Raw genomic sequence first — 64,884 nt, 5'->3', positions numbered from 1 at the left:
CGATGAAATATTTTTTCTTTAACACAGGAACGGTAATTTAAAAAAAAAAAACTATTTTGCCAATCCTTCTACCTCTTCAACTGAACATTACATGTATTCCTTCTAGAGGTCCTATGTGATGCTATACTAAATTATCAGAGCCGTCAACGCTACCAGGAAGTGTTTTGTACCTGTTGATCGATTTTCAGGAACTGAAGGCGTGAAAAAGACAACCGTTGGAATTTATATTGATTTCAAGTTTTTTTCTGCCCTTTTAACTTAAAGCCTTCCATAGTCCTCCTTTGTGATTCAGAGACAGCGAGGACCACCACCTGAAATGTCTAATGTCATTTTATCTTTTAAGTCAGGTTGATTGTATGATTACATGCAGGGTATTTGTGAAGAGGCAGAGATGTGTGCCTTGCTATGAACTATTGTGGTGGAAAAAGCCTCTAAATGGGCTTTAATGAAGTACTTATTTAAGCCTTCATATTGCTCAATATGAAAAATTCTCTTCCTCTCTTCTTACTGATAAATGTGGTGCATACAACTCCTATACAGTACACATCAAGGGAAATACCACGTTTTGAGAACACCTCTGAGATGTCAGTGGTAGTCTTCTGACATGTCTACACTTGTTTTTGCTGTGAAACTGTTAGACCAGTTAAGTGAGTAGTGTACTGTACATGCATATTTTCTGTCTTTGCACAGCTGACAGATGAATGGAGAATAATTGTTGTCATCAGATTAAGCTGAACAGTTTGGACAAATTGTATAGATGACAAACATTTCATGTATGTTTACTCAGGTCTCATATGGTCAATAAACACTGGTGAAAATGATACAAACTGTGACGGTGGTACTGGTGAGAGGTGAAATCCTGAACTACCTTAATTGCACTCAATTACTATTTTAGTAATCTGCTAATGACATTCCAAACTGATATAATTCTATATCAAGCGTCAAGCTTGCTACTATAGCGACAAGACCACTGTGCTCTGTGCACTGTATTGTCTGAGGCTATCTAACAGTTTTTATGGAGAAATGTCAATCTTGAATCTTGAAACAGCACTTTTCAGAAATCTAAAATCTCAGTGTATTTAGCCAAGATGAACAAATCCTGTTTTGTTTCAGAAATGTTCACATGAAAAAGGGATGTGATGTATGTTGTAAGCCCCAAATGAACTTTTCAAAGAGATGGCTTCCAAATCTTTGTTGTCACAATGAGTTAAGCAAAATACCTTTGGACTGCACACTTTCATGTTACTGGGATACTTATGAAACTGCTGTGTCCAGGAGATGTGAGATGTAGTCAGTTTTTATTATAAGGTTATAATTCCATTTTGCTATATGGTGTTGTAAACATTCATCTGAAATTGGACATGAGTTTGAAATCACCTGCACATTCCTACAGATAACCTTGGAACTTGAAGGGCCACTGGAACAATATCATATCTAGCGATGTTAAACATCTCTTGCTACACACACCAAAGCTTCCTCCATCTCAGGAAGTGGGAAACTGAAGTCATAATCTCTCATTGGCAATGTGCCTTGCCCAATGAGTGGCAACATGCAACTCCTTCACATATCTGTGAGAGCATAGAAAGTCACCTGGTCACTTTTGGCCATCTTTGCAATATTGTTTTGTTGTTGTTGCAATATTGACCCTGTGCTGAAGTTTTCTTTTGCACTATGCATACCACCTAAAGTGTTACTGCAGTAGAACTGAAGATGGCAGCTTTGTTGTTTTCATGGTTTGAATAATAAATATCTCCACCGCTTTAGATGTTCTGTCAACCAGAGGGTTGTGGTATTAGTTCAAAATTGGGGTGATGTTGCTGCACTCTGCAATGTCCATCACATGAGTTTACTCCTGTAAAGATCCACATTTGTTTGACTGCGTGTTGTTTATTCAAATCTCCCTGACTGGAATGACAAGTTGTATAGTGTAATGTCCCTGTGTTGAAAACAACAAGGCCTAACTTGTTACCTACTACCCTTTACAAACTTTCTCCATCTTGGTTTTTACCAGTCTTGACTTACTTCACCTCGCACCTTATCAGTGAAACTGAAGATTAGATGGACTGGTGCCTGGTGCCAGAGAGAGAAATGTGGTGACTTAGGTCATTGTCTTTCCTGTGTAGCCCAAGCTGGTATGTCAGGGGGACACTGTTGTCTTTCTGACACACAAAGGTGCTCACAAAGCACTTTAGATTTTGGTGTCTGTGAACTCTTCTTCTAGTGTTTATTCACCACAACATACCTATTACGGCATTTGCGATTCTGTGTTAGCCAGTGGTGGGCTATGGTGTGCGGCAAAGTAAAAATATGTAGCTATTGAATTGTCAGAATGGATGATTAAGACAAGGTCATTTTGCAATGCACGCTGTGGTGGTTCTTAGTAATCTTTGCTTAAAAGACAAAACGTGTCTTCATTTTGAACGAGATAGCTACCTGATGACCCGTTGATCCCCTTATCTTGCTTCCGTAACAATCTTTCCTGGCTGAGGTCAAGCTACCTCTCTTCAGTCTTTATGTAACAACAACAGCAACAGAGCGATCCCCTTGGAGAGCTCAAAATCTGTGTTTTGGTAGAACCAGGCCAGAACAAATCAAATGTATTTTGAGAAAGCACCTCCTGACTTGAATATTTGCCATTCATTTCCAGATTGTTGCTTTTGCCCATTCTTTTTTTTCCAGTACTGCTGTGTTCTCTGCCTTGTGATCTCATTACCACACGCTCAAGGGCTATTTAAGTGACGGGTTGCTAAAAATGGGCCCCTCAAAGCCAATTACAGTGATGGGAATAATACTCCCGTTAATCTTCTCCAGGGATCTGAATCTTGTTGCTGTGACTGCTGTGCAGTGTTATCTGCTCTGTTAACTATTGGGTTTTCATAGTACCATTGCAAAATACAAGCCTGTCAGAGAAGTGTACCAATGTAAATTGTATGTAGTTAATACATTTGGTCAAAACTGGTGTATTAAGTCCTAAGTTCATTAAGATTTTTCACTTACTTAGTGAAAAATGACTTAGATTTATCACTTACTTATATTTCCTTGACACTTACACTTTGCAGATGCTATCCCAAATGTAAATAACACATTTTTTAATTTTCCTCCGTATGGCTCGCAGTTACTAAAGCAAATGCTTTGTGGTTTTTGCCATTTTTGGTTAATATGTAGTGTGTTTTTTTCTGCCACATAAATATTCATTTAATATTATTTGATACATCATCAATATACTCATTTCTTATTGCATATGATGGCATTATATGGCAAAATATTTTTGAGGTTGTTGTTGTGGTGACTGACAAAACGAGATGATATTACTCCAGGTAATAATGCACAGTTTATCGATATACAACATTTGCATACAGTTTACTACATGCACACAGTTTACTACGGCATACCCCAGATAAAGGTGGCTATTAACATCTGGTAATGTCTAGCTAGTAACCTTTGATGCCCAGCTCACTAGCTTATTAGCCAGCAACTGTGGTACAATTGGTCATTATATGTAGCTATATGCTTAGGTTTTCAGTCATAATAACTGTAATTTATAGCTGTCATTCTGCAGTCTGTATTGTTGCCAGTGAACGTGATCCCATCTAATTATGGAAGGTACATTTGTCCATACTTTTATGCTGTTGCTTATGTTTAATTTAAACTGTCTTGTAATGATATCATTTATTACATAATGGATTGGCACCACAATATTTATGGCCTTGCAGGCATCCTTAATTTTAGTTATATGCCTCAAAGAATTACAATTTCATATCAGAAATATCCAAGAATAATTGTGGGTGTGTTACAGATGCAGAAAAGGTTATACATCTGTTTGGCCAATCTGTCAGTGTTGAAGACTTTAGTTTGTTACTATCTTAAGAATAAGATACTTAGGGCATAATTCACACTGTCCTGTCTTTACGCAGATATGTATGCTTTATCCGACATCATGTTACAAATTCACAGGAAGAAATGTGGAATCAGCATTATTACCTAATAAAATATTTCATGCACTTCTCTTGGTATTCCTTGGTCCCTAATGACCTGGACCATGGCATGGCTAAGCACAAAAAGGGCAATACTGTTAGGTGAGAGGTGACTTATTTTCTATGAGCAGGTCTATACTACACTCTGTCTTGAAAATATAATCTATTTATACGTTAAAATAGCTGGCTTCTTTCACATTATTTTAGAAAAGATCTGTGTTATTAAAACAGGAATTAAATCGTTATGAATGTGAACGTTTAAAAAATCATAGCAAAGGAACAAATAGACAGGCGCACAGAATGTGGAAGCATGCATACAGGTATGTATATCCGCATACATGTAGGCCTGCTCATATGTGTACATGGTATTATTGCCACATGTATTGCTTTTTGCATGTACTCAAAATATGTATGGGTCACATTTTGTGCTAGACCAGAGGCAAAATCAGGCTTTATAGCATCTATAACTGCTCTGATATAGTTTGTTGAAGTGAGTGATTCAGCAATAATACTGCTAATTTAATCACCTGATGTTGCCCACATGTTGCCCACACTTGGCTTTTTATGGCCAAAATATTTTATTTTCTTAATTACAAAGACTGGCAAGGCAGACAATGGACAACAAAAGCATTGGTTCACCTGCTGACTTACTGCGTGCTCAACATCAACTCATTTACGTTATCTTAACAAATATAAAGCATTTTATGTGTTTAAATGTGTAAATATGCAGCAGCAGCTCTGTTTTCATTTGGCATTTAGTTTTAGTTCAGAATCAACCAAGTTCCCGGCAGTTACAGACAGTATCTTAAATGCAAATTAAATTTAATTTCACTCTCAACCTGGCAAAGGGAAATATTTTGCACTGAATGACTTCATTGCATTCCTACAGCACTCTCCATTGAGGCAATAAAAACAGTTATTGTTTGTTAAAATTCTGCTACTAGTGGAACTATCTTGCCGTAGACAGTCACTGTATGGTACTGACTAAACTGTTGCGTCTTAACCTGTCTCAAATCAATCAGAGCATTTGCAGAGCACAAGTAAAATGGGCTTGTACACAATTTTTGGAATGTTTGGTCTACATTTATTTTGCATAGAGATTTGCAAAACTATCTTCTGCAAGGGAATGGAGGGCCACAGTTAAGTTGGTGCCTTCCCACAACCACAAGTTATTTCCAAGGCGAAGATCCAGTACGAGCCAGCTGAGAGCTGGGTGGAGGGTGGTACTGAGAACAAGCTTGATCTATGACTGTACTTCTGTTAGGTGACTGGATCAGGATGAACCTGCTCTTGACTGCTTTTTGTCTGTGCTGTACTCTGTGTACATCACCACCTCTCTCTTTCTCTCTCTCTCTCTCTCTCTCTCTCTCACACACACACACACACACACACACAGTATCATTACAAAATAGGCAGAGGCATTTAGAAATAGAAAACCTATGTGCTATGTGATTTAAGAACATACCAGAGCATTATGCCCACTCCACCCATATAGTCTGCCAGAAATGATTCTATGAATCTTTCTTCACTTTCTTCTGTTTGTGTAAAATGTTTAAATTTTTATTTAAATCAATGATGGTAAAGTTTTAAAAACATCAGGCCAGTTTTAGAATGATGCTCATGGCGTCAAAAAACTTTTGCCTTCTGTGATTTGTTGTTATTCACAATTCACTGTTCCCTGTCCATGTGCATTCAATACAAAATTCAAATCACCAGATAGAAATCATCACTAAGTGGAACACAGTACTGTTTTAGTGGAATGTTATGCACTGAGATGTATTGCAGGTGGTGCCAGTGTCTTGTTGTCTGAGATGAGTCATTGGAAAACATTAGACGAAAACTCTTGTTTTTGTTTCCTTGATAGAGATTTATCTTTGTTACCTCAGTTTTTCCTGTTACCAATTTCCCAATTCATTTTTTAGCTGTTTGAAAAAATGTAACATTAAGCAGTAGGTGGAGCTGTCTAGGTACTGCATTCTTTCAAGCACCTTATGAGAAATCAAAATACATGTGTGACATATGTTTGAAGTGGCAGCCTTCAAGCTTGAGGTGTGAAGAAGGTGTGTCCTACTTTGAGATGTAACCCTGTTCCAACATTCCTTCCAATTGCTGACTTTGTTTATGAGCAAAGTTTTACAGAAGACAAATCAAAAAGAGCATGGAACAGGTGTCTGAGGATGGCTGTATCAACAGGTATTGTTTCTTGAGGTAGCTACAGCTTTAAGGCCTAACTTTGGTGTGCTTTGGATTATCCTTTATTCTACAAATGGGTTTATGGTCAGCGTTCAGCGTGGCTTTTAAGATGCTAATGTTAGGGTCCAACATTTGTACAGGATGGCCCTGTTACTAAGGGGGGTGATTGGATCAGTGCAAAGAAATGTTTGAACCTTCTGTAAAAAAATTATGAGCTGAGTTTTGTTATGGCTTGCACAGTATATCTATTTCAAGAATATGTAATGAAAGCCAATGTTTTTAAAAACAATATTGTGTGGTGCTCCCAAGTGGCTCAGATAGTAAAGGTGTTTGTTTCAAGCACCTGTAGCCTGGGTTCAAAACTCCTGTGTTATTTGTTGACAGTGACCTGGAGCCCACACTGGCAGAATGCGTTGGCTTTGCCTCCTGGTGGACTGTGGCACAAAATGTCATATCTTAAAAAACATAATAAAAAATATGTAGACATATTTAGTAGGATATAAGGAGACAACTGGTCAGACCTGGTGATTAGAACATTAGATTAGAACGGCTATGGTGAATGACAAAACAACAACAAACTTTTTATATAAATCTGAAGTGAGCTATGTACTATGCACATTAGTCAATGGGTCTTTTCTTTGTTGAAGGGTAATATGCACGTTGTGAATCATGGGGAGTGGTTCTGGGTGTAGAAAGGCTGCATGGCTATGAAAAAGTCAATACAGTTGGAAATGGCAGACTTTTTTGTGATTAGGTGTGTCAGGAGGTATACTGAATACAGTGATGCTATGTTACCTGAAAATGACAATAGTAAGGTAAAGATGTGATTACTTCTTAGTGAAAACACTTTAAACCAAGAATTAACTTGACATGATACATGTCAGACATGGCCTTTATTACTGTGCTGCTAACTCCAGATACTGTAGGTGTGTTAAGACATTTGTTTTGTGTAAGATTAAGCTCATTTTGCATTTTTCTTCCAGTTTGTTATGATAATAAGAATGACATCCTTAGCTATGCCCAAGGTTTGAAACTGTAAAAAAGCAACGATAACTCAAATCTCCTCTCTCCTCTCCCAGACAGTTATTGACCCGCATGTGAATGGAAGATAGAAACTGCTGTTTGCAGTCAGGTATGGATTAAAGAATGTTCTGTCCTTTTAGGACAAGCCTATTTTCTTCAATAGTGGATACCATGACATTTTTGGCATTGCTTTGGTTAATGTTTTAAGAGTTATACACATCGTGTTTCACAGTTATAAAAATATGAGTGACACCATATTTTCAGTTTCACAGAATGTTGAATATGGTGGTATGTTCACTCAGGTTGTGTTCACTCAGTCTGATCAACATAATCCCTCAACAGTTTACCACACCAGGGTTCAGTTGTGTTCTGGCTGAGTCTCCATGTTTAATTTATACATAAAACATTACATAGCCTGCCTTGCAAGACATTTCGATCTGAGTTGCAATTTGTGCTCACGTTTAACCATTACAAGAAGTCCATAAATAAAGTTGTGCATACAACTAAAAAGCCCATATAACTCTATGATTGACCAGTGTGGTTTGGAACTGCTATAAGCAGGGCCCTGGAAATCATTAACATGGACTTCTGATGTGTGTGCATCATGCTTTTGAGACTGTTGGCTCATATCCATTCGGCAATCTCTCTTCCTCTTCAGAGCTGGACACTCCACAAAGGAGAGGGAGCCTCTGCTGGAGGTGTTGGTTTGGCCAGATCTGAACGTACACTGGATTTCCATGGCTCCAGGCCAGCTAGCAGCCAATCAGTGATGAGTGGCATGGAGAAGACACCTTCGGGGTGGAATAAGCCCACCCATTCACGGAGCAGCAGCACCGCCTCCTCCCGGCACTCCCGCCAGGTAAGCCCTGCCCACATTTTGGTCACCACCGTCCGATACAGATACAGTCCACTGTTCCCACACTTAGCCATTCATTCTGCTCAACCGTTCTGATGCTGAGCCATTAAAATGTTTTAAAAACAAGTAAAATAATCTTACAATTAATTCTAGCACTCACCGACAACTAATGTCATGAATTGAGCAGTGGCATAATGTGTGCTCTTTTTTGAGTTATGGTTAAAACACCTGCTGCTGCAACAAGTTGCAGCTGATCATGACTGAGTTCTAGTGCCTTAAAGGAAACCCATGGAGGTTCTTAAAAAGGGTACAGTGATCTTCTGTTTATGGCTAAACAAATCAAAATCTTGTTCGGTATGTATTTAAGGAGAAGAAAAACGTGAATAAAATTCTGGAATATTGGTTCAAAAAGCTCTTAAAATGTTGTAATGCTATATTTGGACTTGAGTGACTTCTATGCCTGAAAAAATACTTGCAGTGAATTTAATTTTTCTGACATCAAAGGTATTTATACACTGATGCCTGAATACGAATTTCATGCATCTGCTGTATGAAATATTTAAAGGGGAAAATGTGAGTGAAAACAAGGGGGTTCAACTATGTGTTTCAAAACAGTTTCATTTTCTCCTTTTCCTATTCAGCAACTTAACACCCTATGATTTGGATATCATGCTGTTAAATAACACTTTTGTGTATATTTCTTGATCATTCTGACAATCTTATACTATATCTCCTCATATGCTATATCTCCTATCTGCAAATATAAATGAGGGAAAGTCAGTCATGAATGAGTGAGGATTTCCTGGGTGGATGTACAGGTTTTTCTAGAGGGTACAGTTAAACCGTTCCAGGAGTTGTGCAACATGTCCTATTTTCCCTATCTTACGTTCTAATGAAACCATGACATCAACATGTATCGACACGCACCTGCTGCAGCACTACTCCAGATCACCAGATTTGTCTGTCAAATCCAGGAAAATTACAGTATAAGAGAGCACAGTGCCAGCTCTCCCGCTGCATTCTTTTGTTACCACCTGGAGTGTTTCATTGTTCCCAGTGTGTGACAGCTCATCTCAGGGTTTGGGTGTTTCTGTGCGAATTTAATTCCCCAATTCAAGTGGTGCAGACATGAACAGACTTTGAAAGACATTCTACATCCATCGTCGACTTTGTATTATCACTGTCAATCGGAGGATACTAGAGATACCCACAAGGAGTATTTTTGAAAAATAAGAACATATTTTGTGGATATGTATGACTAAAAGAATGGCGGACCATAAAATGGTAAGCAAATAGTTTTGTTTTGACATTTTAATTAATTTAACTAACGTACTGTAACATTAGAACAGCTAAGATCTTTACAATGTCTAATTAAAGTGATGGTTTGTCTGATAAAGCTTAGCCAGAACTAATTTATTTACTTCCTTGTGAATTGAATTCACCTGACAAGTTTTTCCTCAGTAGTTTGCATATTTTGGTGCAGTTGGCAATCAGACAGTGGCTTCCTGAAAGGACACTGGATAGATGGCTGCATGAAAATGTCATTGTTTTGTGTACTTCACCAGTTAATTTCTTATATCTGGTACCTTGAGGGTTAATTGTTACATTGGTGACAGCATCATTCTCATGCTGCTATTATCAGACATGTTTGACCAGTTTAGGGATCGTCTGAGATATACCTCTGCCCATTTTAACCCCAAACATCCAGTTCCACTTTAAAAAAGCAATTTACAAATTACTTGTGAACACGAATTTACTTGTCAAATGTGGGTGACTCGAGCATCAATGAAAAGTTCACTAAACCTCTAAAACAACCCCCTCAGCTGTGGTTTGCTTGGTATGCTTTTGCTTTGTGACCAGCTTTTTGATAGTCACTTTGTAATCCTGTTGCATGATTTAGTGGAGGAACAGTTGATGTAGAGGCCTATCAGCTGGTTAATTTGATGAAAAAGTCAACACTTTACAAGTTACTGTTTAAGACATAAGGACTGTTAGTGTCTAGAACTGCAGGGAGGGTAGCTTCCCTTGACACTGTCACGTGATATGGTCATCGGGGTGGAACCATGATGCAATTTGAACCAGTGCTGTGCATAAGGCAGCCACACTTTTAAGGTTATCACTGAAGAAGTAAATGGTTGCATGGGCTTTGCAAAAGCCTGAATCTTTCTTTAAAATTCCCTTCAGCTGTTGTAAGACCTCTAGCTGCAAGAACCCAGGGTGATCTAGTGTGGATCTGCAGGGACACTGTCTAAATATAGTGCAAACTGATCCAAGCTCAATGAATTGGGTTAGACTACATCTAGATGCTGGTTGATTATATTACATGACATTGTATGCATTTAGCAGATGCTTTTATCCAGCTTCCAACTTCCAGCACAAAAGAACAGAAGTGTATTCATTCAGGTTGAATCAGCAACAGTGTCAGATGAGGCGAGCAACACTCCCAAACCAGTGAGTGTGAGCATAATGCTGTTCAAGCCCTACCACAACTTAACTTGTGCAACCTGACTAGGCAAAGGAAGCCAAGTATACTACTGTATTCTACCATACTTCACAGCCACTAGATCACAGAATCCAAAACACATCCCAATACTACACACAAAATAAACAGCAAGAAATATAAGCAGCCGGTGTTAGGAGTTTAGGGATTGAGGTGGAACTGAGATGCAGTCCGAAGAGGTGGTTCTTCAGTCTTCCCCCATGGGAAGTTCATTCCATCACTAAGGGACCAGTTCAGACAGAGATTGTGTCTGAGAGGACTGACCCCATTGGGAATGGACAGTCAGTTGCCCCATGGTTCCAGAACTATTATTATAACCTGTTCATAGTGGTGACTGTGGTCTCATCTCCAGAACATCAAGGACTGGGAAGTGATGGATGACATGCACATGGAGATGTGCGCTGGTGGGGAGATGCTCCAAGACATGACCATGCCAGGCATCTGTGAGGGGTACCTGATGAAGAAGAGGAAGTGGCCCCTTAAAGGCTGGCACAAGGTGAGGGGCATTCTGGGAAGGCCGTGCTCATGCATTAAGCTTGCAACCAACAAGCTTTGATAATATGAAATAGACTGACTACAGACTGAATATCAATGGTCTTTCTACAGAGGTACTTTGTGTTGGACAAGGGGGTCCTCAAGTACTCCAAAACTCAGCAGGATGTAAGTTCTCACGCCCTGTGTCATCATCAGTATGATGGGTTTAGAAGTCCAGTTTAGCATTAAGACAGACATTTTACTTTCAATTTCTCTTTTCCAGATTGCGAAAGGGAAACTACATGGTTCACTGGATGTCAGTCTGGCGGTCATGTCCATCAACAAGAAATCAAAACGCATTGACCTTGATGCAGGGGACAGTCTGTATCACATGAAGGTACTCAGCCTTTCTGCTCTGTGATAGACGGCTATTGAAATGAAATGTCTTTTGCCCAAAAGGGCTCCTAGAATCCACCAGTAGAGGAAACCAGAATATTCATGCATTTCTTTGTCATATACACAACCTGAAATTGGTTGTGAAAAAGTTGAGGCAGAGTAGCAGTTGAAATGAATTACTGTGTCCATCAGTGGTAAAATAAAATAAAAGGAAATAAAAGTTGATGAGCTTTATTACATTGCAACAGGAGGAACGGTGTCAACGTTTGTCCAGATATGATGTACAATAAAGTGCACAGAGAACTAGGAGATGGTCATTTTGAATTAAAGAGTATGAGCAGTTTTTGATCAGCCAAGAAGTAATAATTTATGGGATTATTCATTAAATGCTCAGAAAAGCTTTATTTATGATACATTTCTAATCACATGCTGAGTGTGAGCATTCATTGTAGGACACATTATAAGAGTCATAAATGTGTTCAGGGAAAAAGACGTGAACCAATGTCTTATGTGAAGTATAATGTTGTGAACTTGAATTAAAAAAAAAACAAGGATATGCAAAAGTTCTCTTTAATGTTTTAGTGTACATGTTCTGGTCTACACCACAAACTGGTGCTAAACTATGCACAGACTGTGTCAAAAATGTTCAAGAAAGCACTGATATATACCACTCCCCACTCCTAGGCAAAGAACCATGAGCTGTTTTATATCTGGGTGACCAAGCTGAGTGCCCACCGTGTGTTCAAGAAGAATGAGGCTGTGCATGTCCACAATGGATTTCTGCAGGCTCTGTCGCAAGGAGGCAATGTGCTGCCCTCTGTGGCCAACCTCATGCAGCAGAATGGGGGCATGTCAGACATGGTGAGTCATTCACTGAGCAACAAAACACAGCCTGGCCATCTCATGATGAAGAACGTGTTACAGCTTGTCTAGCATTCACATTGTGTGACAATAAAGCTAGCACATGTTAGAAAATGAGCATTCCCTCTCATGGAATTTTACAGCTATAAAATTTATGTGATTCAGCATGTAGAAATTAATTCTATGTCTATGTATGAGATGTACTCTGTTAAAACCTGATTTTTTTTGTAAATTTGTGGCTAGCTGATGGCTATGTTAGTTGTTTGGTGGCTTATTTTAACTTTATGACTAATGCTGATAGCTTGGTAGTTATTCTTTCGGTGGCTATGTTGAATTGTTGGTAATAGCTCAATGGCTATCATGGATATTTCAGTAGGTATTATATGCCTGACTCTACTGACACACAGTAACATTACACATTCAAAACATGTAGGAGATCATCTCTGTTCTTATTGTAATGTCCACAGATAGATAGATATTTTAGGGGTTCAGTAGAATACATGGACTCACCTGGGAGATGCAAGCCAAGTCTGACTTGTTCTCCTGGTTCTTAGCTATGTACCATTGCAGCAACAATGGAAACCATAAAAGGGAAAAATGTGAGATATTCAGTAATAACAAAAATAGCAGGGAAATGACAAAATATCATTGGAACAGGACTGTGAGTCCTATTATAGATACTGAAAATATTAAATCCACTTTTCAAGACACTAAATCCACTCATTGGACAGCAGTATAGCATTCAGGTTCATAGCAAGTTCTAATCTAACAGTTCAGTATGAATCTGCACACCTTACACCTTGTGGCTAATTTTGAAAACTTGTTATGGACTTGCATAACAAAGGGATGATCGGTATTCTTACTATACAGGCAGATGTAGTATTATATTTTATACAGCTAACTCCTATAAGGGTGTGATAGGGTATAACACAAGGACAGCTCATTCAGGGGTTTATCAGAACATGAGGTGCTCAGCATTATGTAGTGAATTGTGCCACAACAAAGAAGTTACCAAATTATGGGGCACCCAGCAAAAGAATCACTCCTTTGTAGGTCCAACCTTGCCTCTCAAGCGAACAGTAGGAATCAGAAGAGGTGACCTATTCCAGAAATCATGAGTGAAGCTGACAGAGCCTGGCAAGAAACCCATGAAAATTATTTTGCATTTAAACTTACACCTATCTGCTGCCTCCTAACGTACTGTTCCATGTAACATTTGCAAGTGGGAATGGGGTATAATGGGGCCCTCTGTAGGGGAATCAAGGGACTGACTCCAGGAGTGCTTTCACATCCCTGTTTCTCTGCACCTGTGCTGTAGCCTTCCTACCCACACTACCAGAGCAATGCATCTACACTGAATGAAGCTGTGCCCCCACTGGAGGAGCTGCCTGCTGCAAGCCGGGGCGTGAATAGCAAGGTGTCTGCCTGGCTGCAGCAGACTCAGGATGTCGACTGCTGCTTCCAAGGTAGAACTCCTCACTAATCCATCAAAGCAAGTGCTGCATACACAACGGTGCTATAAAGTGGCTGTAACATGGACCACAGGTCTGTAAGTAGTGTATGCCATCTGAATCTATTGACCCCTTAGTGGGATCTGTACATCTTTTTACACTGCCAAATACATTGCGAGATTTACTGTTGGTATGCCAAAGCACTGCAAAGTAGAAAATATACAGAATAATCAGTGGCAACGGACAATGCAAACACCAAGCCAGAGAGGTTACACTAATGAGCTCTATACTGATCAGTGGAAGTGCCCTCTCCTCCACCGTGAGCATAAACCCTTTCTCCGCAGAGCTGAACCGCTGCCAGAGTGACCTGGCTGAGTTGAACCGGCTGGTGCAGAGGCTCCAGGCGCTGGAGGGCGGCCAGTCTTTCAATAACGGGGAGCTCCAACGCATCATTAGCATGCAGGTGAGATGCATGTTACCTGTGTAAAGACACTCCAGGAAGAAACTGTAGTAATGGCTGACAGACAACACACAACACCTCCATCCTTAAGGTGAAGGCCTGACTGAGACCACAATGCCCTGCTTTTGTTCCAATGACATTACAGACTGTGTTATCTGCACCAATCACAAGCCAAAGATTTTGATGATATGTCTTGCTTACAGAATCTCACCCTGGAGAAGCCCAAGAAGAAATCCAACAAGATATGGGGACACTCTCGCACCCTGTCCAGGGTTGAGGCTCTTGGAATGGTGAGAATGACCTGTAACTGCTCTCTGTGTCCTCATTTCCTATACTGCACGGGAGCGTTTGTAATTTCTGCACTGGGATTTCTCAGGTGGTGCTGGCTCCTTGGTCAGAGTCCATATCTCTGGCCTTGCACCGTAGTTCAGAAACATTGTAATATGTTTCAAGCTTATTATAACATTGCATAAATATAACCCATACAAAAATGAAATTTGTTGTAATCCTGAGAAATATGTCATACCCAAGAATATATTGAGAATACATTTAAAATATATGTATGTAAAGCAATAATATATGACAGTATACCAGAATGGCAATAATTTACATATTTTCAATATAATTGCTGAGCTAAAAATATATTCTCTAAAATATATTCTCAATATATTATTTTTTTGTATGGGAAGAAAAATCTACATCAACGAGTGTCCTAGTTTTGAATATCAGCAGCTGTAACTCCAAAGTAACCTTTAAAATTCCTTTTTCCACTTAAAGCCTTTTCGCGGGATCACTAAATCGGTGAGTCAATATGAGATTCTGTAGGCAGCAAGTGGAATAACGAGCAATGATTCAGAAATTTATCCTGTATTTTTCTTTGGAGAACACAAGGGTTTACTTAACCCTAAATTGATCAGGGACAACTTGAACAGTTTGGTAGTGAAATAAACACCAGTTGAGAGAGTTACTGTGGGGCAGAGGGTGGGTGCCATCAACTGAATTGACTCCACTGGTTTTACAGCAGACGACTGAGAACTACATATCAAAACAAGCTGATCCCAGAATCCTGCTGTCTGTGACATCAGCATCTATCTCAAATTCAAATAAAAATGAACAGGACCATTGCTTCACATAAAACATCCTTAACGTCCTTAGCAACACATGCAGACCCCACTCAAGCATCAACCACACAGTAGTGAAAATTATTCTCATTATGATGCTCATTCTCAAATTAGCATTTTAGCATTGATATGTTTGGACACTGAAATACTAGACCTGATTTACCAATTTAACATTTTACAGCTGATATTCAAAATGTAGTGAGTGGTGTGGGAAATGTCTTTTGTGCATCTGATATTTAAGAAAAATCTGATGAATGCAATTACCTTGTTGATAAAATATGGTATAACATTTTTAAGGAAATTTGACTCTGGCCAATTTATTAATTTACTAATTTTGATTTTCATCTTTGTATCAAGTTTTACATTTCTCTTACCTTGTATCACACTTGGTATCATGTTTATACACTTTTATCAGAAGATTATTTGCTCTCCAATAATGATTTAATTTTAACTTTTTATTTTTCTTAACCGTTGCTCAAGAAGAAAAGTGACTTTTATGACACCCTGAATGAAGTTTGTACCAAGCAATGTTTAGTCACACTCTACTACTGCTGCAGATGTACAGTATATAAATTTGCTTTGGCCTGATACCACACTGCAGCCGCAGGTTGCATAATGTCTACATTACATATTTTTTTTACACAATAGTCATTGGGCCAAATTCTAGCTGTCATCTTTTCTCTGAAATGACATTTCCTCACACATGACAAAAGGGCCACTCTGGCATTCCTCCTCATGGTCTGTCACCCCACAGCTGTCATCCAGTCACCTCAGTAGCTCCTCCCACCTGGGCACTTCGGTCCCTTCCATCCCTGACTATGTGTACTCCCAGCTGTCTCCTCCCAGTGCCACATCTCCAGAGGGCAAAAAGATCCAGCAGGACATCTGCACCATGTCCCAGAGGGGTAAGAGACACAAGCTGACACAAACGCCACTGTGGCATCCAGCAACATTTTCTGGTCCTGGATGTTTTTTTTTAAGCTGTGTTTCCAATCTGCTTGAGACTCTCTAATTCTGAGGCTCTTTGTAAATGTAAAAGGAAAGTAAGCAGTTATTCCGACTGTTTTCATGACACTCTCCACATGTAACAATTAGTTTGGTCTTAATCACAAAGTTTGATGAATTGGAAAAAAAACAGCCTTGTATGGGTTATAATTTATTGTATTGTCACAGGTTTCCATGACACCCCTTAACTGATCAATATTTTGGTTGAATTGCAACAAAACCTAGTGGATGGAATGGTAAACTAGATGGGTATGAGCTACATGTACCTGTGTCAAGGACAGGAGAGATGAATCCCTTGCATGTGGCACTTCTCTCTCTTACACACTCTCCCGCTCCCTACAGTTCATGCCTCTTTGAAGACAGTACATGAAGCCCTGGTCCAAGAAAGGCAGAGGCTACAAGTGGCCTGGAACGGCCCTGAACTCCATCAGTCCACGTCCCAACAGCTGGCCACCCTGTGCACCACTCTTTCTGAGGTGAGGCGGGGGATGATGGGCATTCTGCATGCAACGGTACTGTTATGAATCTCTTAGAGTGTCTCATAATGGTAAAACACTGGCTATTCTAAATTGCGCTGGGGAAAAGAGAAACATCCACAACGGGGAGCCAACTTATCGTTTCTAAAAGTGAAAATTGTGTGAATCAGTTGGGGCAGTCAAGCCAGTGCCCCTCACAATGGGTGGCGCATGGCAACCTACACTTCTATCACTCTGGGAAAAATCAATAAAGCAGTTCCCAGAATGAAAGGAACACAGCCAGAAACCCTTTGTGTTCATGGCAATGTTATACAGATTTAGCTGAACTTTAGGGAATTTCAGCTGCGGCACTTGTGTGATTGAATGAGTGTTCTGTGTTGGCTCTGAGATGTAGACACTAACCTCCACCCCCCACTATCAGTGCAATTTATTCAGCTGGAACCTCATCTAAATCTCCTAGAAAGCTTTACCTGACTGAGCCCTAACTAGTATCCCTGTATGTATGTATGTATGTGTATGTGTGTGAGTCCAGTTGAAGCTGCAGTCCCACCTGACCAAAATCCACTCCCTGTCAGTGTCCTCTGACTCCTCGGAGGAATCCTTCTGCACTGTGCGCGCGGAGCAGGTGTGTGACTAATATCATTCTCCTCCCATCGCTCGTCATTCTCAGCGTCAGCACCTCAACAGCAAAAGAAGCCTCTGCTTGCTCATTACTCTCATCATGGTGTTTTTTTTTCTGAACATTTGTTTCTCACCTTCTTTGCTTTCTCGGTGTCTCACTCTGTTTCTGTTGGTCTGTCAGATCAGCCTGAAACTTCATTTGAATCTTCTACAGTTTCAAGGTGCTTAATAGGCATAAGGTGAAATTGCGGTGCAAAAGCAATTGATGAAGATGGTTGTCTAAAGTAAACCTTTGTAATATAGAGGTATTATGACAAAACAGTAATGACAGCTTTCTTTCCTTCTCGCACTGTTTCGCTGTCTTGCTCACATGCGTCACACTCTCACTCACATGCTCCTTCTGTCTTGGCCTCTGCAGCCAGCCCGCTCCGTATCTAGCCGCCGCTCATCTCGCCACGCACCCTCGGTGGCCGACTCGACGGCGGAGTACTTTGACGCCTGCGACCACATCCTCTGCGGGAGCTCCTCCGAGAACGAGGCGTCAGGTGACGAGTCAGGACTGAGTGACATCACCACCAGCAACTCTGAGCCTGAGGAGGGCCACGGTGGGTCTTTGTTTCCTGTCTGTTCTGCTCTGTCTGTTTTCTGAGTGCTGTATTGTGTTTTTTTTTCCACATCAAAAATCACCAATGGTTCACAACCATTTCTTTCATGGAATACTCAGATCATCTCTCTGGTGCTTACTTTTTTGTCTGTGCCTTATCAAGACCATTTAAATTTTGCATATTTTTGATAAAATATTTCCAGATCCTTTGCCATGCATCATTCTCTAATGGGACTTAGTGGATTCAAGACAAGTGTATATTAAAAACCCTTTTTTGAATAAAAACCCATATCCTCATTTATTAACCACTCGTTGTTTTTGATTGCAGAAACGGCCACTCTTAAGTACCGCAAGAGCATCTCTACATCACCAGATATGCCCAGTGCCATCCGCAAGGACACTGGCCGCCGGACTACCCTGCCTGCCCCCTGCCCCAACAACAGCCACATTGGCCTCATGACCATCCTCTACAACAACATCGGGAAGGACCTGTCGCGAGTTTCTATGCCAATACCGCTCAATGAGCCGGTCAGCCTGTTGCAGAGGTTGTGTGAGGAACTGGAGTATTCTGACCTGCTGGACACGGCCAGCCACACTGAAGACCCCTATGAGAGGATGGTAACTCCTCCCCTCCACACACCTCCTTTGCAATCAGTGAATCAGTGTCTATTTCTGCAAGGCAGGGCTTGTTTGCTGTAGGCTTATAAGGCTGCAGAAACAACAGATGTGCCACTGTGTGACTGAAAATGGAACCTGGCATCAAAATTGAAGGGAGCAGGTGTGCGCTCCTATTAAATAGGTGTTTGCTTATTTTAAACAGATTTGCGCTTTTTAAATGAGAAACACAAAGCCTCACTCTCTTTGCTTGTCAGTTTTTTAAAGGGACCAGTGGGCCTAATGGAGAAAAATGACATTTTCTTCAGTTTGATGGCATAGAGGCAGTTGATTATGTAACTGGAATCGGTAATTGGAGGATCAAGCACAAATCTCTTTCTGTTGAAAGTGCAAGTCGGACACTGACTTTGATGATACAGTACTTCATGGTCACTGGGCACTCCTTCCTCTCCTGTTTGACTGCTGAGAACATGGTCCTCTTCCATACTAGTTAAAATCTGCTGTACTTATTAAGACGGTTGGGAGAATACTACTCAAGCTCATTTTTCAGTGATTACTGTCAGACAGTTATTCATAGCACACTTACCACGTTCTGTTCTGAAGTTTTCTAGACACAGCAGTGAAAATGATTAACAACCTCATCAGATTCAGCTACAGAATTTGCCCCGGTGTCACATTGATCTGTGAGATTTAAACTGCTATTACAATTTACTGTAACGTGTTCACCAAAGGAAATCACATCCTGCTGTAGCTTTATTTGTGTTACTGTATTTCTAAATGCCTTGTGTTCAGAATATTAAATGAAGGATATTGATATGTAGTGAATCCTTGCTGTCACCTGAATGGTATTCATACTGTGATGTTCTACGCATAGTGAAGGGATGAAGCAGAGGACGCTAATGGCTGTCTGTCTCCCTCCCTGTTCAGGTGTACATTGCTGCCTTTGCCATCTCAGGCTATGCCACAGCTCGCTTTCGAAACAGATACAAGCCCTTTAACCCCGTCCTGGGAGAGACCTATGAGTGCGTGCGAGAGGACAGGGGCTTCCGTTACATCAGTGAGCAGGTCAGGACTGGTGCTCATTTGTCACCGATGTGGTGACTGGTTTTGGGTTTTACTTGGGTCCATGTCTACGGAGTCTCATTATCTATCAACCTGGCCAGTCTCAATCACTAACATTCATATTTGATTTCTTATTTTGAATGGAACAGTCTGTCCAGAAAACATGTTTGTATTATTTCCCCAATTCTGATGCAAAGTACAGTGCTCCTCATAACCTATAATATGCAGATTTAAAATGTGTTTTTTGGTATTTGGCATGGCTTTTTGGCCTGTGGCTGGCTGTAAATGTGGCTTGTTTCTCAGTTTAAAGCTACTGTTTGTGTCCTGTCTGAAGGTGTGCCACCACCCCCCCATATCTGCCTGCCATGCTGATGCAGAGAACTTCTCATTCTGGCAAGGTAGGTTTTAATGTCTCATTTCTGTCTTCCATGTCATATCTGTTTATACATATGCACAGCTCTAAATAGTGTCTGTGGTCTATGGTTATGTCTATATATGTGCAATAATACACATACATACATGTGTACAATTTGTAACATTTTAATTGCCTGGTCTACGTAGACCAGCGGTGGAAGAACAAATTCTGGGGAAAATCTTTGGAGATCATGCCAACAGGGATGGTGAACGTCACCCTTCCCAGGTGAGTGTTCCCAGACTTGATGCTGTTCTGGACTGGGGTCAGCGTTCAATGGCTACTCATTCTAACCACCTCCCGCTGCTAACCTGCAGGTTCAATGATCACTATGAGTGGAACAAGGTAGTCACTTGCATCCACAATGTCCTGAGCCAACAGCGCTACCTGGAGCACTATGGCGAGGTCATCATCCGTAATCTCAACAGCACTGTCTGCACCTGCAAGATCACCTTTGTCAAGGTGAGCTCCATTTGTCTCTCTGTGAAAAGTCCAAACAGGTCATCTGTGACCTGAAGTAGCGATGAAAGCAGATGATTCTCCAGCAGAGGGATATGGGTGTGAATCCTATCAGCAGCCTTGCCTAGTTTGTGTGTATTAAACGGTGTGTTCAACACATTTTGAACTAGTAGAAATCCTGAATCAGACAACAAATATAGACAGGCTGCATTACATAGATAGATATACTCTCCCCACAAGGTTGCCTGCTTATAAAATGGACATTCGTATGAGTTATGGGCTCTCACTCTCATCTATGCCAATCCACTGTGACCAGCAATACCTAATATTCTTTTGTCTTAAATCATAGTATAGTATCTTTGAAAGATTAGAGTGTCAATGTTTTCTTCTCTCACTCTCTGTTCACCTCAGTCCCGTTACTGGAGCTCAGACTCTCACCTGAATGAGGTGCAAGGGGTGGTTCTTGATCAGGCTGGCAATGCGGTCCACCGATTCGGGGGTCTGTGGCATGAGGGCATCTTCTGCGACACATTGCCCAAACCCCAGTGCCTCTGGAAGCCGAGTGAGTATCAGTCCAGCTCCACCTTTTCCCAATATCTCACTGTTTGATTGCCATGGAGAGTCTGTTTGGGTGACATGGCTGCAACCAAACCACAGGTCCTCTTTCATGCTGTGATCACACCTCAACCTGTCTGCATCAATTTCACAGAAGAATAGTTCAACAAGTGGCTAAGCACAGCTGTAGCTGAGAGATGTATCTCAGGTCAGTCCAAATTCAATGGAGAACCAAGGCCAGATGAAAACATTACATCAGTTCAATAAAGGCTTTTGGCTCTTGGTCACTGCAGAAGACAGAATGCCACCTTACCAGCTAGACAATACTGTGGGTGGTTCCATGATCCAGGCTCTGTTTTTTTTCATGGCTGCCCTCCTGCAGATCCCCAACCCAAAGACTACATCAAGTACTACGGCTTGTCTAGTTTTGCCATGGAGCTGAATGAGCTAACTCCTGAGCTGAAACCCCTTCTCCCCCCCACTGACACCCGCCTGCGTCCTGACCAGAGGTGAGCGATCTTTCCTGGTTGAGGTGGAGAGAATGGCATGCTGCCATATCTCCCTTTTACCAAAAGTGTGGTGAGATGTTTCCATGCGAGTGTAAAACATGTATAGAAAAAACCTTGGCTTTCAATGATGGGCAGCTGAAGCCATTCAGGGATAGATATATGGATGGTGTGGGAGACTTGGATTTGAAGAGGCTACAGCCAGGGGTTATTGAAGTTAGCATGATCTGTAAGAGTTGTTTGTCCCCTGAGGACCTTGAGTCTTCTGCCCCTGGTCTAGGCTAGTCTTTCGACTTTGATGCATCTGGTGTGGTGTACATTTTGTCTGGTCGGGGTTGTATTGAACCATCTCCAAGTGATGGGGCACTGGGAGGCTGACAGACTCTAACTACCCTCTCAGAATGCTGGAGGAAGGGCAGTTGGACGAGGCGGAAAAGCGAAAGGATGAGATCGAGGAAAAGCAAAGGGAGCGGCGGAAGATCCTGGCCAAGAAGGGAGAGGAGCACATCCCTCGCTTTTTCAGGTGAGAGACACTTTGGTTGGTGATGAGTTGGTGTGTCCTGTCTCAGCCGGAGTGGAGCTGGATTACCAGGCGTACCTCTATCAGATTAGGTTATCAGGTTAGTTGATGTTTAATTGCACCTTTGGCATAGGATTGTTTTCAGATGTTCAACCTGAGGAAATGGCAACCTGAGGAAGTTCCAACAGTAAGGTTTCAACATCATAAATGTGCTTAGGAAACACATATCCCAGCATTTTCAAAAACATTCATGTGCATGTGATTTACTCAAGCACAAACCAATCACAAATATATTGCTGCAGACTATAGGCATTTACCTCTTATTTGAAGCCCAAGGCTATATAAGACCACAGACAGTTTCTTACCAGAATTAATGTTATTAATTTAAATAATATAACATAAGTTCTCATACCACATACATACTTTAAGTTGACAGTGTTTTGCCGCTTTGTCAATGACTTTCAAAATGATGGTGGAACCCTGCATTTTTAATTTCTGTTTATTAATGAATCATTGTATACTGCTCCCCCCATCATTTGGAAATTTTAATTGAATTCTAACCCAGGTAAACTGAATTTGGCTATCCAAAGAGAAAAAAATTGGCTATCTAGAGAGAAAAAAAGCCTTCTAAAAGCCTTCTAAAACCATTATTTCATATTATATTATTTGGCTTCCTTCAGAAAAATATTCCATTAAATGATGCTAGTTGTGTTAAATAATACCTGCAGATCTTATCATTCTCATATGGCAGCAGCATGTTGAGATGTATGTGATTGATGCTCCATTTAAGGCCAGTGATGCTGCCACAACCACAGACACAGAGGAAGTAGATACTAACAGGACCTCCATTTGCAGGAAATCCCTGGATGCAGCAGGCAGGGAAGTGTGGCTGACAAATGGAACTTACTGGAAAATCCGTGAGAACCCAGGATTCGCCAGCACGAAAAATCTGGATCTTTGGTGAACAGTGCACACAGGACTTGCCACCAAGGACTGGAAATAGACAAGTGTACAATAAGAAAAGACTATTTTCAAATGTTGCCCATCTTCAAATTAGAACTCATGCACACCAGAAGAACCATGAATGGGGGTTGTGCTGCTTTTTCTCCCAGCATTAATGAGCTACCCTTGGTGACCCACTGAGCAGGGGTGGTGCTGACCAGGAAGATGAGAGCATGTGAGGATGCTGAATGGAATGAACTTCAGGCTGGAGGGGTGATGGCAAATGTACTTCTTTAGCAATCTTTATCTTAAAAGAAAAAAGCAGAGAATGTTCCAGGCATTACAGTGAATAGCCAATCCAGGAAAAAAGTGTTTTTTTTCCCCTCTTTTAGGATCTGTTTTATAAGACATTTTTACTTTGAAACTTTTTTTATGTGCATTCCAGGGTTTTTAGTCAACTTGTATTTTACTCCTATTTGTGTGTGGGACTTTTGCTCTGTCCTGCATAAATTGTCTTTATGTATGATTATTGCAGTGGGCAATTGAATTTGGGTGGAAAAAAAAACAGGTTGAGTTGAATGTACGTATAATATATGAATTTTACCTTGTGTAGTGTAGGTGAATTATTATTTTTTTAGCATGGCCCTTGTGCATTTAAGAGAACCTCCTAACTCTTCTCGTTTCTTTATCTGAAAACATCGGTAGCCTGGACATTGCATGAATATTTTCACTGTTCTCCTTTGAGGAGTGTTCCTTGAAGATCTACTGTAATTCCCTCAATACTTAATATAGAATATGACATGTTTTTATGTTAGTTGGTACATTTAAGAGCCTTGCTTTTAGTTTAGTTGCAGGAGCGTTTTATAGATGTCAGACAAGCAAGCACAGGGAAAGAGAAGCAAAGTTACATAGCAGTAAAAATAACTGGAGATGGACTGCTAATATTACATGCCTCGCTGTATACAGTAGGGTAAATAAAAATGAGTATAACAATAAAAGTCAGTCACTTAAGAACGTATGTGTGGCCTTTTAATGCTACCATATAACAAGTATGACTTGGTATGCAACCTCCTCTGATCCAGGGCAGAAGTTTAGAGCACAGTGATTTTGGTGAACATTCACAGTGCCATAAAAAATGGTGATGAAAACACAGTATAAATGTTAGATGTTTTAACATGAGTCTTATCTAAATATTATTAGTCAGCATGTGTGTGATGGAATGCCCGTAGTGCGATATGGCGATTTCCAAAATGGGTACAGGTGCAGTTGCAAGTGCAGGTGCAGGTAGAAAAAACCACAATAAATACTATAACAAACAAAAAGAAGACAACTACAGCCAAATGCATATATAAGACTATTTCATCATTTTGAAAGACATCCAGTCCTCAAGTACTTCTTTTTCCTTAACAATAACCTTGCTACCTTACGCAATGTAACCATAATGAACAATGAAGAGAAAAATCCCCGCTCTACACATTCAATAATTATACAGCAGCCATTCAGCACGCCATACACAGGAACACATATTCTTTCCCATTTGTGTCTGTGTACAACAAAACTATTTTATGTTTCTTTTCACAAAACTTGTAAATTATAATACATTCCGTAACGGACAGGTACCACCATTGCAATGTGAAAACCTAGACGATTGGTGCTTTGCCCCACTCTGTTGTTACAGTTTCTGGGATAGGTCAAAAATATGATGTGTGCTACTGATTTGTCAATGCTGTATTTCTTGCAGTTCATAAATAAATCTGCCTACATTAAGCATATTCAAGACATCCCGATCTTACAAATCTCTATTATCGGGCATTTTCACTGAGAGATGGGAGCTGAGAATTTAGTTTGTCGAATGAGTCAACCAGAGTGCTATATTCAATAAATGTGCAGTACAATTGAAACTCCCGATGGTACCTTACTCTATTCTACCATACATACCCTTCTGCATATGTGCTGTACGTATTCTTTGTCTATGCATAAATGCATAGTGTAAACATAATGTGAACACTGCCTGTTGTGCTAGAGGTCAAGAGACAAGTCAGGCTTTCAAAGGAGAATGTTTTTGTTTAGTTTGTGCTAAATGATGGCTTATAGAATTCCATGATTTCTCCGAAAATTATAACAAAAATCAAGATCTCAGTATTGAGGTCATGATTAGTTCATTAGTTCATTCCACTTACAATAAAAATTGTAAAAATTACAAAGATGCAGTCACACATCAGGACTTTGTGACAATGAATAAAAAGGTTTGAAGAAAAATAGGTCCCAACACTGTGGAGCCACACAATTCCAAAACAAGAACAAGGTTCAGAAACTGCAACTACTTTTAAGGCTCCCTATATTACTGTTTGTTTGCTGTCTAGTGATGAAGAAAAGGTACTATAGTTTCCTTAGGGGAGCCTTTTACTTTGTGAGTGAGTGAATGAGAGAGAGTGTTTGAGGTCTGCTCAGTCACGGCCAGGAGCATCTGTGCACAAAGTGTGCTGCCAGCTAAGCCTCCCAGGTTAATCATTTCTCAGGAAGCATTCCAGAGTTACCCCCGTAAGCCACGAAGCGCTCATTTCAGGAGTTGGAAAAGATATACCCCTTGCATTAAGGGCTGTTCCGACTGACAGTCTCCAAGGTGAGTAGGCTCAGAGCCAGCCCTGGCAAAAGCCTGATGAATGGGAGAAAGAGTAAGGGAACATAGGTTTCTCATCATAGAAACCACCCCTACCATTGCACAAACCACTGACTAAGAGATGACGATAATTTCTGCCCTTTGAGGTGCTACTCTGGACTCTGAATTGCATTTGCAGTGAATTTTACCTCCATTTTAACATAGCAATAATTTTAATAACATTCATCTGGAAAGTCTCTTTCATGTGTGGGATATTTTGGACATATTTGTTCATTGTAGTTTGGTCTCTTATTGACTGAAACCCTCTGCTTGAGGGGTTTCCTTGGAATACGACTGTGTTGGATAAAAAATAACTTCTTGTCAGATTGTTTTAGTGGCAGCTTTCATGAGGCAGTGCAGCTCCTTTTAAAAGCTGTTAAGTATGTTGAATCCTGTCTCTGACTTAACATACCAGCTGGGTGGTTTACATTTCCGTGATGATGTTGATATCCCAGTTTTTGATTAGTTGATTACTCAACACCAGGGTCTCATTGTTTGCGTTTCTGCAAGAATCTGTTAAACTCTGCTTCAGGCCTTTAATTAAATCAATGCAATCAGTTACAGGCAGCATTACTCTCTACAGCCTTTTGGTGGTAAAATCAAACACTTCAGACTGTCCAAAATTAAGTAAATAGTAATAGAATTTCTGTTGTTTTAATTTGCTGGAATGGTGACTTTTGGCTCAGACATGGATCTGCAACTATGCCACACATATTGTAACTTAATTGATTCATTCAGGATGATTTTAAGATTGATAAATTACACCTTAGCAACATGCCATGTCACAAAGTAAGAGACTTTACAGAGGGCTTAAGGTGAACTTTGGAACTGGCCTTCAGATTAACCTGAACAAGTCCTCCTCCCAAACAAAAAAGAATTCAACATGTTTCACTACTCACAAGTTGGTCATCTTATAATTTGTTCATTTTGCGTCAGTTGGGATCATGGGCATGCCCTAAATTTTGACTTCAGCCTAATCAAAGGGGTTACAGTTCCTGGGTGGTTGGATGTTCATGTATTTTGTTGTAGAAGCTATTTTATACCACAGGTGAGATATTCAAAATCAAAAGCCATGAAGTAGCCATCAGTAGTCTTAATGTTAGAGATAAATATTCAGGTCTTCTGTCTTAATTTGTATAAGAGTGGAACCACAACACTATTTCTTGTTCCTGTTTCAAATAGTCTTGAGTGGGTTAAAGTTCTCTTAAAGATCTCTATGAAACTTTGCTTGTTAATAAAGCTGCTGATTTAGTCTATCACCCTATTTGGAACGGCAATGGCTTGGCTATAACATCATTACCAAATAAAAAAGAATTAAAAAAAAAGAAAACAACCAGACCATTCACAGACAAATATTTATTTATGAATAAAAAACATCAATACAATTCACCATGAGCCAGCTTTTAATAAATAAATTTGGTTTTCTTTCATCTGAATTATTTTCTGCATACTTTTTCTTTATTACATGTAGAGTAAATCAAACGCAATATTTAAATGCACGAATATGTACATATTTAGGCTTTTTTACTCTTTGCCCATCTACCCCATCAACATCTTTCCTTGCATTTAAAAAAGCCTGAAGCAATGCATACTGACTTCTGACCTTCAAAAAGGTTTTGGATCATTTCACAGGCTGAATCCACAGAATGGAGAATTACACAATTCTGGGTACAAACATTTCACATTGAACACAGCTGAACATGCTTCACAATCAGTTTGATCTTTGTGAGAGTATGTAGTAATAACATAGTCTGCTACTAGTATGTATCTCAAAGATCCCAGTGGAAATGTATTCAGTATCACAAAGGGAGCATTCAGAGAGTATTTAAGGATCAAAAGGAATTGGGTCTGGCTGGGGTATAAAACACGTAGAACACAGTTTTATTATCAGAGCACACTTTCACCATAAACTCAATTTGTGCAGGAAGTCTGAATTAAGACTTCACCCAGACTCACTAGGGTATAACAGAAAACGTCCACAAGAGGGCAGTGCATCCCGTGTGGCCAGAGCTGCAGGTCTGGCCACTGTCCTGCCTTCTCTGTAAAACAGATCATTCTTGTTAATGTGTTGTCAGTCCACACAACATATGTTTCTTCCAAAACAAAATAAATTCAATTATTTTCATCAATGTATATAAAAAAGTTAAATAGATGTTTTCTGAATATTAATCAAACTTGTTTACCACTTGATGCAGCTCTAAATAAGATCAAAATAAAAGAACTCAGCTTTAATTGCACTTGTTTAATGGCAGTTTGAATTCAATTGTTAGTCACCAGTCAAATATTGCTTAAAAGATATATGTCCTGTCTTTGTTCTTCATAGTACCTTAAAACTCTGATGAAGAAGCATTCACAGAAGTTCAAAAGAGTGACATGTTCAACAAACCTCAGCCTGCTCATTTATTCAACTTACAAGTATTTGAGGGAAGAGCTGGCACCCTTACATTAACAAATTACACTGTTGCCAAACAATAACACACAGCACACACATACAAAGGAGCCCCACCCCTCCCCAGCGCATTGCGTTCGCTTGGCATCCCTGCATCTCCTTCAATATTGATGACAGATAAATTAATGAAAACTTATTTCTGCACCAATTGTTCAAATGACTTGGTACCCAAGCCACTCAAAAAAAAACACTGTCTTGACTGGTTTGCTGACTGGTTTGCTTCACTAGACTGCATCCAACCGTCACGCGTAAGCAGAACGCTCTCTATTTCTCCTCCACTGAAATCCATGGAAGACACACTTCAGAACAGCACTGACGGAGCTGCAGCAAATGTAGACCAAAACACTTGCCTGGGACCACGAGGGTGGGCGGATGGGGAGGTGTGATACCCCAGGTAGCGCTTGATCAGTGCGGCTACCCCGAGATGATGTTACAAACTCTCGGAGGAAGCCCACGTGGGACAGCTGATATTGCTTCACTGATTTGATTGCCCATCACATATTGTGTTTCCATTTTGGGAAGTGGTAAAGTTGAGCTGCCTCACATGGAAAGCCTCAGATGGCCAAGGTCCAAAACAAACAACAGAGATGCCTGAGCCCACTGTGTTATACAGACAGAAAAACCTTAGTTCCTTTGCTTTTTTCAAAAAAAAGTTTCACCTAAAAAAATGACACATCAGGGTTTCTGAACATTGTTACACGCACACGCATGCGCACGTGCGCGCACACACACACACACACGCACACACACAATAAAAATATTTAAATGTTGATTAAACAAAGCCTGAATGCATTGCAGAAACATTTTTACAGCTTTATTTTACATCCTTTTTATTTGAGCCCTGCTGGCCTTCTGTCTGTGCTGCTATCACAGAGCCCCGTTGTGCTGAAATCTGCAAATTGAGGGGAGGAGCTTCACTAGGATTTACCAGGGTCTGCCAGCCATTTGCAATGGTGGCCAATCTATCTCTGTCGTTACTTTCAACACGGAGCTAACTGACACCCACAATAATGGGTGACAGAAGTGCTCAATGAGGTTCCAATTAGGTAATTAAAACCTGGTTGAAGGGTTGAAGCGACAAGATAAATCCTACGGATATTTAGTGGATACCACTGCTGTTGGTCCATTGCTTTGTTGCTCAGGTTTCCATTGTGGGCAGGTCTTGCCAATGTTCTCTTTTGATTGGTTGATTGTCTCTGCATAAAACCCCACTAATTTCAAGGCAACTTTGAATGCTCTTTGTGTCACTGTGCTGGTTTGTATCACTAATTCCTTTTATAATATCTATGCAAAACCATCACAGGGTCATGGGCTGGAGGCCCTCAACACCCTCTGTATGACTGCTTTAGTTACTTCTTCCTGCAGACAAGAAAACCTTCAAACAACCTGCCTGCAATGCCTGCACAGACAATGTGGTGCTATATATTAACTGTCATCTAAGGTCTTTTTTTAACATACTGTGATCATTGGCATCTATTTCAAATAATCACTTGAGTGGGTGTACAGGGAGCATGAACCAATGAAAATTATTCCATTCATTACATTTGTTTCTAGCTTGACTGTATCTTGACAATTCCATCATTGTAGACTGAATAATATGCTTGTTTCAATTTTTACATAGTGAATGGTGTGGCATATACAGTTCTGCACCTTTAATTTCTCCCTCTCCAGATACACAGACAGGTACCTAATCAGTAATTACTCTGATTTTATACTGATCCGATAGGAGGTCAGGGCAGAATCTCGGTGGAGTTACGTTCCTGGCTTCCTGCTGCCACCACTGTGCCATAAGCCTCACGGGTGCCTGGCACCTCTGCAGCTCGCCGCCAATGCCGAACAGCTGTCAGGAGAGGAGAAGGGAGTGCCTGTCGCCCGCTGAGATGTCAAAGGGTTATATTAATGTGTGGAGGCAGGAGCCCTGATTTCACTGGACGGGGCCTTCACTCTTCACCTCTGTCACCTTGGCCTGTGCCGAGTGTCACGCCCCCCCCCCCCCCCCCCCCAAGGCGGCACATACACCTGTGCGTTTACCTTCCCTCTCTTTCTCTTCCCATCCTTTCTCTCTCCCTCTCCCCTGAGGATGTGGGGCCCTACCCATCTTCTGCAGGCTGTGTCCTCCTAATCAACACCTTGTTTCTGAAGTGTAACACCAACCCCCCCCCCCCCCCCCAACCCCACCCCCACGTTGATTTACATGCTTCCCCTTCCTCCCCACCCCTCCCTCTCTCTGCGTTCATAAGCTTGGAAACAGGCTGTGCGAGCTGCTTTGAGGACAGACCCAAAAATGAGGCCCGTGCTCCCATGTGTGTGCATGCACTGGAAAGGCCAGAGTTCGGGGGAGGACAAAGAGAACACAGCCCGTCTCCTGTTTCAGAGCCTATTGCCTACAGGTGCTGCTGGGACTAGGGCCATTTCCAGGGCAGGGGGGGGGGGGGGGGGGGGGGCTGACAGAGCAGCATTGCATTATATGCCCTGACACCAGGCTTTCCACCAAACCCACTGCTGGAAGGCCCCACAGGAGAGCACCCAGCTGCTGATGCTAGCTCCCTGGCAGCTTTTACTGTTCCCTTCCTGGTTTGCAGGTGCTGGGTGGATTCAGGTTTTGGATACAGGCCTATGTCCGTGGGGCTGAGGGGGTGTGCTCACATTGATTTGTAACACTGGTCTCTAACACCAAAAACTTTACCCCAATGCATGTTTACAGTGATGATGCAACGCGTGGAAGAGCTGTATCTGAAGTCAGAGCATGACATCTGCTGTTCTGAGGGAGACAATCTGTGCATTTCCCAGCTTTGTTCATCGGACTTGTACGTGTCACATTTCTCTGGTGAAAAGTGCACGGGGAGAAGGATATGTTAAAAACCCGAAGCAAGGTCTTTCTTGTGAGGTCAGATTCAGCCTCACTATAGCCACCCTGAGCCTAAGCATCCACGATTTCCACTGCCTGAAGGGTTGTTCTGTGAGGGAGACAGACAAACAGACAGACAGACAGATAGACAGGGCTGCATCTGCAGCTGTATTGAATTGAAGGAATCGAATGCTGACACTTCAGAGCATGTGTTCCTCTTTCACCTAAACCAAGGTATCAACTGACCTTCTCCCCAATCTCTCTCCGCTATCCCTGTCTTCACTGGAAGACAATGGTGTGTGTCACTGCAGGTCCAGTGTTAGGGGCCCAGGCATGATTTGTAAGTGACATCGTTTGACCAGTCAGCTTTTCCATTACAAAGGCGCTTTCCCCGATGTAACCTTTGGATACTTGGGTGGCATGGTGCTGAGGTTAGGGTCAGCCGAAGCTTGCGGGGGATGGGTTTACAGGCATGGACTGTGGGCAGGCACCGGAAACAGCGGTCCCCTCCCAGGTAGATTCTGGTGGGTGTACAGAGTCTGACCAGAGAGGCTAGAGAGGTTAGAAATGCTAAACTATAACTGTGCGTCTGAGTGCGGTTGAACCAATGCTCCTCACTGAGACAGATGATCTCAAAATGTCTTGCTGCCCCCCAGGAGATTTGGTTCAGGTCTCATGGGAAGGCAGAGAGGAGTTCAGTTCTGCTGTGTTAGCGGTCAGAACACGTGAAACATGTCCTCACAGCAGAGGCGGAAGCCCTGTAGAGACGTGAAATGCAACACAGAAAAACTGTAAAAGTAAAAAGAAAGGTACATGGAGGGGCCTTTACTGGGTTTGGCCTGCACGTGATGTCCACCCCTTGCATCTCACTTCCGAGCCCAGCTTCCAGCAGGGTGGGAGGGACTGAAGTGCATGCACACAGGTCGGGAGGGGGGAGGGAGAGAGGGAAGGGGAAGGGTCAGGAGGTGGGAGGGGGTGGGGATTCAGTTGGCATAAAAGCCATAGTAGCCGGCGTCGCTGCTGCTGTCCTTCTCACATGTCTCGGTGCTGCGGTTGGGCGGCGAGCTCTCGGTACTGGAAGCGTAGGGTGACACCCGCCGTCGCTTGTTCTCTGCCCCCTCATACAGGCCCGAGTCGGCCGAGTCCACAGACTTGACGGAGGGCGGCTCCAGCCAGGGGTCCTCCCCTGGGTCCTTGGGCTTGTCCTGCAGTGGCGGGGGTGGGGCAAGTGGCTCCACAAGGGCTGGCGGATGCAACCGGGCATCCGAAGAGGAGGAGGACGATGACGAGGTGGGAGGCACGGGGCGGAACCAGCTCAGGCTGGGCCCGGCTTTGGCGGGGTGGGGGTGGGCATGGTTGAGGTACTGCGGGGAGGGGCGGCCTGTGCTCCATGCCCCTGGAGTGGCAGTGGTGGCGGAGACGCTCCCGGAGGCGAAGTGGTGGTCTGGGTAATAGCCCAGAGGGTGGTGCGTGGATGTCTGCAGGGGGAAAGGCTTGTAGAAAGCATTGCTGGAGAAGTCACTGTCGTAGGAGTTGAAGTCTAACCGGCTCGAAGGTGGCCCCTGCTGGCTGGGCAGGTACCAGCAGCCATGGGGGCCACCGCTGGGGTCCTTGGGTTGCTGGCCCATGCCCATCCGTTCCCGGCTAAAGAAGCGGCTTTGAGGCAGTGGGCTCACGTACTGGTCGGACAGGTAGGGCTGGGGGTAGCAGGCGCCTGGGACCAGCTGCTGGCCGTCAGTGGGGGAGGGTGTGAGCCGGTCTGCATCAGGAGGGGCATACATCCTACAGAGAGAGGACCTGTCAGCCAATGAAAAACCTCAAGCTTCAAATAATGAACAGGTCCCAGCACACCCTGACCCCTGCGTAAGGCTGTCTGCACTAAATCACTCCTAACATAGCTGGCAAGGGGATAAGTTTGGTTCTGATAATCCTGAGGAGCTGCAGTTAATTCTCTGACAAGGCTGAAACAGTAAACAGTCCTCACAGTGATGTCAAACAGAAAGGGAATCCACGATAGCAACGCAGCAGCTCGTGCACCGATATGACGGGTTCAAATGCTCTCATATATAAAATCTGTAAAGGACCTGCAGTTGGATTCTGCCCCTCAAGACAGCATTTTTTTTCCCTTTTGCCTACTTACGTATCATAATTGTCCCGAAAACCTTTAGCAAAGGGATTGTGGTCTATTTTCAGCTGAGTGATCTGTGGAAGTAATAGCAGAAAGCAGAGGAGGTGGGAGAGAGGGTATGAACAAGAGAACAAGAATGTGGGGAAAAGAGAGAGAGAAATGGCACTTTAGCAAGTCGAGCAACATTACCAAATCATTCATGATCATTCATGTTGTGGTGTTACAAGGAGTAATGCACTGTCCATACAAGTTCCTCTTGGCATATATAGGGCAGGCTGTTTTCCTCACTGAGCATGTATGCTCTCCAATCACAGTGCGTGGTGCCCCTGAGCACAACAGCCCTCCAAAACCTGGCAGGGATAGGTCATGTGACTTACATCTGCGTTCTGATAGGCTGTGACTGCGATGAACTGTGTCTCGGGGAAGATGAAGATCTGGGCCTTAGAAGATAGGATAGGGTCATCAGAGCCATCCTCATTCACCTCCACAATGTGCAGTCGGGGCTGGTACTTGTGCAGCGACTGCAACACAATCATCTTTGGAGACAGACATAGGCACAGAGTTATTACACTGACTTAAATCTCAGTCCAGTTCTCAGAAAAAAATCCTACCCATCTACAAAAACAGAGACTTTCTAGAATCGCTCAAGCTATAATTATAGATGATGAATTGTGATAGAAATGCAAGACCTTGATCCCAATTAGGCCGCTGGATTCCTGCAAACATTGCACTGTTGGATTTTAATAAGTGAAGCCGTTCAGCAATTCTGCTTCTACAGACACAACACTTTCATGCCCCACCCACAGGGCATTGACCAGTATACCCTGCTCACACATCTCTCTCATGTCAAAGAGTTCAAGAACACTGTTTCTGTTTCAAACTGTCATCTATATTAGTGTTTCTCAACCCTCTCCTGGAGCACCCCCTGCCCTGCATGTTTTATATCTCTCCCTGCTCCAACACAGCTGATTCAAATGATCAACTCGTTATGAACTCCTGAAGCTGCTTAATAACAAACTGATATTATATTATATTATATATTATTCAAATGTGTATTTAAGAAGTGTGAGAATGTTTGTATATATGTACATCTCACTTTCGTTTTGCGTTCATTTTGGGGCAAGACTGTGACAATCTGCCTGCATACATTTGTATTGCTGAGTGTGTATGTGTATGTGTGTGAGTGTTTGTGTGTGTGTGTGTGTGTATGTATTTTTAACTACCTGTGCCACGTTGTTGGAGCTGCCTTTGTTGTTGGTAAGCTTGAGTTTGCCAAAGGAGACCTCCTGTCTCATCCAGTGAGCCCCTGTGTTGGGTGAGTCTGGGTGCATGTACATCCTGTTACCTGTGGTGTAATGTGGAGATGGGGGTGGGGGAAGGAGAGAGAGAGAGAACAAGAGAGAGAATCACTGAGCATTGCTTGACACTCATGCCCCCCCCCGTCTTCCTGTGCCCAGAGGCCCGCCTCCACTCTGTCGCAGTGGCAGAGTGCACAGTGCACCTCATCGCTTCATACAGTTGCAGGAAGTGGAGCTATTCTCATGGTTAAAGTCTAGCACCAGGAATAAACACATCACACCCTAGCCACAGTGCCGTTTTCTCCATATGTGCCTATTAGCAGGTGAAACCACGTCAGATGCTTTAGATGTTGGATGAGTGTAGCGTCTAAAAAGAGCACAGATTGCACATTGCAAATATAGATTGGTACGAGCCACTGAGATGGCAGGAGGTGAGATGCTAAGAACACAGGGACCAGTTTCAGATCTTTCTAAATTCTTAATTCTAACTTCCACATGGCTTTTAGAATGGCCACACCATATAAGGCAGTGTAATGCACCTCTGAAAGAGCTTTGTGGCCAATCTACTGATTCTGTACGCATGTGAACAAGTTTGTACATATGTTACTGTGGGAATCGGCCCTCTTAAGGCGCTGACTTTTCGTTTAAAGAGAGGGAGGGAGTGGTTTTGTGGTGAGGTCTTTGGTCCATGCACACAGGTGAGAGATGAGTGCAGTTGGGGGAATCTGCAGACCACACCGCCCCCTCTGTCTGGTACAGCAGAAGCTGGTAGAAAGCAGTATGAAGCGCACAGTCTGCGGTTGCTGCATGCATAAAGAAAGAGAATTTGTCAACATCTTGTGCTGGTCTGGTCCTTGTATGGCACCCCAATTACACTTCGCTTTCCTAAAAGAGAGCCTCAAACCCGCTCTTCGTCCCTGCCGACTGTGCGCATGCCTGTGCTGTCGTGGGTGGGGAGTGAGTGGGTGGGTTGCATGGTCCTGATTGGATGGCCAGCCCGGGCTTACCTGGCATATTCCCCTCTGCCTTGCCACACTGGACCCACTTGCCTCCCTGGTACCTCCAATGGTGCTGGTCGGCCAGGACTACGTCCACATACACGTTGTAGTGGGCTGAGGGGTCCAGGGCACTGATGTTGAAGCTCAGGAACGGGAACATCCTCCTGCCAGGGAAATAAAGGGAAAATTGGAAATAAAACAGAGAGAGAGAGAGAGATTTGAATTAAGCTCTGAGTTCATCATCATTCATGTATGTATGATGCCTTGGCAACATAAGAATGATCTTGTCATGCCAATAAAGCAATTTAAGGTTGAAATAAAAACTGAAATTGAATTCAGGGAGAGACTGAGGAGGTAAGGACATGGGTTTGAGAAAGCGGCTCAGGTGCTTCAATGCAGATGACTGTGTGGTCCCCAACTACTGTCACGAACACTGCCTGAACATCATGACAGTGATTTACTGTGATCTGAAGTGACACTACAGAAAACTATAGAAAACTGAGTCATTCTGTCAGTGACACCATCAGAGGTGAACAAACAACATTGTACACAGGCTACATTGATACCTAACTGGTGCCAATCCCAAATTTTACAGAGTCGAGCAGGAACTGAGCAGGAAGGGAAAGATAACAACAGGAAGGGGGAAAAAAGAGTGTCTACATGGTGGGAGGTTAAGAGGCTGGGGACAGAGGCAGAATGGGGTGGGGGTGGGTCGGGGGGGGGATGGGGCAAATGTAAATCTTTAATGGGCCCGTTAATAAAAGATGCGGGCAGGAGCTGCCGTTGACTGCCGCAGCTTTTCTTTGCTGAACTGATTTTGATCTCAGCCGCTGTCACAGAGAGGAGGTAACGGGGAGGTCAGCGAGTCCCTAGGCGACACAGTGAGGAAGCACAGGGAGAGATAACCGTATGCGGGAAAAACTCGCTCAAAGTGTAGGGTGAGCGACAGCCCAAAACTAAAAGATCACATTCCGCCTGTGAACCATTTCCTCAGAGTGGATTGCCCCTTTCCCAAGAGACACAGCTGTATAACCTACTAGCCTCTATATGAATTACACTGACAAATGCATATTGACCACTTGCATATGTATGAAGTACAAAAAAGGACGTTTGGCTAGCTATTTCAAACACAAGGACACATTTTTGGAGGTATCTGAGTGAGAAACTGGGTAATTAGTGTCAAAGGTATGACATCTCGATTACTACTTTACATCACATTCCACCTTTAGCTACAGCTCACACAATCTCTGTGTATGTACTTTGAAATAAACCGCTTTAACGGTTTATCTTATCTGATTTCAGGCCAGCCAAAGAATTGAAAGCATGACATACAGTCATACAAAGTTCCACCGAGAAATGCATTCTTTTTATCATCCTCTATTAGAATTCTTCTTGTACATGCAATTTAATTAGTTTATTAGAGCTATGTAAAGTGTGACTGGCTTTTGCCTAGTAGACATATTGGCTTGGGACTCACAGGCTGAATATCCTATCACAGACAAGCAGTGAAATGTCAGTGATCTATTGTAAATGGATTTATATAAGGTCAAAATGCAGCGCTAACCCCACTGATAAATAATGATGTGCAGGTAACCGTATGAGCCCAAACTCTTAGTGTATCTGGCAGTGGGACAGACTTCCTTGTTCATGCCTTGCAGGCAAAACAATGCGGAGGGTAAACACACAACCGCGTTGTAACTGTGCCATCACAGCACCGTCCCCATAAGTGCTGCCTGGTGGCATACGGCTACCTACAGAGGAGCGGAGGCAGGTGGTCTGGGGGCAGCTCAGCATGTGCACCATCTTAAGGACTGCAATATAGAATGGTGTATGAGGTGACCATGTGTGTGTATGGAGGTGTGTGGATGGGGTTGGGGAGACAGTTGCTGCAACCTCCCAGCGTGTGTCTGCTGGGCTCAGCGCATAGGTTCTGCAATGAAGCACTAGTCTGCCTGTGTTCCCGTCCCAACTTCGCAGTGTGATGTAGTCTGAGACAACGGCCCAGAGTGCGCTTCCTGCCTGTCTTACTGTGTGATGCTTGTTGTGCAGCCTGCCGGGCGGAGCATTAATCACCTTGCCCTTGCCTTCCCCTGCATCCCAACCCCATAAGGCAAGCCAGGCTCATCTGCGAGAAAAGGGCTTGGTAAAGACTGACAACATTACATGGTGTATTAGCTAAACAGAAGCCCTTAGACAGAGCTTCATGCTTACCTTTTTCAGTGTTACATGAGATATAGAACCAGTAGGTTGTGGGAAAGTGCTCTGTTTGATGAGCATTTCAAAACCTAATCTGTGTCCTGAATGTAGGCACATATGAAGAATCAGAACATCTGAAATGGTCACTCTGTCCGTATACGTGCCGTAAACTGGGTTGAAAAAAAGTCCACACTTTGAGCAAAGTCCACTATCCTGTATTATTTACAACATAGATCATAGATCAAAGTATCAGGAGAGTCTCTCACAGGCATCACCACTTCAGTCCGCTCCACTGTCATAACAATGTCTCCATTCTGCTGCCCTGACAATGCCTCCACTCTGCTGCCTTGACCCGACTTGTCCCCACCACTCCCCTGACCCTGCTTTTACAGTGTTGCCCTTCCTCTTGAACTGAACTCCATGACCCAAGCCCTGGCCTGCAATACTACATGGGCCAATAGGAGGCAGCAAACACACCAGCCTTATGCTAGACCATGAGTCTACAGGAGATGATATGGGTCAGCAAGACTGGGGTTCTAATACGGACAAGGGGAAGCCCGGTCATTGAGCATCTTGATCTTGCAACATATACGCTTCCCACTTCCCCTTTCAAAGAGACAGCGGTCTGTCTGTCTGCTTGCATGACAAGTCAAGGATAATGTATGATTTCTACGAAACTCAAACACAGTAAGCCACAATAAGAGACTGGGTAGTGGGCACATATATCACTCATCAATATAACTGAAAAAAGAAACCAGAAGAAGATATGAACTTTGCCACACAGCCCACACATTTAAAGAAAATGATTAATAAAGGAGACATGTTGTGTCTTGTGTCATTTTCCTGGTTTGAGTGAGCCCTGATATTGTCAGACTTATGAAAAGAGAGCCCTTTTATAGGAAATCAGAACAAGGCAGGGGGAAACCAAAAATAGTATCTCAGGGAGGATCATTTGCATGCGGGGGAATCTCTGGAGTTTCACTGAGAGTGCACACTGATGCAAACCACAGAGTGGAAACTACTCTGGCGCCCCCTGGCTTTAGCTGCACGGTAGAGCCAGACTGTGCAGAGCTTCACAGAGATGGGAGCAACAGAGCTGTAGTGGGTGTGTCCCTCAGGCTGAGCTGGGGCAAAGACAGCTCCATACCCACTGAGCCCACAGAGCTAGGAGGGTTGAGGCAGGGTTGACCCTGGTCATCCGGCACCATCTATGAACTGGGTCTCCCAGGAACTGGGTCTATATTTGAAAATCCATTCGGAGAGTTAGATTTTGTATGCATGATTACAGGGCTACATTTACCATAGCATCCCATCACACAGCACACTTGCAGCCATTGCTCAATGACATTAACCACCCCGTTAATCAGGGAGCACTTCAAAGATGCTAACAGATTAGGAGGTCACAGACTTATCTCTCATGATACACAATGATGTGCTTCATGGGCATGCACCAGCATCTGGCCACAAAAATCTGAACAACAACGAATCAAACTTCTACTCCCTCTCCAGCAGGGCCTAAAAGGACCATTTCCTCGATGAAGCGTCACTGAGAGAGAGGGGGGGCAGAGCACTAGGGAGCTTGGCCAGTGACTGGGAATACACTTGAGAGAGGGCTCTTCCGCACGAGCGCACTCACTGATTCACGGGGACAGGGGGTTCAAGTCCAGTTTGTGTCACCAGTGTGCACATGATTGTCTGAGATGAAGGTGTGCCAGTCTGCAGCAGCAACGCCGTTCTCGGCAAAGGGCTTTCAGCGCAGGGCTCCTTCCTTCTCAGCTGGACTCTTTCACAGAGATGCAGACTGGGGTGAATGGAGTGTGCATAGTGACTTGCTCTTGATTCATAAAGCCGTTGAATAACTAATGTTCGTGCGTGGATTAGGGGAAAAAAAGATTAACATGAAAACAAACAAATTAACACATTTTTCAAAAAAAATTAAAAAATCGAAACAGTTTTATTCTGACTTCTGCAAACTTCAGTAAAGCTCACACAAACACATTAGCCAACCAGAGAGAGCACAGTTATGGAACTTTACCTGGAACAACTAGCAGTCCTTGAAAGCGTTATTTTACTCAGAAGTATGCATTTGCTCTGCACGCCTTAAGCAGACATTAGCAGCTCAACAGGAAGTGTTCAGACAAGTAAATGACAGAAAAAAAGTGACACAACCCTGAAATAGACTTTCATGCTTCCCCTACCAAAACAGCAAGAGAGAGAGCGAGAGAGAGAGAAATGGAAAAAAGACATTGCTATTTCAGATACATTGATTGTACTCAGAAAAATAGTAATAACTTTAAGGACTTTATTAGAAATAAAATGAAAAGGGGAAGACAATCAAATCAACCTAATATTAGTGGGGCTGTAATTGGTGTAGAACATTATTAATTGTGATCTCTTAAAACTGCCATGTGCATTTTCACTCAGTGTTACTGTCTGAAAATGAAGCATGACAGCTTCAATAAATAAAACATTAAGTCTGCTCTCTGCTACGCTGCTCTTCAAATGGCTTACAGTACAGTTTAATCTTACTCCATAACCCGTCTCATTTCATAAATGCACTTATACTGCATATTCCAGCTTGATGAATTCTGGATTTGTCAACCGGGGGAATTACGCACTAGGAGCAAGATGCAAAGGACATCTCTCCTCAGTCTGCCTTTTGAGAGAATACTATTAGAGTGTATTTTATTTTTTGTGCCTGTTTGAAATGCTCCATAGTAAAGACTGTTTGACTGAGATACAGTATTTGTGTGCTCATTCACACCCGATACCACATCATGTGAATGTATCGAGCCAAAGAAAGACCGCTGGATGTTTCTTTTTACTTTGAGCAGATTACTGTGTTTCCTCTGAGGCCTAAATTAGCAATGCACTCTTCCTCTAAACTGTTCATGCTGCCAATTGCTTATTGAGTCGTGTCTCCTTACAAGAGCACATCCACCTCCATCGTCAGAATCACCACACTGTGGTACCCCAAAGCCAATGTTGTAGCTGAGCCTTTTAAAAGCTGCAGAGGCAGGAGAGGTTCCATGCTGCACTGTGTATTACCAACTGGGCCATGTCATCGATCTCCCCCTTTCAAAGCACAGGGCTCTTATTGTCATAGCACTATGGAAGACTGCCACTGCTTGGAATCAGCATGCAAGGAAAACTCTTTTTTCCACACCTTGATGAACAGTACACATGAGCTTAATTCATATCGAGCATTTATGTAGACCTTTGTCCACAGCCTGTCACAAGTTGTGACTAAAAATGTTCAGTCTAGACACACCCATTTCTGCAATTTCCTGCCTTCTCAGAATTACAATATTAAAATGCATTTTCAGTTAGTAGTTTTTTTTGGGAAATAGAAATAACATCTCCCTGCAAACAGACAGCTTCCCACCTCTTATCTAATATCACAAAATGAACTCTGAACCTTGCTTTAAATGCCAAAGGACAATAAAATAGTGCACAAAATGTAGAAAATCAGTATTTCATATCTGCCGTTTGTGTTAGATATCAGAGAATAACACAATAAAATAAATATGAAATGTAACTATGTAAATACACTATATAGTGTATTAATGTAGCATCAAATGAATAAAGCATTAGAATTAAGTATGGCAAAGTGTAATTTTAAATAGCCTATGCCATTTATACCATAAAGTAGTTGGTCCCTTTATCTCCCAATGTCGTACTTCACACACACACACACACACACACACACACACATACACACACACAGTTCATTTGCATTTAATTCCAATCAGATGCAATGCAAAAGGGTGGTGCTTAATATGCAAAATAGCAAAGTGATTGCTGAAGCTGTGTTTTCCTTATGAGAGTCATACCAACACCCTTGTTTTGCTCCAGGTCGTAAGAGTGCTACCTTCCTGTGCTATTGTAAATGTTTACACCGAATGTAGGCACACATCCTCTCGATCTGTGAGTGTGGAAGTGAACTATCAGTATGTATCTCAGTATCCAGTGATGCCAAAATAGACGAACGCCACAGCCTTCTACACCCATCGTGCCTTGATTAGTCAAACTGAAACCCGCTGATAGAAAGTGCAAAGGCAACACTGAGCGAGCAGCGCTGGTTTGAGAGGAAAACTTGAAAAGAGGCAGAGAGTTTCACTCCGGCCAGGGGCCTGGTGGCTACTGCACATTTCAAAGCCTAGGCTCTGAAGACCTGGCCCCAAAGCCTCTGAAGCATCCAGGCTCGGTCCAGTCTGAACATACAAGAAGAAAAGTGAGCGGAGAGAGAGGAAGAGAGATAGAGAGAGAGAGAGAGAGGAAGAGAGAGAGAGAGAGAGAGAGAGAGAGAGAGAGAGAGAGAGGGAGGAAAAAACACCTTCCTCTGCTTCCTGCACATCAAAGGCTCCTCCACTGCTCTGTATGGCCATCGCGGCTTCGGCTCGGTTCGATCTTCCCCCACCTACCCCCCCCCCCCCCCCCCCCACTCCTCTTCCTCTTCTTTTTCTTCTTCTTCCTGGCTGCAGCGAAACGAATTCAGCAGCAGGCCATGCTGGCATGGAACGATAGTTGCAACACTTGCATAAAATATAAAAGTATGTAACTCCTTTTATTTTGCACAACAGTCATCGTCATCACTGGAGCCATATTTTCAAAAGGCACAAGGCTGCACCAAAAGAAAAAAAAAATCAGGGAAAGTGTTTAGTTGCCCTTGCACAGCCTTTATGACTGCTTCTGAGTCAGTGTGACCTTGACACCACCAAGCAGAGTCTGCTGTGATTCAGATATTTATTGGCATCTTCCAAGAATCCTAAAACTGGCTACAACTGCATACAATGAAATTATGACCATGAGGTAAAACACTGATCCTCGTTTTAGGCCTTTGGCCTGGGCAGCCATTAAAACCAGGATTTGATTTTGATCCGACAGACACGGTGCCGCTGTGTGCCTCACCGAGAGCTCACCAAAATCACACTTGCCACCCTTGTCTTGCACAAGGCACAAGCGTCAAGTGCAGTGGCATCTCATCTCTGCGCTGCTGCCACCAGGAAGAGGGTGAAGCACAGACCACTCTGTGGAAATGGTAGCTGCTGCACCACAGCAGCGCCCTTTTCTTCTTTACGTTGGTTCAGGCCTCCGCACAGCAACCCTGGGTTCCTATCTTCTCATTTGTGGAAGCTCTAGATGTTATCAGCATGTTCTGCTTTTCTCTCAACAGCAAATAGAGGGTTTCTGCATCAATTTTCATCAAATGACAGACGGTTGCCACAACAAATAAGTCCCCAGCTCTTCGTTATACCTGCTGGTTCTTTTCCAAATGCTGAATGGCATATGATTACATCATCATGAATGTTGTCCCAATCTAAATCAAAAACACATTATCGCTTCAACTGTTACCTGTGGAGCAAAGAGGAGTTGATAAAAATTATTTTTTACCCATGTCCTCTGAGTGGATAGATTAGTGCTGTCTGTGAATCAGTTTGAGAGCATAATAATCTCTGGGGAAATTGTTGTTGCTACCTACATACATATACATATACAATGAAGTGTATGAATATGCTATTGAGTATCATAATGAGTATTTTCATGCAGCAGAACATGGAGGATTCTCAGCTTGCAGCCGCATGCAAATATTCAGATGAACAACCAGCTGCAGCAGATAAGATAAAACCCATTAGAAATCGAAGCTTGGGTTTGTGTAGATTAGTGTTTACTGGCAATATTACAGATATCCAACATACAGAACTAATATAAAATGACTATATTCAGATCCTCTTCTACATCAGTTAGGGTAGCAGACTGAAAATGTGAATTTGGGGTAATGGTGTGTTACAAACTTATTTGGTATTTGCAAACACACTTTTGAAAAAAGACGCTTTACAGGTGATGAATCATTCTGCTCAGAAGCTATGGCAGCATCAACCAAGCAGTCAGTCCCCACAATGAAGAAATGCAAGACAATATCCGTGGGGCGTCATGCTATTATGGTTTACATACTCAACGCTACCTGACTTTCTTTGATAAATAACACCAATGCTGCAATTTTCATGCACATTTCGTATTGATATTACCCTGGTTTCTCTGTATCAAAGGAACCTGACACCTGATGTGGAACACTGACATGGAGACCTGGCACACAATTCAGGAAGGAGCGGGTAGCGAGGGGGCCACTGATTACTTTCATCTGGCAATGACTGTAGGATGTAACTTAGTTTAACCTGGCAATGTGCCACACTTCTCTCTCTTTCCCCCCATTGGGAAGACCTGTGCTGGTATCCCAAATGTAGCAGACTGAGGTCTCCACTCACACAGAGTGAAAACTGGCTTGCTGTTGCTGCTGTAAGGCAAATTCCCTGTCAGAGAGGAGGGCTTCCTGTCCACGTGAAATGCAGTGGAGTCAGAGGCCACTGGGGGTCTGGCACATGGGAGGCTTTGCTAATGACTCAGCTGACACATGAAGTTCTATCAGTATTTGTTGCATGACAACGCAAACTGCTGCAACATCACCTGCACTCTGAGAGAATCACGGTTCAGCTGAGCTGCTCCTTAAAAAAGTGAGCATTTTATCATTGCTCTTGTGTCTTACAGATTAACGTCACTCTGAATTCTACTTTTACTCACAGGTCACACACTCTCACTGAAAGTGGGTACCCCTCAGCGTATCACGATTTCTGCTGTGTGCTCAGCTGCTTTAGCTGCGGCACCAGAACATGCCAGTCAGAGCACACAAACATGAAAGGCTGGTGGGTTGGCCATGCCACTGTGTGTAGTCAGAGTGGCCTACGCTGGTGACGTCAGCGATCTCCACAAAAGGGTTGGTGCTGGCTTTTATTCTGAACTGATAGAGCTCCATTAGATACAGTGGAAACGGAAACAGTGGGGGTGGAGAGAATGGCCCAGCATCTCAGATCGCAGAGCGCGGAGTGTGCCAATCTGGCCCGTTCGTTCTCTCCCTTCCCTGGGCTGCTCAGAGAACCATGCCAATCGATAGCCCTGTGCCCGAGCAGCAGGAGGAATTCAGCTGGCACGAAAGAGGTCAAACTGATAGTTTCCCTGTTTAGCCTGGGTGAAACTGTTTGTCAATATGTTAAATTTCATTTTAAACTTTGGCAGGCCAGTTTACACATGGTAAATAAAACATGTAAACTGACAGAATGTGGATGGCAGTGTGAAGTGCTGGTTAGAGAATTGGGCCTGAATGTAGGTAAAACACAGTCGTTATAATGTTACACATGGGAATTGCTTCACTAAATGTTGGGTAAAATTTGCAGAAGTACAGATGTTGGTTCCAGCCTCTATTAATTTTAGGTTTAACAATTAATAAATTAATAATCAAACACAAAAAATAAATAAATTAATAAAATATTATTGTTGTTATTATAAATAATAATAATAATAATAGTTCCACCTTGTGCTAAGCATTAGTCACTGAAACATACTCCAGATTCTCTCTATACAGCTTATTTCCGTGCACAAAAGCCCCAAACGCCTTCACTCAAACTGGTATAAATGTGTGTGCTCCTGTGTGTGTGTATGAATTTGTGTGACCAGTCTCAGTTTTTTGATCTTCCTCATACTGGCAGATGCCTTGGAACCTTGTGGAAAATGACATGCTTGTTGTGGTCAGCTTGGCTCATGTAATTAAAGTAATTAATACATCTCCCCCTTCAGGATCCCCGGACCACCCTCCCACCCAGACACACACACACACACACACACAGACCGGTGCTTATGTCTGGGCTTTTAATAGAATGTGGCTACAGAGAAATTGAGAATGGTAGTGTGAGACCATTGCTTGGATGTTTGGATTGGGTTTCAGCTGAGAAGTCTGGAGCATTGTTGTGTCACTTCTCTTTTCAAAATTAAGTTTCCAATAAGCAACTACTTTCATCGTTATAAGAGCAGGTAGATGTCTCAATTGATCCATAAATTATAAACAAACTGCTATCAAACAAAAATCACAACCCCACACCAAACTACTGAGGTTTAAAAAAAAGCAGTCAAAATAGAAGCTGCACACCAGGTCAGCCTTCTTCCATCATCCCACAGAAGCAATGTAACACAAGTCGGCATGTTCTGTTATGAACTATTTTCATCCTCCTGTTTCTGTAGCTAAGACAGAACACCCGCCTGCAATGGTCAGTGAGGGAGCATGAAAATATTTCAAGCTGTGTCTCATGCATAGAACGAGATGTGATCAGATGACTACAATCAATTTGCTGGTTGGTTCTTCAATGCGGTAGCATTAAATGGAGCCACAAGCAACTTCGCGTAAAGGGTGTGTCCGTGAATTTTTTTTTTTTTGGTGAGAACACAGCTTCACATATCATATTAGAGAAGCTTCAGATCAGACTTCTTACTTTCCAAAATCGTACTGTCCCTCTAGCCATCCACCTCACAGGTTCTGCTGAGTGTACTTGCACATCTATGATATCAGAGTGCTCATCACAAACTTAACTCACATGCATAGATTCAAGACAGCTGCTTAGTCCTTCCCTGCCACTCTCCATCCACAGTTATGGACGGCCTCAGATGACATCAAAATCGAAACCTGCGAGCAGGCCCTCTCAGATGCCATCGCTTATTGGATTTCCATTGCTGTTTTCAGGTGTAGGATTCTTCTCATGCGATTGATCTACACTGGAATTTTTCACAATGTGGTTTCTGTCTGAACCCTTTGTGTGACAAAATGTAGCCTCCATACACCTCACAGGTGACAAACCACTGGCAGGAACTCTGTTGCCTTAATGTCCTTTTGTGCTATTGTGAGAGAGTGCAGATGAGAAAAGTATGACAGACGGAATAAGAAACGAGGAATGTGTTTGTCATGCGAAAGTCTGGGTTTTCATGGAAGGAAAGACACTGGCAGAGAGCAGTCCACAGCACTGGTAAACAGTTCCCTCAAATGCAAATTCAATCTACCCTCAGCTGGCTATGTCATAACGCCAGCCACCCATCAACACAAATCACAAATAAATGAATAAAGGGGCAAATAAATAAACAAAAAGCCTGATGTTGGTAGTGAGATTATTATCTGATACCCGGGGTTCTCAGGTTTGTCCCAAAGGGAGCCTATCACTAGAGTTATCTATCTGATGATCAGAGAGCTTTGTTTGTACTTGAAGGGGCTGAGGAGGACAGAAAACTAACCATCATTGTAGAAACAACCTGACCTTTCCCTGCTCACATTTATTCATTAAAAAACTCATCAGCACATAACTGGGGTCTAGTTAAGGGTAAATGTACTATTTTCATGAATTTTGTGACTAACCCCTTTGTTTAAACAGACTGTGATAATTGATTCAAAGGTATCTGCATATCTTTATGTGATCATTGCAGAGGAAGAAAGAAGGGCAAGCTTCTCTTAAGAAATCAAACACCTCAATACCAAACTGAAGTGAACATAAACAGGTTCAATGAAAGCAACACTCGAAAGAGAATGAAAGGGCACAGTAGCTGAAAGCTCCCGGTAGAAGTCTGGACTCCTTCCAGCCAAGTTGCAGAAGCTCAGAGTCAGCTTTTGAGGCCATTTTTGTCCTCCTAAATCACTTATGCTAGTGAATGTTATATGAACTCGGCTCCACGAAGCTCAGTAAACTCACCCACTTCACCATCTCTAGTATGGCTGCTCTTCAGCACTTTTTTGATTTACCGCTTGCCTCATTTGAGCCTCTTATTCTTTAAACTATGTGTGTGTTTTGAGGCCAACTGTCCTGCTGACATTTGAAAACAGATTGCGAACATATTTTTAATGTGAATACACTGCACACTAAAGTACAAAATACCTTTGAGTTGTTGTTGCATGTTTATCTATTTTTTCTAAATATCTTCTTTTTTTATTTCTGCTACCTGCGATACAGTGATATTTTAATTTTTTCATAATTTCCAGAACATGTTTTTAAATAATAAATACACAGGGGGAAATTAGTCTTAGTGATTTTCTTAACAATATAATTAAACTTTGAAGTTACGCCTGAAATGACTAAAATGCTGAGATGAATCAGTAACATTTTTAGTTCCCTGTTAACTTCTGTTCTACCCTTTTAGTGTACAAAAACACTTTTAACTCCAACAGTATAATTCTGACGGTTACTATTACTCGCAGTTATTATCATCATTATTTTTACTGTCGTTGTTAAACTGTTGTACTGTTTTATATACTTAACTGAAGCGCACTTCGTGGAATAATTAAATAGCTAATTAAATAAACTAAACCCATGTAAAACGTCGGGATAATGTTTTCAAATGAACTGAATTTCGGTGTATGTGACAGTTTAGGATTAGCACGGTACGAAAAAAAAAAGGAATACATAGCCGGAAACCCTCTGCCAGATGGACGTGTCGCATATTAGTAAATTAATCATCATCGACGTGCCAAGCTCTTAATGCTCGGTGACCTATCAGACATCCCCAGGAGCGACTTCTTCTCCTTGTGTAGTTGCGTGAGGTGGGTGTGGAGACTCCATGGTTATTCCATTATGGTGATAGTTATTCTATTATTGTGATACCATCCCCACCTCTAACATCTTCAGGGGGTGAGGTGGCAGTGCCACACGGTTTTCAAAGTATAATGTTTTCACAGTACTTTTGCATTTGTCCGCATCAACATCTAAAAATGTTCATTGTAGTTTGATGTTGTCATGCTGAAAGTGACAACACCAGTGAAGTTTTAACGATGAGGATGCGTCCCACAACAGCATCGCAACTGAGCACATTAATCTAGTCAAAAAGACGTGCCTTAGGACATTTACACAAAACAATGGCTAAAATGCAATTGTTATCAGGCTTAAATTGACTGTCGTTGTTTTGACACCAAATCAGTAAAAATTACCGGAGAAAACCCCATTATAAAGGTGGGTAAATTTTATATGCAAAGTTGCAATTACATCAGATATGAAGCACTGCTACAAACGCATAGAATTTGAATCGTGTTGCTTTCTGTGCCAGTAGATTATATTTTCACAGCTCGTTGTAGTTTTAGTTTTTTTTAGCTGTTGAGTATTACATTGCACAGTTGTAATTACAATATACAAATGAATGCCACATCCACTTACTAAAGTATTACTATTGACATCTCACTAATTGAGCAGCATTATTTCAGCGACTTTTGAACGGCTCCGTTTACATGCCTTCTCCGGCATATTGCTCAACATTCATCAGTCCGCGTGCCTGAGCGATTCCGCCCTGCCGCCAGAGAAATTGAACTTGACGTGCATAAAAAGCGCTGGGTGTATCGTTATCATGTCGTGATGATAACCAAGTTGATTCCCAAAGCATAATTAATTTGTAGCAAACTGAACACTCCAGACGCAGCGGTCTGCAGCGGTGGTGACACCAAATACTGGCTGTTTATAACAGACAATACAAACAAAATGGAACCAATGTACAATGATTGTATCTTCCATACAAATCACTCAAATAAACGATCATGCATTGACTCGGTGTTAGAAAATATGATTAATATGCGTATCTACTCACCGTCCCTGTTTGGTGATGATCATTTCGGTCTGATATTTATGGAATTTGGCCCACAGCGGGTAGTTGTTCAGCAGTGCCTGTGTTTTGCCACACACCTGTAGCCCAGGTAAGGGGTAGAGGGATGTTCGGGGGTACCCATGCTGAAAAGGTGCAGTATAACTTTCACCACCAGCCGAGTACACTTCTTTGCCTGTATTCGCAAAACCCTCGCTTCCTGTCGGCATATAATTCTGTCCTGGTCCGCTTCTTGTTGGAGATCTCACGCTGTTGAAGGGACAGCTACTGAGAGGAGTTGGTGAGTAGAACCTCCCGGGTTGCGCTCCGAATCCGGCAACTGTCTGGCTTGTATGATAGGGCAGGGGTAAACTGTCCGGTCCGTTTTGAATAGAGTCCTGGTAGTAGAACCTGGTGTCTTGAATTCCCATTTTGAGGTCGGCTAAATCCTTGGTGCGGTGCTGGTGGTTGTTGATTTCGGCATCTTTCCCAAAACTTTGCGTCTCAGTCCCATTCAACATACTGAGGTAAAAATTGCCACCTATGCCGCCCATTTGCAGCACCAGTCGGAGGGTCTACGCAATGTCATAAGTTCACTGTCCTTTTTTCTTTTACCTTCAGACAAAACGTGACACAGCCATACCTTAATGGTGTGAATTAAACCGCATCATATGTATATAAGCATGGCAATACATTTAGGCGCGTTTAGCTAAATACGCGAGCACAGCGTAAAATTCAGAAGTTGTTAGTGAAAGTTCCAAACGTTGAAAGGTTCCTCCGTTTAAAGTAGATACGTTTACAGTAACCAAATAACTGCTATATCATTTAGGCTTTTGGGTCATATTTAAAGATATTTTGTTCCGGATATATTTGGTCAATCTTTTCCGAACAAGCTCGCTTTCAACACTTCGAACACATGCTCGGCTTCTTAACAAATAACATATACATTTCGCGGCTGATGATTGGCTCCCGAGGTAGGTCTGGCTCTACGTGATTGGCTTCAGATTTGATAAAAGGACCTGCCCCATTTCCACTTGATTGAGCAGTAAATTTTACATCGAATTCTCAGAAGATTACAGTCATGTACACAGTGAACATTAAACACGCTGAAAGTAATTTTCGATTACAACTATTGCGAAATGATCATTATTTAATATTTAGGAGTTTTTGTAGAAATTCATAAATTTATTCTACTGTAAACTCCTGCAAACGCACCTTTACTAAAGCACCATCATAGACATCTTCTGCACGGTATGTTGATAATTACTACTCTAACGGGAATATAGTATATATTTTTAGTTTTCTCATTTAGGCCTGGATAGCATTTTCACGCAGGGATATTTTTCTACTTGTGTCATAATTATCAGGTTACTGTATTATTGGGAAGTAATAGTGTTTTAGGATAACACTTTGAATGAGTTATATGTGTAATGATCATTATTGCTACAACTGTGCTGACACGTAAATTGAACGATAAACACGAATATTTAGCACAACAATTCATTGCCAGTCTTTCGAATCGCTTAAGTCCCGTATGTGAACTGCAGTGTCTGTGATAGATAACGGCAAGTGGTGTGAAGATACATGACAATGCTACCCTTCATATTGTGGAGTATTTTCATTTAGATAGCCTACAATTAAAGCCGTTTACCCCAACGCTTGCTATCAATGGGTCATTACTTTAAATAAATTCATCATTCAAAGCAAATATTTAACATATACGAATTGGCTTTTAACTATTTCTGAAAAACATTATTTTAGTATTGAAAATAAATCATTTTTGGCAGATAGGCCTATGCCACAGAGAAGCTTTATGAACTTTGTCATCTGTGATTTATTTTAAGTTCAAGGCATTTCTATTGAGACCGAACTAATTGAAATATTAATTACAACGGATGATATTTGTATCTTCAGTTAATACAAATAAGAAGGTTTAAAATATTTCTGTTTGCTTGGCATTAATGTCTAGAATGAGTGAAAATGGAAATCTCAAACCACAACTGTTCGCTTAAGCGTGCGCAAATTAGGAAAGCAGAATGTGTAGATTTCGTTCGCAGAGGAAAAAGTGATTTTCTTCGCGAAAATGGAATTCGTTACAAACAAACTGCAAGCTATGAAAAGTTATTATTTATATACTAATCAACTGGAAACCTTAAAACTTCAAACTGTGATATAAAGGAAGATAATAATAATAGGTAAATACTCTTCACAGTGATGACTAACATGAAACTTTGAAGATCAACGATTATTATTGTCAAAAGCACACAGGAAAATGACACATCACGAACATGTAATAAGGACAAAGTAGGCTACTGGCGTCTCTTCCATCAAATATCTGTTCTATTAGTCTGCTGTGATTAGAGCTTGTTACCACACATAGTTTTTATTTCAAGTAAGAAACTGGATACACTTGACTAGGCTAAGAGCAACCGTTAAGTTTCAGAAAACCTCTAGAACAAAGCTGTGAAAGTGTCATGTAGTGATACTGAAAGCCGTGTCTAAATTGGCAATAAACAAAGGGAAAATCATCTTTAAATAAACATATCATTGACACCTGCAACAGTCTCAGGGAAGACGCTCATTAAATTAATGTCACTTACCTGAAGTACTGCAGACTACGTTTGGCAGAAACAGTATGTCATTCCGTCTGACCTAATATCGAGATCAGGCCCAGCGCGACGCATCTCAGTACACCCAGTGTTTTCGCCTGTTGTCGGTGTCTACATAGTATTTATGACTTTTTGTGCACCCCCATGGATTGCATTTCCACCCCTCTGTTGAAGAGTGTATAATACCACCATAACCAACCACAATGTTCCTATTACCACCCTAAGACAACAATTGATGTTGCCAACGATAACTGTAAGCTGCCAAAACTATGTACAAAGAAAAATGAAAAGTTGAATATTTTATTTCACTTATTAAATTCATTAATCCATTTCCTCCAAAATTATACAACTGAAATTATACTATCAATATTACTATGTCTTTAACTGTCAGAAAATCTCCACATACATCCCTGTAATTGTATGTTTCCATTGCCATCCGACAGATTGTTTTATTGACCTATTTTAAAGGGATTTCCAATTCATTAATTCAGTTTCATTCAGTCCATCTCTCCTCCAGTTGAGACATATTGCCCAATGAACTACAAATACATGGAATTCTGTTATGACCGGGTGTATAAAATTGAATTTAAACTGAATGTGTGAGGTTGTCAGTCTGTCAAAGGACCAGAAATTCCACTCAGTTCTCATCAGTTTGTGATTCTTCAAACATGGCCAAATCAGACCTTGCACAAACACTGTGATATCTCATGGTGAGACATTTCAGTGGCTCCAGCAGCAACAGACGGTGAGTCCAGTCCCAGGAATCTGGCAAACTGAATGTTCTGTGGAGGAGAATGATCATTCTGGAGCATTTCAGAATGTCCCCAAACATACTTCACTTCCTTTCCAAAGGAATCACATTCAAAGCTGAAGCACTGAGAGCAGATCTCATGAAACAGTGATGGAGCTGATCACCCCAAGGCCTTGTCACACTACTTGTAAGCAGATAGGGAGGGTGTGTGTGTATATTTTAGGGAAGGGGGGTTTAAAGGGTTTGGAAGCAAGGGATTCCTGAATAAAGAAAAGTAGTTTTTACAAGGACAGGAAAGGAATACCCAATACATCCCTCTCTCTTGCTATGGCCATTGCCATTGCTATTTGACAACGTGAATCCTTGATGTGGTTAAATCATCATTGTGTAAGGTAAAGTGTGAACATCTCTTGTCAAAGAGGGGTGCAACAAATAGGCCGGGAGCCAAGAGTTTGTGTGTGTGAAGAAAGAATTCAGGCGGGACTTGACAAGAGTCACAGTGGTGCAGCCCCCCAGGACTGTGTACACAAACACATCCACGACTGTAACTCTGAAAGCAGAGTAGTAGCTAACACCAAGGTTTGTGTGTTCTGTATGGTATTATATCAATTTCATCAGAGCTTCCACAACTTTCCATGACAAGATCATACTTGAAACCATGGTCTCAATTTCTTACAATTGAAAGAGGAACCTTGCTTATTGTCAAGTAGGTTAAGTGAAATCTGTAATCACCTGACAATTTACAGAAGTTTCAAAACAACGATTCAGGAGGAGAGTTTTCAGATGATCCCTACACGATTATCAAAACCCCCTTTGTTTTACTTGTCCATGATGTCCAAAATGGGGGTGGGGGTGGGGGTGGGGGGGGGGGGGGGGGCAACAGCCTCAGCCTGTGGCCAGGTGTGATACCTTCATCAGACCCCAAACCAAATGAAAGTACCACTCCACCCAATTCTGAAATTAATACAAATTCTGTGAATGGATGCATGAATGAACCAATGAGGCATGAGCACATTGTTTTATTGGTTGATATATTTTGATATCTTGCACTTTTGATATCTATTGATATCTTGTTATTGATAATAAAATACTTTTAATGATTCTGAGAGCCGATGAAACAGAAGCCAATACATGTTTTTTTTTTTTGCTAGTCTCTCCCGCACTCTCTCTCACTTACCCACATGCACATGCTCACAGACCCCCTCAACCCCCCCCCCCCCCCCCCCCACCCGCCACCAGTGCAGGTATGACACAGGCCCTTCTTAGCTGGCATCATTCTAATCCCACTCCCGTGTTTCTTCTAGCAAGGTGAGCTCACAAGGGCACACGCTGAGATCATCTGTGTTGACACACATGGAATGAGGGACACCGTTTGAGCTATGCAGCTGGCTGACCAGCCAGGTGGACCCAAGGCCCCGCGGGCAGCATGCCATTCTCTTCCCTTTGCCCCTGCCATTTTTTCTGCAGGTTAGTCCCCTGGGGCGTTACCTTGTGTGCACAATCACATCCTGTTTGCTGCCATAACAGTTACAGATAGGCTGTGTCCTCTTTTAAACTACATCTATGAGACACACAGTCAGTGGGCAAAGACCCATGCAAAACCATCTATGAACCTCTCTGTCATGCTGATTTCACATTTTGGAGGTGATTTTAACCCCCTGCATTTGGAAATATGGGATGTAATCTCTAGCTACAACAACGTTTCCGTAAGAAGCAAAAAGGGTCTCTTCAATGGGTATGAGTCAGAGGGGCCCCTGAGTTTCAGTATAAGTGTGGTGGTGGCAGTGGTGCTTATCATCTTAAAAAACTGTATTGCTGCTAAAAAGTATCTAAAGGGTTGCACTTCTGCTATTCAGGGTGCTGCAGCAGCCCACCAGGAATCTGTTTTGTGTCATCAGATATAGACATAAGAGGAAATGTGTTTGTCATGCAGGCTTTTAAGGGGCCATTTGGTTAAGTCATTGTGAAAATAGACCTTTGATTAATGCCTAATAACTGAAAAGTGGCGCACACAATATTGGGCATAGCCAAGGGTTTGAAGACAAGATCCACAGTGTAGATTATGCCATCATGGTGGTAACTACAGAGAACTAATCCTGAAAATGCTACAAAGCACAATGTAGTCTATCAGTCAAAACCATGGTTATTCATTTTAATTTTCACCTTCATTCCTGCAAATAAGGTTTTTTTTTTTGCTGGAAATGCACATTTTATCACAGAAATTTCTTTCTGGCTGTCAAATAACAAATATATCACATATGACAACAGTAAGGACTCTTGAGATGCATTTTTTGTGCACAGGATATTTCTGATATTTGCCATTTAGTTTAGGTCCTCCAAGTTGTATTTCTTGAGAAGTACTTCAGCTGTCGAGCATATCAGCAATTCAGAGCAGGCTAACTGTAACCAAAGATCACTAAAGGAGAACAAGCATTTGGGTGTAGATTGGTTGAGTTGCAGACTGTCACTCTAGTGGAACCTCTTTCACTGGGGCACCCAGGCTGGGACTCAGGAGGAGACAGCTCTTATTTCACGGAATTTCCAGATTGCATTCACTGAGAACTCGGCACTGGTCTTGCTGGGCAAGACCATTATGAAGGAGGGAGAGAGTGTTCCTTCATGAAACTTGAGCGAGGGACATGTGGCATGAGTTGATGGCTGGAAAAGTGGACTCCACGTTTCATTTTTTTCCCCTTGAGTACACAATGCCACATTGAAAGAAATATCAAGAAACAAGCCAGCAGTCGTAATTATTAAAATTAGACTGCATCCAAACCCTGTTCCTATACAGCCATGTATTGAGGCATCATTCCAGGTGTCTGTGGTACATAAACATCGCAAGAGTCAACCCTTTGTAAGCAGGTGAAACACTGCCCCTGAATTCCATTCTCTTCCCTTTGTCTTCCAGACAGCTTACTGTTTTTTCTGACTTGAAGCCTTGTTAGAGGTACTAAAGGTTACACATTTGTGATTGAGCAGGCGGTGAAATCTGCCATGGTGATGAGCACCAGAAGCATTTGCTTCTTTGAGAAGGGACTCAAAGAAACCCATGAGTTTTTGCACAGGTATGCTTGATCCTGGGAGCCTCACACGAAAAGCAGGTGTTAGAGGGGTGGGGGAAATGAGAGCAGGACGAGCCTCATAATCGCTGTGTAAATGGTTCTGATTAGAGAGACTTAACGGTACATGTTTCCCGACAGGCTCCCGGAAAGTGCCTCCTTGCCTGGCGCAATCATAGCGCCAGGGCCTAATTAACAGGACATATGTTTATTTAAATGATCCGCACATTGGGTGCGAACTGAAGCTTTGGGAGGCACCACCTATGGAGGCTGTGAAAGCCGAGTGAGGTAGGCAGAGCAGAAGCGAAATGAAGTGATACAGGGAGGGGGGTGGGGAGGCAGGGAAGGGGAGAGCGAGAGAAGAGAAGGTAGCACTTAGTGCTCTGCGGAATTCGCACCCGATATCACATGAACTCTTGGAGAAGTGCAAATGTATTCCTCTGCAACCCTAGAAACAAACAAGCTGCCACTTCCTTGGTTTATAATTAGCTGGTAATCAATGCTGCGTTTCTCTGCCGCGCGAAGCCAGCTGGTCCTGTTCTGTGGGGGCTGTGGCAGCGTGGCTCGCTTCAACCAGCAAGACCATGGCTACAGAAGACCCAGGTCCGAGGTCAGAGGCTGTGTTCAAGACCAACACAGAGTGGTGGTTGTCTTCATTTGGTCTGTTGTTGTTTTAGCCAGTGCAATGGTTTCCAGGCCTCTCTCTGACCAGAATGGGAACGAATGGGAATTCAAAATAAATGCAGTTAAAGATTTACTACTGTAATTCAGTCAAAGTAATCCTGGCCTCAGTACCACCTTAATCCCTGTATGGGAGAATTAACAGTGAACAACAATGGATTTTTAAACAGAGCACCTCTTCGAGAGCCATAGAGTCGTAGCCAGTTGTTATGCACAGGGTAATTGTGCATAGCTGTTACAGCAGCCTCTCCTGATACATTATTGTGCACCCTGACATGTGGCATAAAGGGGGGAAAGGTTGGGCAGAATTAATTCCTGAGCTAGCCCTTCAACCCCCTCTAACCCCCATAAACACTTTCACTGAGTGTGGACCACAGGCGTCGGCCACACCTCCTTAGGCATGTGAAACTGCCCTTGCACTTCAAGGCCCCAGGAATGACCTTCCCTGCTGGAATGCAGAAAACGGGGACAAAGCTGTTTTAGAGTCCTTTGTGTACTCTATCCACCATTGAGGGTTTCCAAAATTGCACCTGGTGGGCTGGTAGGTTTTCCAGCTGTGTTAGGAATAAACTGCTTTATACTGCAGCCAAATGAACCCTTCAGGTGGACCCAAAGTCTTTAGAACCAGGACTGCAGGTCCTTTCTAATTTTTCTCTCATCTATTGGCAGCCTTTTATAGTTGTCATGCTTTCAAGTTAATCTGTCTTTGGGTTTGTCCACTGCTGTCAGCTTTAAGACCCCTCCTTCAAACCTACAGGAGTCTGAATGACTCTAGACAAATGATTCTGTCTGTCATGGTCAGTCTGGTGCTGAGTGGAGCTGTTGCGCTACACTTAGGAAAGCTCTGGTCATAATTGATTTTACATTACAGGACCTCTGTCTGGCTGCCTGGAGGTGTTTGCATGTGGCTGTGGGAGGGGCTCAGCGCATGACATATTGCAATCTTTGTGCTCTGCAGACGACGCAGTGCCTATGTTTGATGGGGTGAGGCAGCTGTCTGTGGAGCTGCATTCCTTCAGCCCTCGCAGGGAGCAGAGGAGCAGGGAGCTGCCCTTCCTTATAGGGGCCTCTCTCCTGCTGACACCCCCCCCCCCTCCCCCAACCCAACGGTTCTCTTGGCCCACTTGCAGAGACCAACAATCCCTGCAGGATCACCGCACCTATATACCAAAACCTTTTACTAAGAAATTGTTGTCACTGTCATGTCCACCCTCTAGTTTTGTGCTTCTTTCTCAGTGGTGTTTCACTCACTCTGCCAGTGCTTTTTAAAGGTTAAGGTACCCGGTCTCAGGCAAAGCAAAGAGCTGATTCTAGAAACTAAGGGGGTTGAGTTGCTCCACAGATTTTGTGTGTGTAAAATCATGAATGAGTGTTGGTGTATCTGTTGGATGGAAGTCTGGAGAATGTACTTGGCTAAATGTCATGCTGTAGCTCTGTGATGTCCCTCGGTGTTAATAAATAAAAATGAAGTGAATAGACCACATCTTGTAGTCCATACATCAGATGTCACACGAAGGCATCATGATGAGCATTTGGGAATTTGAGTGATTATATGCTACATTGTGAATACATTATTTACTTCATTAGTGGAGTGCTCAAAACGTAAAAAGCCTGTCTGCTGTCCATCTCTTACAGGTGACATGACCTGTTGATATCATTGGTAAGGAGACTTAAGCTGCTAAATATAAACAATGGCTATCTTTCTTGGTGTCATTGCCTACAAATAGATATTAACTGCTTCATTAGTGTGTTTTGATGCACTTTTGACAACTTTGCATAATTTTATCATTTATATATTTTATACAAACATTTTATAATCCATTATCCTGAAGGTGTTCTACATGATTATCAGTACTTTCTATTGAAGCAGAAAAACGGAATTCTGAATCTCATGATTCTGAAATGATGAAAAACCCCCAAATGGAGAAAATACAAACCAGCATCATGTCTTGTACATGCTCCATGTTTCTGTGCCATTGAAATACTGCTCAGTCATGTTAAACTGTGATGAAGAAGCAGGTGATGAATGCTGGGAAATGTAGTTTGATAGTGAGGAATTAAATGTTATTGCGCCTTTTTATTAATTACTGAATACTGGAAAATCATCCATGTCATATTCACAGAGAACAATTACAAAAAACAATTCTTGCAATAAATGATTTTCCCAAATAAAAAATTTATGTATGTTTTTTTTTTCAGAAAATAACAGTAACACATCCATATTGGGGAGATTAAAAGAAAAGATCTGTAAAAAAGCAATGTTCATGATAATTTTTATCATTGAGTGCTGCTCAACACTTGGTAGGATGTAAATAGTGTCAACATATTTAATTTTTTACCTACTTTTAAAATGTGCCAAAAAGCATAGCTTCATAACCATATCTACCAAGTTACAGTCAGGAAATGGTGCAGTCAAATATTTTTTGGCTAAAATATCTAACCTAACAACCAAGCATGTATCCACTGATTATGAAGTGATGCCTCACTTCTTCACATCAGTTGAAGAATAAGTGGGTGCATGATTGAAGGTATCAGAAACTTCAAAGGAACAGTACTCTTTTTTAAATAAAGACTAGATTTCACTGCAATGCCTTCAGGTTATGGGAGATTGTATCAAACACGCTACTTTTAGAGCGCTTGTATGAAGGCAATCCCTAAAGTAGAGATAAGAGTAGGTAATCTTAATCACTGCATTCTGCTTAACAGGGTAATACCCAAGGGAACAAAAGATAAAGGAGGTGTCTCTTAAATGCTGCTAGTTATTATGGCAAGTTCAGGTGTGCGTGTCAGCAACAGCAGTTTCTTTTGATGCTGCTGCACAATATCCACCCCGACCTGAAGAGAATTAGAGCATTTTCTGAATTATGAGTGTTTTGGAGTGGAAGTGACGACATAACTTTGTTTTGTCGGGCAGCCTTGCAGATAGTTAGGTTTCAGAGGGGGGGCGGGTAGGTACTGATAAAATAAACGTGCTTATTGTGTGCATAGATTCAGAGCGAAACATCGGGTGCTGCTGTGCTGGCACACAGCTCAGTCCCCTTTGCTGCTCTAAGGTCACCCAGGGCATGAGGGCTGGCTAAGCAGAGGCAGATGCTTTAGTCTACCCCCCGCTAATGTGGCTGCTCGGTGTTCAGTGTGGCTATGCTGGTGGTAGTTGGCATAGACCTTATCACAAAATATTTGTGAAAGTTTCCCTCAACTATATCCATCTCTTTCAGGTGGGCATGGGTGGGATCCAAGATATTAATCTAGGGCTTATTTAGGAATTTTCAATTTACAATTCACAATACAGTTAATGGTCAAAAATAGGGTTTGTTGAAATGACCTTACAGTATACATACAGTATACTCTTAGTCAAACAGTTCCACAGTGGATTTTGTTGCCCTGTTGTTCAGGTACTGGCACAGTGGTCAATCATTTCACGTCCCGCTTTCTAATTGGGTGTTGTCAGTGTGAGGGTGGAATTAAGGGAAACATCTGTTATACAGTATCAATCCTCCTCCGCTTCTGCCTCCAGATTGGCAATGAGACATCAGCATGGCACCACGCGCTGTCCACTATGACACACTTGGCTGTCCAGGCTGGCTCACCACCTTTTCCTATTCAGTCCAGATCAGACAGCTTCTGCCACTCTGCTGGTATATTTAGCCCTGGTCCAGGAAGGATCCCTGTGGGAAAACGGTATAGAGAGTGATGCATTTAGGACCCCAGGAAGAGGGTAAGATCCTGTAATGATACTGCCTCTTCCTCTGCTCTTATTCTCTTTCCCCTCCTCTTTCACAGGCTAAAATGGTTCTGCAGCCCCATATCAGAGAGAACCAACCCATTCTGCAAAGGAACAAACTACATACTGCAGTAGAGACGTCCGGTACTGAAAATGTATTAGGGGGTAATAACTAGGCAAGAAGACGACATTCATAACTCAAACATTCCCAAGGAGCCGTAAAGGAAACTGAAGACATGATGAAGACAGTGTGATGCTGAAAATATATTTTCGCCTCAACGTCAGGATACATTACCAATCATGATACGATTATAACACAATAAATCATCAATGTCTTTGCCCATGCTGACTTCATATTCTGAGAATTTTCACAAAATTATACATAAAAGTATACGTCGGCCTGCTCTTTCAATGATGTAAAATCATACAGGAATAAATTAACTTTGAATACTTTTTTGGCTTTGATTCCCTCTTGTTCATTTCATGTTTAATTGGGGAGCTGACACCTTTCACTTTTCTCCTTTCCTTCAATATCCTGCTGTAGCTGGCTGCAGGGACCGATTTCTCAATCACTGTGATCATGGAATAATTGATTGACTGATTGATAGAGGGAGACATAGATAAGGAATGGCTCCATTTGGGGATGGTGAACAGGCGCAGCTCTGGCCCTTGCTGTGAAACCACATAAAGTACAGGGAAAGTGACAGCGAGAGGCAGAACATTGTACGCTACTCAGTTTGTTTGTGTGTGTGTGTGTGTGTGTGTGTGTGTGTGCGTATATGTGTGTGTATGCCCCGGGGCAATGGCTCCTGCTCATTCTCTTTTCCCTGGGGCAGCAGCGGTCAACAGCAATGGGGGGGTGTTTGTGTGCATGTGGGTGGTATGCTGCTCAGGAGTGGCTGACACAAACGGCGAGGGGGGTCCTGGTGGCTTAAAGGGGCCTTCTAATCTGACACCAGTTCACTGGCCGGGGCTTGTTCTCTCCTCCCGTCTTTAATTTATCTGGCTTTATCAGTCTGCCTCTATCTGTATCAATCATTCAAATCTTTTATTTTTAGCAGGATGTGGCTGAATGTGCGTGCTCCTCGGGGGGGTGGGGATGGGGGGCGGGGTAGGGTGGGCAGCTAGTTGCAGCCCTTTGGCAGACTGGCAGAGTCACCCTGGGACATGGCTGTAATAACAACACCACCACCACAGCCCCCCGCTCCCCCAGCAAACACACACACACCCACACCCCCCAGTCGCTTTCAGCCCTGGGCCCTGGCCCACAGCGCCCCAGTAATGAGTGTCAATCTGAGGGCTTGGGCTCTTTTACAGCAGACGCCTCGACTGATGAGCGCAGGGCCGCAGTCAACACACATCATGTGCAGATTGCAAAACCGTCATGCCCCCGGATCATTCCACAAGTTTCTCAGACGAAAAGCTTGTTCTTTTGTTGTGGTCATTCTGTTACTTGTATGAGTGGACAGAGTGAGACTGGAAGCCTTCTCTGGCAGTCTGACCTGTTTGCAGGGCCGTGCTGCAGCACTACTTTGAGAAGGAGTTGGCTCTGGTTGGGATTCATCCAGAGATCAAAGAGATTCTATATGTAACACAGCAGCACATGTTGTGGATCTTAAAGTATCGCCTAGAACGTGGCAAAATTTGAAAATTTTTGCTCAGAATTTGTCAATCAAAGTTGTAGTCTGTGAGTAGGTCATATATTGCCAGTAAGTCCATTTTCCAAAGTTTGACTGCCTCCCTAACGCTCTTTGCATACATAGCTTTAAATTTTGGTTCATAAACTGGATTGATGGAGGCCTGTTCCGATTGGAGATGTGACTCTCAACAGCTGTTTCTGCGCATCAGGGTGAAACACCATTGAATGCACAGTGAGGATCACCTTACAATATACTGTGTGTCTATTTGTGCGTATATGTCTGTGTGTCAGTGAAAGTATGCCTGTGTGTGCATGTGTGTGGGTGCATCTGTATGTGTGTGTGTGTGTGTGCGCGTGTGAGTGTGTAGGTGCATATACTGTTTGTGAGCATATGTGTGAGTGTATTTGCGTGTGTGCATGTGTGGTGCACACGTGTTTGTGAGGGAGAGGGTTCAGCTGGAGCTATATCCCTGTCCTGGTGGTTCTGGGGAAAGTTCAGTTTTCAGTTCAGTTTTCTAGTAACTCAGCAGACGTCACACTGCTATTCTAGCCACCCGCTTGTGACAGCCGGACAGCAACAGAGCACTGGGGTGGAATTTGGGCTGGGGGAACACGGGGAACTTGTGGTGATCCTGAGAGAGGAAGTAGAGAGGGTGCTCTCCCGTTTCACATTGGGGGGAGCGGGGGGAGGTCAATGGCTTCCAGGATAAATGGGGCTGAGACGGGAGAGAGAGACAGGAAGAGAGGTGGGTGAGGTATTTGGGTTTGGTGCCAGCCGAGCCAGGACTCAAATTCTTGGAGATCAACACCACGGTGTTCCCTTTCACCCCCTTCTGTGCCCCCCCCTGCCCCACTCCCCCTGGCACCCCTTCCCTTCTCCTTGCACTGTCAGGGTCATTATTTATTCTGATGCTGAACCTCACAGCTCTCCTTACCCCACTATGTTTTCAGTTCCTCCCTCTGTCCAACAGCCATCCTTGCACAGGTCATATTCTGCACCAAGGTTCATCCAGTTACACATTTGTGCTTACGTACAATAAACCAGTTTGTTCCATCTGAAGAAGAATCTTTTAACATAACCTCCATTCATTGTAGGCTCCACTCAGCCCTAGGTCTGATGTTCTGCAGGTTATATAAGCCCATTTTGAATTTGTGAACCAATGCCTCTCTTTTCCTCTCACCAACTCTACCTGATTTGGTATTCCGCAGGGTACTTCAAAAACAGGAGGCAGGAGCCACAGATACTAAAACACTAAAACAGACAACAACCTTGACGCAATCACCATGACACCAAGCAAAAACTGGAGACGAAACACAAAACACAGATTTCGACTTGGTATGGGTGGGGGGTGTACACAGCAGCATATCATTTTGCATTACTGAAGGTTTTGGCTGACATCAAGCATAGCAAAACTGACCAAACATTAAAAGGGCCCTACATTATAACAGGAGTGTAAAGTCTGATCATCATTACTACATTGCACTCATCAGAGTTGGGCCCAATTCCATTTCAGTTCAAGAGAAATCAATTCAAACTGAACTGAATGTTAGTTCATTCCCCGAGTGGACTGAAGTGAGATGGAAATTACTTCATCATTGCCCTTACCCCCCTGCAGTTCCCTTTCACTGCCCCTGGTGTTCTTGGTTAGGAGCCAGCTGGAAGCCAGTGTCCACTCTGGACCGGGGGTCTAGGGGGAGTCGCTGTTTGGACATTGCGGCTCAACGGACAGTGACAGCAAACGGCTCATGCACTCCTAAAGTTTCAGATGTTTAAGTGGAAGGGCCAGGTGCATGGGCTGGGAACAGGAAGGACTCAGGGACAAAGCCCTGTATCCGCCTACACTGCTCAGTGTGTCACTCTCATAAACAGTTCACACTGAGCCGGACTCAGCTCACTGTCATCTGTTCCAGTGCCTGTAAAGCTAATCTGAACAAGCCCCTGAGAGCTCTTTATCATCTTTCTTTTGGAACAATGGGTCACCTCTCAGAATACACAGAGAAACTCACAGGCGTATTGGTGAAAGCCTTGAGTTTTCTCCTGACACAAAACATCAATACTTTAATTACAACATCAATGCTTGACATTTATTGGAAATTCTTCTGAGAAAATTGTTGTTTTGACCATGCCCAGTTTTGTGCTAATCTTGCATTCCATTCCGAAGAAGTCATCTTTTAGAGAAATAATTATTATGATCAATTTATAACATTTGCAGGATTTGTCTAAAGATCAAAATGTGGTTTTATTTTCTTGTGCAGGGCATATGCAACAACTGTGTGGCCACAGTTTTAATTGGTCTAGCAGACTTAAGATCCATGTAGATCTTTACAATTCCCCTTTTATTTGCGAGCATCACAACCTATAAAAGGTCTTTGGTCTAGCATTACTGGTTGGGTCTGCATTTAGCACAACAAAACTCTTTGCAGGACATCGATTATAACAATATTTTAGATACAAGCATCATCTTGCCTGATTTCACTTATAGGAGACAAGACTAATATTAGAAAACAGTGACCTTGGTAACCAAGGCAATATATTATCCAGAACAACTTTTTCATATTGTTAATGCCATCCATTATCAGCTGGATATTTACAGCACAACAGCAGTGCACCACCTGTGAATTTAACTTGCATCCCTCTGGTTAAAAATCCTGTTCCTTATCCAGTATACCACCTACCCACTGCTAGACCTAAGGCTCCAGGCATAGCAGTGTTTGCTTTGACCCCTTTTACAACTTCATTGTGTCAATACTGCATTTGTCAAGACACTGTTCATGAAGAGTGATGATGTTTGAAGCCATAGGGTTAAACCTGTTTGTGCACTTTGGAATGAGGCACATCATTCAGTCCACCCTATGCATTGTGTGTAATTTAGAGGCCAGGCCGTCAATAAAGACCTTTTGAAGCTAATTGTTGTACTTTTTCTAATTCATGGTCACATTACCAATTTGTATATTTCTGCATATTATTGTGCAATTTATTGGTTTGTGTGTTTAAATAATTAAACAATTAAGTCTACTGTAAAAATGTTGAGATGCCTTGGTTCTAGTAAAGAAGGAGTAAAGATGCAGAATTCTCTAAATCTTTGTATTAACATTCAACATTGATGTCATTTGCATACAATTTGAATGGTGATTTCATGTTTTAAAGTTGACTGCAGCATATACTCACTGGCTGGTTAGCTACTCATTCTTCTAGTACGGTTATGCAGGTTTTAACTAGTACAATGATTGTTGATATGTCAGAAGAGGACACCATTCTTCAGGGTGACAGACCTAACCACAGATATCACATTTTCTCAGAAAAGGACTGATGAAACGTTATGATTATC

The 64,884-nt window shown here is 42.5% G+C and overlaps 2 protein-coding genes and 1 long non-coding RNA gene across 4 annotated transcripts; 2 read left to right on the top strand and 1 right to left on the bottom strand.

Annotated features, from left to right (window-relative positions):
- Positions 1–7,257: 7,257 nt before the first annotated feature.
- osbpl7 (oxysterol binding protein-like 7) lies at positions 7,258–24,939 on the top strand. Of its 2 annotated transcripts, XM_036535127.1 has the most exons (22): positions 7,258–7,299; positions 7,849–8,049; positions 10,899–11,042; positions 11,153–11,206; positions 11,304–11,417; positions 12,101–12,277; positions 13,596–13,743; positions 14,073–14,191; positions 14,392–14,478; positions 16,064–16,214; positions 16,657–16,790; positions 17,323–17,415; positions 17,830–18,016; positions 18,344–18,633; positions 19,558–19,695; positions 20,027–20,090; positions 20,254–20,332; positions 20,422–20,566; positions 20,975–21,125; positions 21,501–21,627; positions 22,025–22,147; positions 23,000–24,939. In XM_036535127.1, exons 2-22 carry the CDS (start codon positions 7,960–7,962, stop codon positions 23,106–23,108), a joined length of 2,724 nt encoding a protein of 907 aa, XP_036391020.1. In that variant the 5' UTR covers positions 7,258–7,299; positions 7,849–7,959; the 3' UTR covers positions 23,109–24,939. The 2 variants fall into 2 exon arrangements, with proteins under 2 accessions (XP_036391020.1, XP_036391012.1); XM_036535119.1 differs by lacking the exons at positions 7,258–7,299; positions 7,849–8,049 and adding an exon at positions 9,084–9,330.
- A 7,050-nt stretch (positions 24,940–31,989) lies between these two features.
- Positions 31,990–49,688, bottom strand: tbx21 (T-box transcription factor 21). Its single transcript, XM_036540023.1, has 6 exons — positions 49,099–49,688; positions 35,476–35,630; positions 34,394–34,515; positions 33,548–33,706; positions 33,183–33,244; positions 31,990–32,824 (listed from the first exon to the last, which is right to left on the bottom strand). Exons 1-6 carry the CDS (start codon positions 49,644–49,646, stop codon positions 32,026–32,028), a joined length of 1,845 nt encoding a protein of 614 aa, XP_036395916.1. The 5' UTR covers positions 49,647–49,688; the 3' UTR covers positions 31,990–32,025.
- Positions 49,315–59,998, top strand: LOC118785417. The gene is made up of 3 exons (XR_005005290.1): positions 49,315–49,393; positions 53,757–53,919; positions 59,976–59,998. It is a non-coding gene; the product is annotated as an uncharacterized LOC118785417 (long non-coding RNA).
- The last annotated feature ends 4,886 nt before the right edge of the window (positions 59,999–64,884 follow it).

This window comes from Megalops cyprinoides, chromosome 1 (assembly GCF_013368585.1).
Source record: "Megalops cyprinoides isolate fMegCyp1 chromosome 1, fMegCyp1.pri, whole genome shotgun sequence".
In the NCBI taxonomy this organism is placed as follows: domain Eukaryota; kingdom Metazoa; phylum Chordata; class Actinopteri; order Elopiformes; family Megalopidae; genus Megalops; species Megalops cyprinoides.
Note: the sequence above shows the minus strand (reverse complement) of the source record. Positions and strands in the feature narration are given on the sequence as shown.

Coding starts and splice junctions, on each gene's coding strand:
- osbpl7 (XM_036535127.1), top strand. CDS start 7,960: ATGAGTGGCATGGAGAAGACACCTTCGGGGTGGAATAAGCCCACCCAT. Junction 8,050..10,898: donor CCTCCCGGCACTCCCGCCAG/GTAAGCCCTGCC, acceptor TCTCATCTCCAG/AACATCAAGGACTGGGAAGT. Junction 16,791..17,322: donor TGTGCACCACTCTTTCTGAG/GTGAGGCGGGGG, acceptor GTGTGAGTCCAG/TTGAAGCTGCAGTCCCACCT.
- tbx21 (XM_036540023.1), bottom strand. CDS start 49,646: ATGGGCGGCATAGGTGGCAATTTTTACCTCAGTATGTTGAATGGGACT. Junction 33,707..34,393: donor GCTCCAACAACGTGGCACAG/GTAGTTAAAAAT, acceptor CTGTCTCCAAAG/ATGATTGTGTTGCAGTCGCT. Junction 33,245..33,547: donor CAGCCTATCAGAACGCAGAT/GTAAGTCACATG, acceptor TTACTTCCACAG/ATCACTCAGCTGAAAATAGA.